Source organism: Capra hircus, chromosome 16, assembly GCF_001704415.2.
Source record: "Capra hircus breed San Clemente chromosome 16, ASM170441v1, whole genome shotgun sequence".
In the NCBI taxonomy this organism is placed as follows: domain Eukaryota; kingdom Metazoa; phylum Chordata; class Mammalia; order Artiodactyla; family Bovidae; genus Capra; species Capra hircus.
Window position 1 is genome coordinate 37,273,189 of NC_030823.1, and position 62,879 is coordinate 37,336,067.

The 62,879-nt window shown below is 38.6% G+C and overlaps 1 protein-coding gene across 1 annotated transcript; it reads left to right on the forward strand.

The window, feature by feature from the left end:
- FMO2 (flavin containing monooxygenase 2) lies at positions 13,267 to 56,928 on the forward strand. The gene is made up of 9 exons (XM_005690635.3): positions 13,267 to 13,389; positions 15,401 to 15,538; positions 37,496 to 37,684; positions 40,294 to 40,456; positions 43,620 to 43,762; positions 47,566 to 47,765; positions 49,003 to 49,355; positions 52,222 to 52,294; positions 53,384 to 56,928. The coding sequence occupies exons 2-9, from the start codon at positions 15,407 to 15,409 to the stop codon at positions 53,727 to 53,729; spliced, it is 1,599 nt and encodes a 532-aa protein (XP_005690692.1). The 5' UTR covers positions 13,267 to 13,389; positions 15,401 to 15,406; the 3' UTR covers positions 53,730 to 56,928.

Genomic DNA, 62,879 nt, shown 5'->3' on the forward strand with positions numbered 1-62,879 from the left:
AAAAAGGAATTTTAAAAAATGCAAACAGAAACATAAAAAAAAAAAAAATTCTCCATGCCAGGCTTCAACATTACATGAACTGTGAACTTCCAGATGTTCAAGCTGGATTTAGAAAAGGCAGAGGAACCAGAGATCAAATTGCCAACATCTGCTGGATCATTGAAAAAGCAAGAGAATTCCAAGAAAACATCCACTTCTGCTTTATTGACTATGCCAAAGCCTTTGACTGTGTAGATCATAAGAAACTGTGGAAAATTTTTCAAGTGATGGGAATACCAGGCCACCTGACCTGCCTCCTGAGAATCTGTATGCAGGTCAGGAAGCAACAGTTAGAACTGGGCATGGAACAACAGACTAGTTCCAGATAGGAAAAGGAGTACATCAAGGCTGTATATTGTCACCCTGCTTATTTAACTTATATGTAGAGTACATCATGAGAAACTCTGGGCTGGATGAAGCACAAGTTGGAATCAAGATTGCCAGGAGAAATATCAACAACCTCAGATATGTAGATGACACCACCCTTATAGCAGAAAGTGAAGAAGAACTGAAGAGCCTCTTGATGAAAGTGAAAGAGGAGAGTGAACAAGTTGGCTTAAAGCTCAACATTCAGAAAACTAAGATCATGGCATCTGGTCCCATCACTTCATGGCAAATAGATGGGGAAAGAATGGAAACAGTGACCGAATTTATTTTGGGGGGAAGCTCTTAAAATCACTGCACATGGTGACTGCAGCCATAAAATTAAAAGACACTTTCTCCTTGGAAGAAAAGCTATAACCAACCTAGACAGCATATTAAAAAGCAGAGACATTACTTTGCCAACAAATGTCCATCTAGTCAAAGCTATGGTTTTTCCAGTAGTCATGTATGGATGTGATAGTTCGACTATAAAGAAAGCTGATCACTGAAGAATTGATGCTTTTAAACTGTGGCATTAGAGAAGACTCTTGAGAGTCCCTTGGACTGCAGGGAGATGCAACCAGTCCATCCTAAAGGCAATCAGTCCTGAATATTCATTGGAAGGACTGATACTAAAGCTGAAACTCCCAATACTTTGGCCACCTGATGCAAGAACTGACTCTTTTGAAAAGACCCTGATGCTGGGGAGGATTGAAGGTAGGAGGAAAAGGGGACAACAGAAGGCCAGATGGTTGGATGGCATCACTGACTCAATGGACATGAGTTTGAGTAAACTCTGGGAGTTGGTGTGGACAGGGAGGCCTGGCTTGCTGCAGACTATGGGGTCACAAAGAGTAGACACGACTGAGCAACTGAACTTAACTGATAATGAGTGATGTTGAGCATCTTTTCATGTGTTTGTTAGCCATCTGTATGCTTTCTTTGGAGAAATATCTGTTTAGTTCTTTGGTCCATTTTTTGATTGGGTTGTTTATTTTTCTGGTATTGATCTGCATGAGCTGCTTGTATATTTTTGAGATTAATTCTTTGTCAGTTGCTTCATTAGCTAATATTTTCTCCCATTCTGAAGGCTGTCTTTTCACCTTGCTTATAGTTTCCTTTGTTGTGCAAACTTTTAAGTTAAATTAGGTCCCATTTGTTTATTTTCATTTTTATTTCCATTGCTCTGGTAGGTCAGTCATAGAGGATCTTGCTGTGATTTATGTCAGAGTGTTCTGCCTATGTTTTCCTCTAAGATTTTTATAGTTTCTGGTCTTACATTTAGGTCTTTAATCCATTTTGAGTTTACCTTTATGTAAGAAATATTCTAGTTTCATTCTTCTACACACGGTTAACCAGTTTCCCCAGCACCACTTGTCAAAGAGATTATATTTTCTCAGTTGTATATTTTTGCCTCCTTTGTCAAAAATGAGGTATCCATAGGTACATGGATTTATCTCTGGGCTTTCTAATTTGTTCCATTGATCTATGTTTCTGTCTTTGTGCCAGTACCATACTGTCCTGTGACTGTAGCTTTGTAGTATTGGCTGAAGTCAGGCAGGTTGATTCCTCCAGTTCCATTCTTCTTTCTCAAGATTGCTTTGGCTGTTAGAGGTTTTATTTTTTGTTTTTGCATTTCCACACAAATTGTGAAATTATTTGTCCTAGTTCTGTGGAGAATACCATTGATAGCTTGATAGGGATTCTGTTGAATCTATAGATTGCTCTGGGTAGTATACTCATTTTCACTATGTTGATTCTTCTGATCCATGAACATGGTATATTTCCCCATCTATCTGTGTCATCTTTGATTTCTTTTATCAGTGTTTTATAGTTTTCTATATATAGGTCTTTTGTTTCTTTAGGTAAATTTATTCCTAAGTATTTTATTCTTTTCGTCACAATGGTGAATGGGATTGTTTCCTTAACTTCTTTTTCTGGTGTTTTTTTCATTGTTATTATACAGCAATGAATGGGATTTCTGCATATTAATTTCATATCCTGCAATTTGACTATATTCATTGATTAGCTCTAGTAATTTTCTGGTAGTATCTTTAGAGTTTTCTATAGAGGATCATGTCATCTGCAGAAGTGAGAGTTTTACTTCTTCTTTTCCAATCTGGATTCCTTTTATTTATTTTTCTCCTCTGATTTCTATGGCTAGGACTTCCAAAACTATGTTGAACAGTACTGGTGAGAGGCATCCTTGTCTTGTTCCTGATTTTAGAGGAAATGCTTCAGTTTTTTGCCACTGAGGGTAATGTTTCCTGTGGGTTTGTCATATACAGCTTTTATTATGTTGAGTATGTTCTTTCTATGCTTTCTGGAGAGTTTTGATCATAAATAGTTGTTTAATTTTGTCAAGGATTTTCTCTGCATCCATTGAGAGAATCATGTGGTTTTTGTCTTTCAATTTAATATGGTATATCTCACTGATTGATTTGTGAATATTGAATAACTGTTGCATCCCTGGAATAAAGCTCACTTGGTCATGTTGTATGATCTTTTTAATATGTTGTCGGATTCTGTTTGCTAGAATTTTATTGAGGATTTTTGCATCTATGTTCATCAGAGATATCAACCTGTAGTTTTCCTTTCTTGTGGCATCCTTAAGGTAGGTGCAATTTGAAAGGATAAACTATATGTAAAGAAACAGTCTGAAATACACAGCTCTGGGGGAGAAAAAAGACAAAAGAAAGGACAATGTGCCCTTTTAAAATTTGGTGGTGAAGAGAGAAAGAAGAAAAAAGGGGGAAACAAATCTAGGGACTTCCAAGACAAAAAAAAAAAAAAAAAACCTCAAGATGAGAGGACTCATAACCCTGCCAGGCTTCTCCACACATGGGATTTGCCAGGCAAGAGTACTGGAGTGGGGTGCCATTGCCTTCTCCGCATGACCCTTCCACTACCCTTTAAACAAAAGAAAAATCTTTAATACCAGAATTTTTCTGTTCTTCAGAAGGAATGAATCATTAAATGGGGAATCTAATAAAACATCCCAATATCATAAAAATAAAAATAAATAAAGAAGATGAAGACTCAGTTCAGCACAGTTCAGTTGCTCAATGGTGTCCGAGTCTTCACAACCCCATGGACCACAGCACGCCAGGCCTCCCTGTCCATCACCAACTCCCAGAGTTTACTCAAACTTGTCTCTATGGAGTTGGTGATGCCACCCAACCATCTTATCCTCTGTCATCCCCTTCTCCTCCTGCCTTCAATATTTCTCAGCATCAGGGTCTTTTCAAATGATTTAGCTCTTCGCATCAGGTGGCCAAAGTATTGGAGTTTCAGCTTCAACATCAGTCCTTCCAGTGAACACTCAGGACTGATATCCTCTAGGATGGAGTGGTTGAATGTCCTTGCAGGGTCCAAAGGACCCTCAAGAGTCTTCTCCAACACCACATTTCAAAAGATGAAGACTATGCTACATCTAAATAGATAGGGGGAAGGAGAAAGAGAGAGGGAAGAATACGGGAAGAAGATAACGGAGGGGGAGAAGGAAGGAGGGAGGATAGATGAGGAAGGGGAGAAGAAGGGGGAAAGGAGAGGAAGGAAGAGAGAAAGAGGGGAAGAGGAAGAATAAAAGGAAGGAGGGAAAGAATATGGGAGGAAGAAGGGAAGAAGATCAAATACTGCCCAGAAATCCACTAGAAGAGTTCTTTGCATGTTTCATCATCAAAATTAAAATTGCATGGTGACTTCCAAGTGGAAGGGCATCTGTAATAATGAAAATCTTTTCCAGCCTATAGTGGAGAGGGAAAAAGAACTTGGAAGCTTTTGGACATGCAATAAACAGTCTCCGATATGTCTTTCCTCACAAACTTAATTAGTAAGTATTTCAGGTGGATATAAAACTATAAGCTGAAAATTTTATTACCTTAGTTTTTAAGTCATTGCCCCACCGTCTTTTAGCTTCAGTATTATTGTTAAAAGTCCATTGTTATTTCTATTCTCTTTTCTTCTCATACAACTTGTATTTCTTCTTCTGGAAGGTTATGGAAACTTTTTACCCCTGCAATTTTTGTCATAGTGAAGTGCCCTGTTTGGCGGTCTTTTTACATCTTCAGGCCTAGATCTTCACCAGTTCAATTTCTACAAAGATCAAACTTTCAGTTCCCATCCAAGATGGATGGAGGCCAGCCTCATGGTTATGCCGTATTTGAGGGAGAAATATCTGTCCCTTAAACAAATTTTCAACCAATCTTATTGTTTCCTTACCAACATCTTTGCAGTTCCTGATGCCTTCAACTCCTAAGCCATCCTGACATCATCTGGTTTAATTCACCTTTTTTGTGTTACCATTCCTCTTGCAAATATATACATTAACTTTCTCATTTCTGATTAATCAATTCCCATCTTCAAAAAAATGTGTTGACATATCTTCTTTACTGTAATCTCCTCTCTATTCTGTGTATCCTTTGAATTTATGCTTTTTGGGGGGGATTCTTATTAATATTTCAGTGGGATTTCAAGGGCAACAGAAGAGAAACGTGTTCAGTTAACCATACTTAGGCTGAAGTTCTCTTAATTACACCTGTAATCTAATGAATAAATCTGGTGGTGGGGAGGAGTGGTTAAGGTGGAGGGAGTGATGGGCTAAGACTGAGAGTCAGGAGACAATCAGACCTTCAGTAAGAAAGGACAACCACCTGAACTTTGATAGTTGCAGGCATAATGGAGATAAGAGGCCAAATTTCAGACAAACTAAGTTGATAGAAACAACTGCAGTTGGTTATTGGTTGTAAAGAAGTCTAACAGACACAGTATATGAGAGAAACTTGAGCAGGTTACAATTCAATAGTAGCAATGTAAGTTCTAATTTCTGTGTGGGTTGATCAGGAAAGACGCCAAAGATGGGTAAGAGTTTGATAGATGGAGATGGAGGCAGGGTATTATGATTAATCATTACAGTTTATTTGTAACAGGTTCTACAAAGACTAGGATTTAGATGTTTTTGAAAGTGATAAAACTGCTATTTCTTCAGATACAATCAGTTTCTACCTTCCTGAATGGGGACTGTCATTTACCTCTTTAGGTAGATCCTCCCTTTGTTCCTTAGTTCATTGCTCCATTATTTCAGTAGTGACCATGTAAGACAAGCATCAAGCACTTTCCTTAGGTGAACCCAGGATTCAGTGAAGTTATCCAAATGCAGAGGCTTTTCTGATGGCCTAAACAGTAATAACTGTGCTTGTTTTAATAGTTATATATTTTCATTGTTCAAAAAACTTTTAATTAAAAAAATGAAAAATCTTACATTCACTCCTGACCTGTATCTACCAAGGTCCCATCTCCCTTCTTTTCAGTTCCCATTCTCCGATCCCCTTGAGTATTCACTTTTATTAACTTCCTGAATAGTTTTTCAGTTTGTTTATGCAAATATGAGAAAACTAAAATGCATTTTCATTTTATTCTTTTGGTTTTACACAAAGTATACCATGGTACATATACTGCTCTGTACCTTTCTTTTTTCATTTAATAACATATCTTGGCAAGCAGTATATAGAGAAGTTTCTCACTCTTTACAAAGCTGCATATTATTTGACTGTATGGATGGACTGTAATTCATTGAACCCAGTCTCCTATTGATGAACATTTTGTTTGCTTCCAGTGTTCTGCTGTTTCCCTCCATTATAATCTTGTAGGATAAAAGATTTTGTTTAGAAATAAAAATTGGATGTTTTAGCAAAGCCATGATCATTCAGATCTACTGAAATGTTTGGCATTATTTTTGGTTTTGATTTTTCATAAATCTGGAGCTAGACCAATCTATGCTTAAAACCATTCATTGAATGATATATTTAAGCTTGTGTTTACTTCTAATTTGCCTTCCAGGATGCAAAAGTATAAATGAGAATATAGCAAACAGCAACATTCGGGCAATCTTTCCCTGAGAGATAAAGAACTGAATAGAAAGATATTGGTCTCGGCAGCACAACATGCCCCAATTAGGGAGTCACTCACATAGTGTTGAGGCCTCATAACTGCAACTTTGGGATGTCTTTACTGGAGCTTCCCAGGGGGCACTAATAATAAAGAACCAGCTTGCCAATACAGGTAGAAAAGAGACATGGGTTCTATCCCTGGGTTGGGGAGATCCCCTGGAGAAGGGCATGGCAACCCACTCCAGTATTCTTGCCTGGAGAATCCCATGGACAGAGAAGCCTGGCAGGCTATAGTCCATAGGGTCACAAAGAGTCTGATGCAACTTAGCACTCATGCACTGTAATTCTATTACACTCTTATTCTATTATGGTTGTCCAGATCATGGTAACATGTCTTTTTTTATCGGCATGTATTTTTATTGGAGAGTATGAAGTTTTTATTGTCATTTGTACTGAGTATGGGATTATTCTCAAGAAGCCAACAAGGCAGACCAGGGTGGCTACGCTTTCTGGGTTTTAGAAGCAGTCAGGCCTGGGCTTTAAGATTAACTCTACTATCAGTGAAGAGTCAACCTGGTGAAGGATTCTGAGATTTGATTCAGGTATATAGATTTTAAGAGAAGACACTTCAAGTATCAACTATAACTTACTCTTTAAATTGTACTATTATCTCCAAACCTTTGTTAATTCATAGCACTCAGTAATCCCAAAAAAGTTAAAAATATGATGAAATATCATTTCACATCTTTAATATTAGACTAAAAGAACCTCTGATTATGCCAAGTACCAGATAGAATGAAGGTCAAAGAGAATTAGTCATTGTTGGAGGGAGTATAAATTGGTACATATATTTTGGAGGACAATTTATCAATAGCTAGCAAAGCTGAAAATATGAATATGCTATAATCAAGTGATTCCACAGTGAAGCAGGTACCCTGGAGAAACTACTGAACAGGTGCTCAAGTAAACAAAAACAAGAATATATTATTTACATAGAAAAAATAGAAATAACCTTTCATTAAATGGAGAACTAAACTATAATATACTTATATCAAGGAATTCACCACATGATAAAAATAAATGAAATAAAGTTGCATAGACTTAGAAAACATGGATTTCATAAATATAACACTGAGCATAAAAGCAAGTCACACAAAAATGTATATGGTGTGATATATTTTTATGATACTATAATGTTTTATTCATTACATGTAGTAAAATTATAAAGAAATACACACAAAAAAATATAAGCAGACTGTTTACCTTTGGCAGGCATAGAAAAGAATAAAATCAGGGAGGGTACAAAGAGGGCTTCAACTGGATACTGAGTACATGACTATGAGTTATACCTTTGTAGCTTTGTAATATATTCATAAATGTTAAAAATAAAGTTACATCTTTATCTTTGTAGTACAATAGTGATTTAGGGAGAAGTGGTTTTCATAATAGCCAAAAGGTAGAAACAGCCCAAACATTCATCAACTGATGAGTGGATAAATAAATAAAACATGGTATCCATACAATAGAATATTATTCAGCAATAAAAAGGAATGAAATATTTATATTTTCTACAACATAAGTGAACCTTAAAAAATTACTGCTAAGTGAAAGAAGCCATTCACATTCAAAATAAAGCATCTTATTTGCAATAATTTCAAATCCAAAAAAAAAAGATCATATGATTCCAATTATAGGACATTTCAGAATCAGCAAATTGTATAACAATAGAAAGAAAATAAGTGGTTCCCTAGGACTCAGGGTGGGGCTATGTGCAAAGAAATTGGGATGTGATTCTGTACAGGAGTTCTCTGGAGGGTGATGAGAATATTCTAAAATTGATTGTGGTGATGGTCACACAATCTGTGAACATACTAAAAACCATTACATTACATGGTTGTATGGCTAAACTATTTAAATTAAATAAATGAATTATGTAGCATATGAATTATATCCCAATAAAACTTTTAAAAATCTGGTCCAAAGAGCATTTCCTTTGCTCAGACCTGTCATGCATCTGTTCCTTCATATTACTTTCCTACCACTTCAGAGAGATTTTGGGAATGTTTCTCTTGGTCCAAAAACTAAGGAGGATTATTTTAAAAGAGAATTGCCCCAGAAAACATAGAGCACATGGAAATGATGAGACTATATACATCACACAGGAATATAGATGAGTTCATCCAAACAATAAAACTGGATCATAGTCAAAGGATACTAAGACTAGTTTGGCTTGTCATTTACCTAGTGGTCTAAAGCAATGCAATGAGAAAGCGTGTCCTTCTGGCTCTGCACTTCCTGTTCTCAGGGAGTGATGCATGTTTTTAAGTTATCTGTTGAAATATATAATTAAAAGTAAAAATGGAAATAGGACGATATCAGGGCTGATATATACACTGTTCTCTTGAGAGTAGCTCATAATTAAGAGAGCTCAGGACCTTCCAAGAAAAGCTCAGGAGGTGACTCCAGGACCCCAGCCGTGAGGATGGGTAGTGCCAGTAACCTCTCAGTCCTTTACAGTAACCAGCATACTTTCCAGTCCAAAGTCTTCTCAGCAACTTTGTGCCTATTTTAGAACTACAACTGATAGTGACAGAATCCAGGATCTAAAATTTTGCAGTTAGGACAACTTTACTTCACTATCGCACTCCACCTCAATAACCTCTATTGTCCACTAACAAGTGGTTTTCCAACCTCTGTTTCAATAAAGTAACAGGGAATTCATTACCTCACCAAGCAGCTCATTCCCTTCTTGTACAGCATTGTTAGCCAAAAAGTTCTTCCTTATATTGAAGCAAACAGCTTTTTTGTAACATTCACAAATTTGATCCTGAATAGACTTTTGTGTCTACTCAAAATAGGCTTAAATGACCTTTTCCATATAACAGCCTTTTTGAAGGCAAGTACCATATACTTTTCAACATATATCCTCTGGGCTAAACGTTAAAAGCTTTTTCAGGGACTCCTTATGATAAGGTTTCCAGAAGCTCATTACCATCTTGGTTATTTTTAAACTTCCTTGTAGCCAAGTTAAACTCATTTCATATCCATAAAACAAGGATAGGTAATAATGCCTATGGGCTTCCCAGGTGGCACAAGTGGTAAAGAATCAGTTTACCAATGCAGGAGATGCAAGAGGCACAGGTTTGATCCCTGGTTCAGGATGATCTCTGGAGTAGGAAATGGTAAGCCACTCCAGTATTATTCGTGCCTGGGAAATCTCAAGTACAGAGGAGCCTGGTGGGCTACAGTCCATGGGTCTCAGAGTCAGACACGACCTAAGCATGCACACACACACACAAACACAGTAATGCCTATGGCCCTGAATTAACCAAATGAATTAATGTATATAAAAGTATTTTTACACCTTAAAATACTTTGTAAACATAAAATACTATTAGAAAGTATCTGCTTCCCAGAAGGCAACTTCTCAAAACATAGTAGAAACTTGTAATACACAATGTGATCTAAGGGTCAGTGGCATTGGAATCACCTGGAATCATGTTAGAAATGAAGAATCTCAGACCCATTCCATATTTATTAAATCCACATCTGCAGTCCCAGATGGCTCAATGGTAAAGAATCTGCCTGGCAATGCAAGAGATACGAGAGACGCAAGTTCAATCCCTGGGTCAGGAAGATTCCCTGGAGAAAGGATGCCAACCCATTTCAGTATTCTTGCCTGGAGAATTTCATGGACAGAGAAGCCTGGTGAGCTACAGTCCATGGGGTCACAAAGAATAAGACATGACTGAGCGACTAACAAACACACAACAAGTATTTTATACATTAAAGTTTGAGGAACACTGTAGACTTTCATGGAGAAGGCAATGGCACCCCACTCCAGTACTCTTGCCTGGAAAATCCCATGGGCGGAGGAGCCTGGTAGGCTACAGTCCATGGGGTCGCTACGAGTCGGACACGACTGAGCAACTTCACTTTCACTTTTCACTTTCATGCATTGGAGAAGGAAATGGCAACCCACTCCAGTGTTCTTACCTGGAGAATCCCAGGGACGGGGGAGCCTGGTAGGCTGCCATCTATGGGGTCGCACAGAATTGGACACGACTGAAGCGACTTAGCAGCAGCAGTAGACTTTCAAATGGGCATACACTTAGCAATTTCTCTTTTAGATTTTTATCCTGAGAATATAATGTGGTAAGTGTAGAAGACATACACATAAATAAAATTCATGACAGCTTTTTCATAATAGCAAAAACTTGGAAGGAATCCAAAGATACACTGATAGAAAATTGGGCAGGTGATTGGTGTTTCATTTGTGGATACACTCATTCTCCCCAGGAGGCTTTGTTGCCCCTTGACATACCTAATTTCCAGCTAGGGTTATCTGTTGAGCAAGCTTCTCAGCTTGTGGTAATGGCAAGAAGATGCCTGCTCCCAAGCTGATGGCTGATGCCATGAGCATAGTTGTATGCTCATTTGGACACAAAGGGTATTAATATCTCCAGACAGATTATCTACCTGGGGAGCATCAAAACATTTGCCCAAGAATTGAATCTCCCAAGGGTTCAAACAGTTTTAAAATACTGCTAGCAGCATATCCAGGTGTTTTCTCAAGTACAATTACAGGACTTTTACTGAGATCATAATTAACTAGAGAAGGGACAGTGAAGATATAACTGGAGAACTGCTCACAGGCCACTTAAAAAATTTGTGACCCAATGTCAGTAAACTGGCTTTTTCCCTCTTTAATTGAGAAACATGTTCAGCCTTTCTGTTCCTTAGTTTTGACTATTGCCTTTGAAGTTTCTTTTACTCTTGTTACAGAGTTACTTTGCTTATTAGACAGAGAAAAACATTCCGCTGTGACCAAACAGTTTGGGAAATTTTAGGAAAGTGATGTTTCCTGAATACTTATTTTAAAATATCAAACTATGCTTCTCCACTCGAAGAGCTTATTTCTCTGCTTTATTTTTCTCCATGGCACCCATCATCAACAACTCTACTTGTTTATTGTTTATTGATTGCTTGTCTGGCTCCCTCCACCAGAAGGCAAGCTCTGTAAAGGAAAGAAGTGTTGCCTCTTTTGTTCATTGCTGTATGTACAGCATTTAGGAAGTGTCTGACACCTAGGAGGTGTTCAACAAGTGTTTGTTGAATGAATCTGCATTAAAAAATTTTCAGTATCCTTAGGTCCACTGGTCTTGTTGGCTGGAGAACAAAGTCCTTCATCATTTAGACTATATCCAAGGTATACTATGGAATAGGAAATGGCAACCCACTCTAGTGTTCTTACCTGGAAAATTCCATGGACAGGGGAGTGTGGAGGGCTACAGTCCATGGGATCACAAAGAGTCAGACACAACTGAGCACAGCAAGGTACACAAAGGCTTTATAGCCTCTTGATTTAGTCTTTCTAATTAACGGTAGTGCTAGTAATTGAGATTGTAAGCAAAGGTAAGTTATCCAGTTCTATATCAAGGTAAAAAGACAGCAATAGACAGGAAGATATTAGAAGTCCTACTAGATTCATCCAAGCGAGCAGATACCCAAGCAGAGACATATGATGATATATAGCTTTGGGGAGGGTAAGCAATCTAGGAACAGGTAAGTTAAGTTAGGATCCAGAAGTCATCAAGTCTAAGAAAGCCAAGCCAAAACAAGAATGTAAGCTCCAGAATATATGTTTGTGTGTTATACACACAGTCATGTCCGACTGTGATCCCACGGACTATAACCTTCCATGCTCCTCTGTCCATAGAATTCTCCAGGCAAGAGTACTGGAGTGGGTAGCCATTCCCTTCTCCAGGGGATCTTCCCAACTGAGGGACTGAACACAGGCCTCTGCATTGTAGGCAGATTCTTTACCATATGAGCCACCAGGGAAGCCCGTGTGTGTGTGTGTGTGTTAAAAGATTTTTAAAAGAATGTAAATTCCATGAGATCATTTGTCCAGGCATGGTGATATGTCAGAAATAGAAATGGATATTTGTTAGATGGAAAATTAATCCATCAACAAAACGGAATTCATGCAGCCATTTAAAAAATGCTGCCATAACTGGGATAACCCTGAGGGATGGGATGGGGAGGGAGGTAGGAGGGGGGTTCAGGATGGGAGACACATGTACATCTGTGGTTGATTCATATCAATGTATGGTAAAAAACCACTACCGTACTGTAAAGTAATTAGCCTCCAATTAAAATAAATAAATAAATTTTAAAAAATAAATAAAAAATAAAAATACTGCTTTAAGTTTATTTGAGACTGTGTGAAATTTGTAGGTTAATTTTGACAAAAAGTTGACCTCCTTATACTGCCTTCTCATTCATAAGTGTGAATTCTCTCTGCCTTTGCTTAAATCATAAAAAAAATTAAAACTTAGTTCTTTTGCACTGTTCTCATTATGACTAATAGTATTTTGGAATGTTTTGAATAAATATTTTTTTTTGCATTATGTCTTCTAATGTATATGTATGACCTATGGAAATCTATTGAATTTTTTTTTTAGTATTGTTATATTGGGTTTTGGTATTTCCTTTTCTATTCATCAACTTTGCTAAACCTGTGCCATTTTTAAACATTTTATGTGCTTCTGTATTACATTAACCAATTAATGGTTGTTGTTAAAGTGTATTTTGGAGTTATTATTTTAAAAAAATAAATACACATGTTCAGTATTTTATAAAAACTGTTGCTATAGTTATAGAGGTATTGCTATATTGTAGAGTGAAAAATCAAGTTGGAAATTACATGTAGAGTGCGATTCCATTTTTGTTTGTGTGTGTGTATTATCTACATATATAAATATGAAAGATAAACAAAAATGTTACAGTGGGTAAAGGGATAATTTGGACTTCTTTTTTTGAGCATATTTGCTAACTTGTTAATGAGCATTGGTTATATCCATTATATCAATAAAGAGGATTTTTTACCCTGGACCTCAGGATATAAGTCTCTTGCTTCATTTCAGGACTCCTGACAAAGACCTTGGAGTTTCAGCTGGCAGAATGGGAGGAGGAGGACTGCAAGCTCCTCCCATTCCCCACAGGTTCCTCTGACTCTTAAAAAGCTTCTGATTACCTCCCAGCACACAATCTACATAGAAAACTACTGTCAGCGCACTCAAAGGCAAAAACAGAGGTAAGGATTATAGCTGGGGAAAGAGACTCAAAAACAAAAGCTCAGCACTCTGAGGAACTTTACTGAAGGGGAGCCGGGGAGCGGCCCGGAGTAGCCGCGCGGGAGTTAGGTCTCCTATTTGTGCTGGAAGTCATTTCTCGCTCACATTCTCGGTAACAGGGCGAGGAGGGGGAGCCTTTATCAGAGGGCTCCGGTTCCCGCGCTCCCGCCCGCGCCGTGTAATCTCGCCCAGCACCTTTCCTTCCCTTTCGGTTATGGCTTGACGAACCCTTCAGGACTCGTCGGCCAACGTTGTGGCACATTCTGGAGAAGAAGGAGGACCCTTTATTCTAGGGGAGTAAAGACAGTACTTGCAAGATGACGGGTCTAGTCATCCTTGCACAAGGAAAGCCTTCTGCGCGCTTTGGGGACTCGAAATGTTGGGACTCCTCAGGCACTAAGTACTGAAGTCCAGCTTAGTCTCTTGAAAACTGTTCATTGTTTGACAGTACAGGCACAGGTGAGAAAGACTGCAGGTTCATTTCCAGACCCTCCAAATAACGTATCACCCAAATTCTTTTCTTTCCCAATATTAGGTTTATATTATACTGCACTCTATTTAAAGTGTGCAATACCATTATGTCTTGGGCTCCCCTGATACCTCAGTTGGTTAAGAATCTGCCTGCAATGTGGGAGACCTGCGTTCAATCCCTTGGCTGGGAAAATCCCCTGAAGAAGGGAAAGGCCGCCCACCCCAGTTATCTGGCCTGGAGAATTCCATGGATAGTCCATGGGTTCTCAAAGAGTTGGACATGACTGAGCCACTTTTACTTTCACCATTATGTCTAAGAAAGGCAGAGTCTTTAATTAAAAAATACTTTATTGCTAAAAAGTGCTAACTATCATTTGAGGCTTCAACAAGTCCTAGTAGAAACATCAGAGATCACTGATCACCATACAAAACAGACTAATAATGATCAAGTTTGAAAATCCTAAGAATTACCAAAAGGAGCCAGAGGGACGCAAAGGAATCAAATGCCATTGGGAAAATGGTGCTGATAGACTTGCTCCATGCAGGTTTGCCACAAACTTTTGATTTGTGTTTAAAGAAAAGCTGGATCTGTAAAAGACAATAAACTGAAGTACCAAAAAAAAAAGGAGATATGGCTGTAATTCCTTCACTTTGCTCTAATTATGTTATTTTAGTCACAAATTGTTTTACTTTTTAAATTCTTTTTCTGTATCTTGCTTGTTCTTCTGGTGGCTCTTCCATCAAAGAACCACTAAGTCAGAGGAGTGTAAATTGCTGTAGGGGTGCTCCCTGGGCATGGGACAAAGGAGGACATTTCTTGAAGTCTCATTTTCTCTTTAAATATATGACTCTTAGAGAAGGAAATGGCAACCCACTCCAGAGTTCTTGCCTGGAGAATCTCAGGGACAGGGGAGCCTGGTGGGCTGCCGTCTATGGGGTCGCACAGAGTCGGACACGACTGAAGTGACGCAGCAGCAGCAGCAGCAGCAGCAGATCTTTTCAGAGAAGGAAATGGCAACCCACTCCAGTTCTTGCTGGAGAATCCAAGGACAGGGGAGCTGGTGGGCTGCCGTCTATGGGGTCGCACAGAGTCGGACACGACTGAAGCAACTTAGCAACAGCAGCAGCATATCTTTATTAAGGGGGACTTTATTAAGTCTCTCATGCAAAAAGAAACACTGAGTAAAATTGTTTCAAAATAAAATTTAAAAAAAAGGAACTTAACTGAAGACTGGCTCATATCCCTGGTACTATGTTTTTGAATCCGTTGGCTTTGTTAAATAGGTTGCTTTTAAACGTTAAACCAAGACGTGACACAACTTAGCTTCTTTCAAGGGGAAGAGGAGACTGGGATTTGACTGGTGAGGCATTTTATTCAAATAGTGCTGCTTATTAAATGACCACTGCTACAGCATTTAAAGCCAGTTACTGTCCACACCATAAGGACTGACTTACCTGTTGCCTCAGTGAAGCAGCATTAATTAATCAACTCCTTGACAGGATACCATGGCAAAGAAGGTGGCAGTGATTGGAGCTGGGGTCAGCGGCCTGATCTCTCTAAAGTGCTGTGTGGATGAGGGACTCGAACCCACTTGCTTTGAGAAGACTGAAGATATTGGAGGGCTGTGGAGGTTCAAAGTAAGTGAGATCTTCTTGTTTCTTGAACAGGTTGTTCTGCTATTGTAGGGTGATTCATACTACTGAGCCACTTTGGCTTTTCCTTAGCAGTTTTGATCAGATTTACTTCAAGCAGGAACTAAAGAAATAGGCTGGTGCCCAGATAGCCAACACAGCCTATAAAAGAATCTTCCCTCTGGATGCAACGGTTGTCTTGCAGCCTACATTTTTGTTATTCTCAAAGCAATATAATGATATTAGAGAACATATTACAAAATAGAAGTGAGAGGCATTCTGTTCAAGACATGACTTGTAGTCTAACCATTGAGCTCTTGCTTTTTCAGAGAGGGAGCTCTTATTACTGCTGACTTTTTTCTGACAATAAAATAAACAATGTTTGCTTGGCTTTCTGATAACACTGTAGTGTAACTATGGGCACTCTTTAAGTATCTATTGTTATTGTTCAGTCGCTCAGTCGTGTCCAAGTCTGCAACCCCATGGACTATAGCACAGCAGGCTTCCCTATCCTTTAAGTATACTATACTTTTTATACATATAAAAGTATATATTATAAAAGTATGCTTATAAAAGTATATAGTTTTATACTATACTATACTTTTAAACTACATTTTTACTCATTAAATTTATTCCATTAACCAAACTCAAATACTGGTAATACTAGCTGTTCCTCAGAGTTTGTATAAAAATTAAAGAAAGACACAAAGATAGATAGCTATAAAGATTTATAATGATTTCTTCTCATAATCTTTTAAGTAAATAATTAGCTGGCCATCTCCTAGGTGTGAGACCTTGGGTGAGTTATTTACATTCCTGTGTCTTCGTTTTCTCAGCTATATAATGAGCTATATAATGAGGAGCAACAGAAAAGTATGATTATCTCATAGTGCTGTTTTAAAGATAAAGGGAGATAATTTATGCAAATACCTTCAAATATGACAAACATTAGCTGCGATACCTATATTCATATTTTATAGACAAGCAAACAGAAGCTGAGGGAGGTTAAATGACTGGTCACTCAGCTATAGGAACCAACATTCAAACCTTAGTCTCTATGACACCTAAGCAGGAGCCCCTACTTATAACCATAATTTGCATTCCTGCTCAGAAAGGTTAAACAAACTTTTTTCTCAGAACTCAAGAGCAGTGACTTTCAGATTATGTATCAAGTACATTCAAATGAGATATTAAAACTGGTGAGAACACTCCAGACACAAGTGAAAGATTTTGAGTGCTTGAAAGCAGACTCTCACACCAGCAGAGACCATCCAAAGGGCTCTCACTACAAGCTGACTCATCAAGGAGATGGCAAGAACATCTAACGTGTGTGCTTTCCCAATTCAAAATGAGTCTCATGCCAAGAGGAATTTTTTAACATTGGGTTTCTCAACTGTATATAATTATAAGACATGCCTAGAAGGTTTCTTAAAGATATAGATTCTTGAACACTAGCCCAGACTTACTGAATCAAAATCTTTTGAGGCAGGGAATCTATTTTTGACATGAGTTCTAAATGAATCCTATGATGAGACAAGTTCGGCAAACATTGCTCAAATACCAAACAAAAAAAATCTGTGTTTTCAACCATTCAATCACAGTCAGAGCTAATGATGAAGATGTTGATCCTTATATAAAACAGGTAACTTTGCTGAGAAGAAACTGGAAAACAGCTTGAATCACATTCATTTCTTACTAACAACTAATCATTAGAATCATTATAGCTTTACCTGAGAGTGTGAAATGGAAATTTCTGTCTTACCCAAGGATGTGTTATTTTGCCTACTCTGGGTTCACATATAGATTCCGTTTCAGATATTTTCCCCAGGTAGATTTTTTTTTCACCTAAGAAAGAAACATGAAATTTCAACAAGTCCATGTTTAATGATAAATTTGTCATTGCTTTGTTTTATTACCCAATTTGGGATTTACTATCAAAGAGCCAAATGTCTCTTATTTAATTATCATTAACTTGGACACAGAAGAGTGAGAGTTATTTTGAGAGGTCTATCAAAAATATGACTTGATGGGTTCAAGTGGTACAAGAAGGCAGTGTAGAAAGATCCTGAACTCACTTCCTCCCATGTACACAACAAATCCACAGCTACATATGGAGCAACTCTCTCTGCGAAGGACCTGAAAATGAGCTGAAAAGCCTGCCACAACAAAGAATAAAGGGGCTGCATTGAGATAGGTAGGAGAAGCAAAGGCATCATCTTTCCCCAAACCCCACCCTTGGCAGAGCAACCCACATGTGGCAGGGATCTCATGAACAGAGCACTTCTTCCTAAAAAGTGAAGGGTTTGTGCCCCACATCAGGCTCCCCAACCCTTGGGACCTGCTCTGGAGAGACCAGCCTCCAAAATGTCTGACTTTGAAAAGCAACAGGGCTTTCATCTAAGAGAATATTAGGCTTATAGGGAATGGGGATTCTGCTCTTAAAGAGCTCATGCACAGACTCATTTGCCCTGGAATCCAGTACAAAGGCAGCAGTGTGGGAAGTGCCTAGACCACATGTGAAGGAGTTTCATTTGCTAGTCTTAGAGCATCTGCCAGAGGTGCAGGAACTTGTTGGGACTGTGGCTGGAGATGGAGGCACTAGCCAGAACCATTTTCGCATTCTCCCCTCCATTACTAGCACCGCTCACTGTTCGCTGCACCCTGCCAATGCACTGATCCTTTGGTCCTACTAAAGACTGCTAAACAATTACCCTGACCCCCAAGCCACTCCCAGGGCTCCACCGAAGCTGGTGGGCAGGTGCAGACCACACAGTGGATGCCCCTGGCATGCTTGGCTCTGAAGACCAGCACAGGGTGGATTATGTTCTGGGTTCCACAGTCTGACAAAAAAAATAAGAGAGAGAGTTCTTGGCACCTCAACAGCTGGGACCTATTAAAAACTTTGACTGCTTAGATACTCAGAAGGCTTGAGACAGCCAAGGGGTAGGGCAAAGTAAAATGATAAGTTTCTTCTCTTACACAAGGCCACTCCCTCAATACTGGGTGAGTACCAGCTGTTTTCCCTGGTACATAGAAACAAACTCAGAAACAGAGAAATGTTCCAAATGAAAGAACAATAAAACCCCAGGGAAAAAAAAAAAAACATAATGAGGCCTATATGGGAGTATACTAACGCATGTATATGGAATTTAGTAAGATGGTAACGATAACCCTGTATGCAAGACAGCAAAAGAGACACAGATGTATAGAACAGTCTTTTGGACTCTGTGGGAGAAGGAGAAGGTGAGATGATTTAGGAGAATGGCATTGAAACATGTATAATGTCATATATGAAACAAATCGCCAGTCCAGGTTCGATGCATGATACTGGATGCTTGGGGCTGGTGCACTGAGACGACCCAGAGGGATGGTACGGAGAGGAAGGAGGGAAGGGGGTTCAGGATGGGGAACATGTGTATATACCTGTGGTGGATTCATGGTGATGTATGGCAAAACCAATAAAATATTTTAAAGTAATTAACCTCCAATTAAATAAATTTATATTTAAAAAAAGAATATAAAAAAATAAAGTACATATATGTATAACTGAATCACTTTGCTGTACACTTGAAACTAACATAACATTGTAAGTCAACTATATGCCAATAAAAGTTTTTTTAATTTAATGAAATAAGATATATAATTTATCTGTAAAGCCCTAAAAGTCATGGTCATAAAAACATTGAAAAGAATGAATGAACACAGCAAGAAGTTCAGCAAAAAGATAGAAAATGTATCAAACATTTCAGTACAGCTAAAAGATAGAAAAGTACCAAACAGAAGTCTTAGAGCTGAAGAATATAATAGCTAATAAAGAACACACCGAAGAGGTTAAACAGCAGACTAGATGAAGCAAAGAAAGAATCAATGATCTGGAAGACAGGGTAGTGGAATTCACCAAAACAGAGCAGCAAAAAGAATTTAAAAGTGAAGACAGCCTAAGGGACCTAGGGGACAGCATCAAATGGATTAACATTTGGATTGTAGATGCCTCAGGAGAAGAGAGAAGGGCACAGAAAACTTATTTGAATAAGTAACGGCTGAAAATAAACCTAACCTCGGGAAGGAAACAGATGTCTGTCAGAATGGCTATCAGTTAAACACACACACACACACAACAAATGCTGGCAAAGATGTAGAGAAAAGGGAACTTCCATATACTGGTAGTGGAAATGTAAATTGGTGCATCTAGCCACAGTGGAAAACAGTACAGTTTCTCAAAAAACTAAACTAGAACTTAACCATATGACCCAGCAATACCATTTCTGATTATTTATCTGAAAAAAAACAAAAACACTAATTCAAAAAGATACATGCACACCAATGTTCATAGCAGCATTATATACAATTGGCAGGATATGGACACAACCTAAGTATGCACCAACAGATGAATGGATAAAGAAGATGTGATGTGTGTGTGTATACTATGTGTGTGTGTGTGTATATATATATATATATATATACACACACAATGAAATACTATTTAGCCATAAAAAATAATAAAATTTTGCCATTTGCAACAATATGAATGGATTTGGAGAGTACTGTGCTAAGTGAAAAGTCAGACAGAGAAAACAAATACTATATGATTTCACTTATATGTAGAATCTAACAAATAAAGCAAACTATTGAATATAACAAAACAGAAACAGACTCAGCGCTATAGAGAACCAATCAGTGGTTACCAGTAGGGAAAGGGAGGATGGGAAGGGGAAAGGGAGTGGGAGATTAGGAGGTACAAACTGTTAGGTATAAAATAAACTATTGTTATTTAGTTGCTAAGTCGTGTCCAGCTCTTCTGCAGTCCCATGGACTGTACCTGTGAGACTCCTCTATCCATGGGATTTTCCAGGAAAGAATACTGGACTGGGTTGCCATTTCCTTCTCCATAAATAAGCTGTAGTGAATATTTTGTAACTATAAATTGAGTATAATCTTTAAAAATTCTGAATTACTATGTTATATGCCTGAAACTTACATAATATTTTACATCAAATATACCTCAATTTCAAAAATATTTTAAACAAAAGTGGTTAAAAAACTATAACTACAATGATTAACTAAAGGATACACAGAAAAGATATAAAATGTGACATTAAAACATAAAATGTGGGGGGTAATATGAACATGGCTGAGTATGACTGAGTCCCTTTGCCGTCCACCTGAAACTATCACAACATTATTAACTGGCTGTACTCCAATACAAAATAAAAAGTTTCATAAAAAATAAAATAGAGACTGAAAAAGCAATTGAAAATATCAATAAGAGAGTTGATTCTGTGAAAAATAAACAAAATTGATAAAACTTTAACCAAGTAAAAAAGAGGATTTAAGTGAGTAAAATTTTAAAAAAAGAAGAGTTAAAACTAATTCCAAAGAAGTACAAATGATCATAAAGTACTACTACAAATATGTCAACAAATTGGACAACCTAGAAAATATGGACAAATTCCTAGAAACATACAATCTTCTAAGACTAAATCATGAAGAAACAAAAAATCTAAACAGGCTGTTACTAATAAGGAGATTGAATCAATGATTAAAACAAACAAACAAAAATCTTAACATAAGTCCAGGACCAGATGGTTTCACTGGTGAAATCTACCAAGCATTAAAAAAAATATTTAGTACATATCCTTCTCAATTTAATACCTAACTTCTCCAAAAATCTGAAGAGGAGGGAACACTTCCAATCTTATTTTATGAGACCAGAATTACTCTGACACCAAAACAAGACAAGAATACCACAAAAAAGAAAATTATAGACCTATATTCCTAATGAACATGGATGCCAAAATCCTCAGCAAAATATTAGCAAACTGAATTCAATAATATATTTAAAATATTATGTACCATGGTTAAGCAGGATTTATTCTAGGAATGCAAAGATGGTTCAACATACTCAAATCAATCAGTGTGAGATACCACCTTAACAAAATGAAGGACAAAAATCATATGATCATTTCAATAGATACAAAAAACTTTTGACAAAATTCAATATCCATTTACAGAAAAAAAAATCTCAGTAAAGTGAGTATAGATGGAATATACCCCAACATAATAAAGATGGCATGACTAGCCCATAGCTAACTTCATATTCAATGATGAAAAACTGAAATCTTTTAAGATCAAAATAAAGATACCCAGTCTTGCTAATTTCATTCAACATAGTATTGATTGGAAGTCCTAGCCAGAGTAGCTAGTTAGAAAAAAAGAAATAAAAGGCATCCAAACTGGAAAAGAAGACATAAATTGTAACTGTTGTAATTGACATGATTCTTATATATAGAATATAGACTATATATAGATATATGTATATATAAATAGATGTATGTGTGTATATAAATATAGATATATGTATATATACACACCCCCTAAAGATACTACCAAAAAAAAATTCGAACAAATTCAGTTGCAGGTATAAAATTAATGTACAGAAGTCTGTAGTTTTTTATACACTAAGAATGAACTATCAGAAAAAGAAATTATGAAAATAATGCTATTAGTAATTGTGTCAAAAAGAATAAAGTACACTTAACTATGAAAGTGAAATATCTGTACATTGAAAAATATAAGATATTAATGAAAGAAGTTGAAGAAGACACAGATAAATGGAAAGATATTTCATGCCGACCAATTGGAAGAATTAATATTGTGAAAATGTCCATATTACCCAAAGCAATCTAAGGATTCATTGCAATCTCTATCAAAATTCCAACGGCATTTTCACAGAAATATAACAAGCAATGCTAAAATTTTTAGAACCATAAAAGATCATTTTATATAACAAAAATCCTAAAATTTTCATAGAATCCAGGAAAGATCAGCCAAAGATGGAGAAGCTCTATACTGTCAGCAAAAACAAGACCGAGAGCTGACTGTGGCTCAGATCATGAACTCCTTATTACCAAATTCAGAGTTAAATTGAAAAAAGGAGGGAAAACCACTAGACCATTCAGGTATGACCTAAATCAAATCCCTTATGATTATACAGTGGGAGTGACCAATAGATTCAGGGGATTAGATCTGATAGACAGATTGCCTGAAGAATTATGGACGGAGGTTCATGACATTGAACAGGAGGCAGTGATCAAGACCATCCCCAAGAAAAAGAAATGCAAAATGGAAAAAATGGTTGCCTGAGGAGGCCTTACAAATAGCAGAGAAAAGAAGAGAAGCAAAAGGCAAAGGAGAAAAGCAAAGATATACCCATTTGAATGCAGAGGTCCAAAGAATGGAGAGGTAAGAAAGCCTTCCTCAGTGATCAAGGCAAAGAAATAGAGGAAAATTATAGAATGAGAAAGACTAGAGATCTCTTCAAGACAATTAGAGATACCAAGGGAACATTTCATGCAAAGATGGACAGAATAAAGGACAGATATGGTATGGATCTAACAGAAGCAGAAGATATTAAGAAGAGGTGGCAAGAATACACGGAAACATACAAAAAAGATCTTCATGACCCAGATAACCATGATGGTGTGATCACTCACCTAGAGTCAGACATCCTGGAATGCCTTAGGAAGCATCAATACAAACAAAGCTAGTGGAGGTGATGGAATTCCAGCTGAGCTATTTCAAATCCTAAAGGATGATGCTGAGAAAGTGCTACACTCTATATGCCAGAAAATTTGGAAAACTCAGCAGTGGCCACAGGACAAGAAAAGGGCAGTTTTCATTTCAATCCCAAAGAATGGCAATGCCAAAGGATGCTCGAACTACTGCACAACTGTACTCATCTCACATATAGCAAAGTAAAGCTCAAAATTCTCCAATTCAGGCTTCAACATTATGTGAACCGTGAACTTCCAGATGTTCAAGCTGTATTTAGAAAAGCCAGAGATCAAATTGCCAACAACTGTTGGATCATTGAAAAAGCAAGAGAGTTCCAGGAAAACATCTACTTCTCCTTTACTGACTATGCCAAAGCCATTGACTGTGTGGATCACAACAAACTGTGGAAAATTCTTCAAGAGACAGGAATACAGACCACCTTACCACCTCCTGAGAAATCTGTATGCATATCAGGAAACAACAGTTAGAACTGAACATGTAACAACAGACCGGTTCCAAATCAGGAAAGGAGTATGTCAAGGCTGTATATAGTCATCCTGCTTATTTAACTTATATGCAGAGAACATCATGAGAAACCCTGGGCTGGATGAAGCTCAAACTGGAATGAAGATTGCCGGGAGAAATATCAATAACCTCAGATATGCAGGTGACACCACCCTTATGGCAGAAAGCAAAGAAGAACTAAAGAGCCTCTTTTAATGAAAGTGAAAGAGGAGAGTGAAAAAGTTGGCTTAAAGCTCAACATTCAGAAAACTAATTTCATGGCATCTGGTCCCATCACTTCATGGCAAATAGAGAAACAATGGAAACAATAACAGACTTTACTTTTTTGGGGCTCCAAAATCAATGCAGATGGTGACTGCAGCCATGAAATTAAAAAACACTTTCTCCTTGGAAGAAAAGTTATGACCAACCGAGACAGCATATTAAAAAGCAGAAACATTACTTTGTCAACAAAGATCTGTCTAGTCAAAGCTTTGGTTTTTCCAGTAGTCATGTATGGATGTGAGGGCTGGACTCTAAAAAAAGCTGAGCGCTGAAGAATAGAAGCTTTTGAACTGTGGTGTTGGAGAAGACTCTTGAGAGTCCCTTGGACTGCAAGCAGATCCAACCAGTCCATCCTAAAGGAAATCAGTCCTGAATATCCATTGGAAGGATGGATGCTGAAGCTGATACTCCAATACTTTGGCCACCTGATGCAAAGAACTGACTCATTTGAAAAGACCCTGATGCTGGGAAAGATTGAAGGTGGGAGAAGGGGACAACAGAAGATCAGATGGTTGGATGGCATCACCAACTCGATGGACATTGAGTCTGTATAAGCTCCGGGAGTTGGTGATTGACAAGGAAGCCTGGTATGCTGCAATCCATGGGGTTGCATAGAGTCGGACATGACTGTGCAAACTGAACTGAACTGATAGAAAGATCCCGAATAGTGAAAGCAATCTTGAGAAAGAATAGCAAAGCTGGAGGCATCACGCTGTCTGATTTCAAACTATTACAAAGCTTTAGTAGTCAAGAAACAGTATGGTACTGTCATTAAAAAAAAAAAATAGCACATAAGTCAATGGAAATGAACAGAGAGTCCAGAAATAAAGCCACATATATAGGGTCAATTAATTTACAACAAAGGAGTCAAGAATACACAATGGGGCAAGAATAGTCTTTCCAATAATTAGTGTGGGGAAAACTGAATAGCCACTGTGAAAAACTGAAAATGGATCACTGTCTTACACAACACACAAAACTGGCTCAGTATGAATCAAAGACTTGAACACAAGATCAGAAACCATAAAACTCCTAGAAGAAAATGGAAGCAGTAAGCTCCTTGACATCAGTCTTGGTAATAATTTTTTTGTATCTGACTTGAAAACAATAGCGACAAAAGCAAAAATGAACAAATGGGACTCCATCGAACTAAAAAGCTTCTGCTTAGAAAGAAGTTTAGCTTCCTTCTGCTACAGGAAACCATTAGCAAAATAAAAGTGCAACCTAATGAATGAGATATTTCAAAATCATATATCTGATAAGGTGTTAATATTCAAAATATATAAACACTCATACAACTCAATAACAAAAACAAACAATCCAATTATAAAATGGGCAGAGAATCTGAATAGACAGTTTCCTAAAGAAAACATACAGATGGGCAACAGGTACATGAAAATATGCTCAACATCACTAATCATCAGGGAAATGCAAATTAAAAACACAACAAGATATCACCTCCCATGGTTCAGAATGGCTATTATCAAAAGGACAATAAATAACAAGTGTTGGTGAGGATGCTGAGAAAAGAAAATCCTTGTGCATTACTGGTGGAAGTGTAAAATGGTGCAGCCACTATGGAAAACAGTATGGAGGTTCCTCAAAATCTTAAAAATAGAACTACCAATAATAATTAAGGAATTCTAGTTCTGAGTATTTATCTGAAGAAAACAAAACCACTAATTGGAAAAGATATAATGCACCCCCATAGTCACTGAAGCATTATTTACAACAGCCAAGATAGGGGAATAACCTAAGTGTCCATCAAAAGATAAATGGATGTGGTATACATTGGAATACTACTCAGCCATAAAAAAGAATGAAATCTTGCCACTTGCAACATTATGAATAGACCTTGGGTATTATGCTAAGTAAAAGTAATTAAGACAGAGAAAGACAAATACCGTATCATTTCACTTATATGTGGAATCTAAAATATAAGTAAAATAAAACTCATAAATACAGAGAACAGATTGGTTGCCAGAGGATAGGGGATTGGGGAATGGGTAAACGAGATCAAGAGGTACGTAATTCCATTTATAAAATAAATGTCATGCATATATAGCATAGTTCAAAATATTGTATTACAAATATTGTATTACAAATTTTAAAGTTGCTAAGAGTACTTCCCTGGTAGTCTAGTGGCATGGGTTCAGTCCCTGGTGGGAGAACTAAGATCTCACATGCCACGAGATGTGGCCAAAAATAAATAAATAAATAAAGATTGCTAAGAAAGTATATCTTAAAAGTTCTCATCTCAAGAAAAAAAGAACTTCATAACTTTTTATCACGACAAATGAGAAATAGGACTTATTGTGGTGATCATTTCACAATCCATACAAATGTCAACCATTGTGTCCTACATCTGAAATTAATACAATTTTGTATGTCAATTATGATTCAATTTATATATATGATTTGATTAATTCCAGGAAGATGCTTTCTGCCCCAAAATATTTTTCCTGCTATCACATTCCTCATGTCTAAAATTCCAGAATTAGAGATATCATCCTGTGGGATAGAAGAGTTAGGTTAAAATTTGAATTAGTTCAGTTCAGTCACTCAGTTGTATCCAACTCTTTGCAACCCCATGGACTGCAGTATGCTGAGTTTCCCTATCCATCACCAACTCCCGGAGTTTACTCAAACTCATGTCCATCGAGACGGTGATGCCATCCAACCATCTCATTTTCTGTTGTCCCCTTCTGCTCCACCTTTGATCTTTCCCAGCATTAGGGTCTTTTCAAATGAGTCAGTTCTTCGCATCAGGTGGCCAAAGTATTGGAGTTTCAGCTTCAGCATCAGTCCTTCCAATGAATATTCAGGACCAATTTCCTTGAGGATGGACTGGCTAGATCTCCTTGCTGTCCAAGGGACTCTCAAGAGTCTTCTCCAACAGCACAGTTCAAAAGCATCAACTCTTCAGTGCTCAGCTTTATATTCCAAGCCTTATTAGATATAAAATGGTTAAGTATACAGCTCCCTGGCACTTGCAACAATATCACACTTCAAACATCCCTTAAAACTATATCCAAGCGATAAATATAAACAATTTCTCTACCCAAAGAAGACAAAATCGTCACTGAAGAGTGAAACATGCAATAAGCAAAATTTCACAAGCCTCCAATGGGGCCACGAGAGGGTCCAGATTTCCAAGAGAAAGTTGTGCCAAGAAAGGAGCGGCTGAAAATTCTGCTGGGAGCCTCCACACCCACTTCCAGCATAACTTGCCTCTCCACAACTCTACCAATCAGAATCAATGTTAAAATATATTACTGTTTAACTTCTATATTTACACACAATTCTTCTAAGATCACTTAATACATTTAGTGGTGACAAGTTAAAACAAAATTTTAAAATTCCTGCCCCATTTCCTACTCGGATGGCGCTAAATTCTTCCAAAAGGTTCTCTAGCACTTTCTAGTGGCCATTTTGGAACATGAGAAAGGTGAGTAATTAACATATATTTTAGTACTTTTTTCCAGCAACAGGAAACATTTGCCATGCACCATCTCATTTTTCTTCACAATACTCCTAGGGCATAGGTGTTATGATTATCCTCACTTAACATATGAAGAGTTTAGGATAAATAACCTGCCCAAGGGAATATAGGTAGTGGGAAAATAATAAAAATGAAAGTCTGAATGAATCAGATAAAAATCACTCCCCTCAAAAAATTTATGGTCAATTCGTTTTATGCTTTCCCACTATAGCTTGTGCTTCACTAGGTTTGAATGCTGCACCTCTACTAAAGGTTTAATGTGCACTAGCCTTTTCAGTTGGAGAAGGAAATGGCAACCCACTCCAGTGTTCTTGCCTGGAGAATCCCAGGGACGGGGGAGCCTGGTGGGCTGCCATCTATGGGATTGCACAGAGTCGGAAACAACTGAAGTGACTTAGCAGCAGCAGCAGTAGCCTTTTCAGATTTGCAAAGCTAATGCTATCATTTATATAATTATTTGCATATGAATTATCTCATTCTATACTCACAATACATTAGTTTTTATTAACTCCAACTTAAAAGTGAGAAAGCCAAAGTAAGTGATTTGCCTATAGTAACTAATAAGTGGTAGATGACAGTAAGATGACCTAATAAGATGTCTAAGATGCCACAATATTGAGGTTAAACTTCTATGTTTACCCTCATGCTTCATCTCACAGAATTCTAATGATGAATACTAACCTTGGGATCAATTAAAACCCCTGTGTGTTTTTCATCTGAACCCCTATCTTTGTAAAAACTAATTTTTTAATCTTAATTACAGGATTTCACATTTGTGCATGTTAGACATTATTTAGTTGGTTTTATTCTTAGTCAGAGTGTTTATATGAAGTTTTAATCTTCTATTAACTTTTCTGTGTTGAATAATATTAGAATATTTACTTACACCATATTAAAAATTAAATTCAAAATGGATTAAAGACCTAAATATAAGATCTAAAACCATAAAACTCCTAAAAAAGAACATAGGCAGAACACTCTTTGATATAAATTAGAGCATATTTTTTTATTTGTCTAAGGCAAAGAAAACAAAAGCAAAAATAAACAAATGAGACCTAATAAAACTTAAAAGCCTTTGCACAGCAAAGGAAATCATCGACAAAATGAAAAGATGACCTACTGAATGGGAGAAAATACTTGCAAATGATATGGTTGATAAGGGGTTAATATTCAAAATATATAAACAGCTCATACAACTCAGTATCAAAAAAGAAGCAACTCAATTTTAAAATGGGCATAAGTCTTGAATAAATATTTCTCTAAAGAAGACACACAGATGGCCTACAGGCATATGAAAAGATGTTTAACATTGCTAATCAGAGAAATGCAAATTAAAACCATAATGAGATATTACCTCACACCAGGGTGGCTATTATCAAAAAGACCACAAATAAGAAATGTTGGCAAGAATGTAGAACAAAGCTAACCCTTGTATACTGTTGGCGGGAATGTGTATTAGTACAGTCACTGTGGAAAACAGTATGGAATTTCCTCAAAAAATTAAAAATAGAATTACTATACAATGCAGCAATTTCATTGCTGGGTGTATATCTAAAAACACAAATTCAAAAAGATACAGGCACCCCAGTGTTTGTAACTGCCAAAATATGGAAGCAAACTAAATGTCCATCAACAGATGAATGGTTAAAGATGTGGCAGTATACATAATGGAATACTACTCAGCCATAGAAAATAATGAAACTCTGGCACCTGCAACAACCTGTGGATGGACCTAGATAGTATTATGCTTAGTGAAACAAGTCAGAGAAGGACAGATACTCTGTTATTGGTTATGTGTGTAGCCTGAAAAATAAGACAAACGAATGTATATAACAAAACAGAAACAGACTCACAGATATAGAGAACGAACTAATGGTTACCAGTGGAGAGGGGGAAGAGAGGAGGGGCAAGTTAGGAGTATAGGACTAACAGATACAAGCTGCTGCTGCTGTTGCTGCTGCTGCTAAGTCGCTTCAGTCATGTCCGATTCTGTGCAACCCCATAGATGGCAGCCCACCAGGCTCCACCATCCCTGGGATTCTCCAGGCAAGAACACTGGAGTGGGTTGCCATTTCCTTCTCCAATGCATGAAAGTGAAAAGTGAAAGTGAAGTCGCTCAGTCATGTCTGACTAGTAGCGACCCCATGGACTGCAGCCTACCAAGCTCCTCCGTCCATGAGATTTTCTAGGCAAGAGTACTGGTGTGGCTTGGCTACCTTGTATAAAATAAATAAGCTAAGCAACAAGGATATATTGTACAGCACAGGGAAATATAGCCATTATTTTGTAACAAGTTCTAATGGAGTACAATGTATAAAAATATTGAATCACTATCTGTACACCTGAAAGTACTATAATATTGTAAATCACCTATACCTCACTTTCTTATAAGTGTTTATTTGAAGTTTCAATCCTCTGTCAAGTTTCTATGCCTCCACACTTTGGGTATATACAAATTTGATCATCTGTATTTGTCTCCATCAAATTTGCTAATTTAAATGTTGATTGAACAGATGAGTCTGTGAAGTAGACACCTGGGAAATCACCAAAAGGAATTTCCCCATATGGTGCCATTTTCGCACTGACCAAAACACGTACTTTCTTTATTCTATGCCTCACAGCCTCTCTTCTGTTTCAACTGGCATGTTTTTTTAACAGCACATTATGTTCAGTTTAACATTAGACAGAACTAGCTTAGAACAAAGAGCCATTTCCTTCCCTGAAAAGATGACCGCCTTACCCTTGTTTTACTTTCAGAAGTTCTCTGTGATAAATGTATCACAGCATTATTCAATATATATTTTTGTACATTGTTGTCCATTTAATAGAACCAAATTCAACATGTTAGATATTAATAACTCTCCAGGAAAGCAAATATAAAATACTATGGTTCTTAAGCTTCTTTGCCAGCTGTTTAAGATATCTTTTGATTGGTGGTTTAGTCGCTAAGTCGTGTCCAACTCCTGCGATGTCATGGACTGTACCCTGCCAGGCTCCTCTGTCTGTGGGATTCTCCAAGCAAGAATATTGGAGTGGGTTGCCATTTCCTTCTCCAAGGGATCTTCCCGACCCAGGAATCGAACCCAGGTCTCCTGCACTGCAGGCAGATTTTTTACCAACTGAGCTACAGAGGAAAGCCCTAATTTTGGTTAGTTTTCCATAATTTTTTTTAAAGAAGTAATGTTTACATGTATAGAATAGAATAAAGTTTATAACATAATATTAGCAAAATCATAACATTTGGATGCATAAAACAAAACAAAGTTTATAGCATACTATCAGCAAAACCATTTATTTATTCCCATTACACTACTATTTTAATGTATCATTTAGTAGTATCTTAGTATCATTAAGCCCTATTTACAATGAGGGGGAAATGCTCTGGTTAACATGACTTCTTGCACTCATTCAACAAACATATTACCTGGTTGCATAATATGCACCAGGCATATATTAGGTACTAAAAAGACGCAATTGTACAGTCTCTGCCATCAAAGGGCTCGTTTTTCAGGAGGGGGGTGTGGCGGGAACTTAAGAAAATCCAGAGTGCAGATTTATAAAAGCTGAAACACTGAGTGTTATGGAAAGCACAGAATCTCACTCAGCAGAAGGGTATGACACTTTTATTTGTCTTGACAATAAACAGATCAGATATGTGAAAATCCATCTAGGCTGAGCAAATGGCATGTGCAAGGGTGTGGAGATTTGTGAAACTTGATACACTTAGAGAATAGAAAGTCACGTAATGTGGCTGGAAAGAAGGATGCAGGTGGCTGAGAGATAACTGATGAGGCTGGAGAGAAGAGCCAGAGTCTCACCATGAGGACCTTGTGTCCCATGCCAACGAGTGTACCATTTACCCTGAAATCAGTGAAGACAGTGGGAGGTATCTGAGTCAACGAGTTTAATTAGGGGGCTCTTTCAGTGATTAAGGGTAGAAATTAGGGAAGTACCATCCCAAAGGAGAGAGGGCAGAATGCAACGACACTCTAATAAAGGGTGTGTCTCCCAGTGTTCATTGTGCATAACAGTCAGCTGGGGAGCACTTCTAAAAGACAGATGTCTGGGCCCAAACCAGACCTACTCACCCTTTTTATACTTTTCAAAGCTCCCCTGAATTCTTCTACTGGAATTAGTCCATAGATTAGCATTTGAGAATGACAGTTTTGCCTCTAACTGTAGGACAAGGACCCACATGAGAAAAGAATCTAAAAAAGAGTGGATGTAAGTATAACTGATTCACTTCGCTGTACTGCAGAAACTAACACAACATTGTAAATCAACTATAAGCCAATTAAAAAATTAAAATTTTTAAAATAAAAATAAGATGCTAAAATAATTAAAATAAAATGCTAAAATAATTAAAATAAAAATATTCTTATTGGTAAGAATGTAAAGTTTCAATTATACTTATTACAAGTAACAGAGCACATAAAATCCACCTGAGAAAGTGAAAATATGGAATATTAGGATATTTTCAAAGAAATAAATTTTATTTCCAAACTGCTTAGAATAACTAGCCATGAGAATAAACCTTGGATTGTTAGAAGTCAATATAATTACATTTCATAACAAAAAAAATTTATAAGATTTTGTATTTACATTTGTAATAAGTGGATTTTTGCTTTGTAAGCTTGCTCATTCTAGATTAAATATTAGCTTTATAATCTTTCTTAAACTTAATTTAGTTTTTATGTCCTTTTCATCTTTAAGGAATCAAAGATAAACTTCAGTCCAGCCTATAATAAAAGATCATAAATTCTAAATCGGTGTTGTCTGAACTAACTTGGTTTTGGTACATAATCTTCTGACTTGCAAAAAAATTTATATTAAGAAAAATACTTACCATACGATCAATTATCTTAAACAAGTAAATTGTCACTAATTCTGTTTGTTAGGAAATTCAGGCTATTAATCTGTATTTGTGCTTGGCTCATTTTTAGTCTGTGCTTGTATTTTAAGTAAATACATGAGTTAAATTTATCTGTTTTGAAAGTCATGTCTCCTGTCCTTGCCTTGGTTGAGAGCAACGCCTCCCATCTTATTTCTCTACTTTCCATCCCCAAAGCCCAAACTGATTTTAATTCAATGTGACAATAAGCTCCATGAAGATAGAAAACTGTTTGTCCTGGTAATACTTTACCCCTAACTCCAAGCTCAGGGCCTAAACAAGATATATAGTTGATAGACATTTATTTATTTACTTTGGAGAAGAAAATGGCACCCCATTCCAGTATTCTTGCCTGGAAAATCCCATGGATGGAGGAGCCTGGTAGGCTGCAGTCCATGGGGTCACGAAGACATGACTGAGCGACTTCACTTTCACTTGTCACTTTCATGCATTGGAGAAGGAAATGGCAACCCACTCCAGTGTTCTTGCCTGGAGAATTAATAAGAATCATCTTCCCTTTATAACCCCAGGAAAACTCAATTATACCCAAATTTATCTAAGCCTATAGACATCTACTTCAGCCAGTATAGGAAGAAGCGCACATGGACAGAAAGCATTTTTTAATAGTTGTCTACCAATCAACCTAAGTATAAACATTACTTGATGTTCAGTAAAAGAATTTTGATGTCATCATCAGTTGTGTCAAATTACACAAGTAAAACCCCCAAAGGAGAGCCTTGCCCTGGCCCTGAAACTACTATAGGGGCTCAGACATCAAAACCAGTTGTCATCACTCAAAATTCCCTTAAAATGACCTGACAGAGGAGCTAACCACATGTTAAAGCCAATTTAAAGCACTTGTAAAAACTAACATGTTAGATCTACTGTAACAGTCCGTGTTATTCTGTCTCAAAACTATGACTGGTTCAGTAAGACTAACTCTAATGGCCAGTAGTAATGCAAGAGAGGCAAACGTGGATGGAGCACTTATTTAAAGTCAGGCATTGTGCGAAGCATTTTATCTAATCTCATCAAAGCCTCATGACAGCTGTCTAACGGAACAATTGATGAACTCCATTTTACAGGAGAAAAGGAGGAATCTGACTTACGTAACTTGTGTATGCTTTGTGCATATATTACACCATTTTATATAATGGACTTGAGTATCCTTGGTTGTGGGTATCCACAGAGGGTCCTGGAACTAATCCTCTATGAATACTAAGGGATGACTGTATTATGCAATTTGAAGCTAGGTTGGAAAACAAAAATACCATGATTTATTCATCCAAAGTTCAGATTATATCCTTGTATATGAGACAGAAAGCACTTCATATTTGAATACAAACTCCCTTTGCCTTCTGTAAATACATACAGTTAATAATAAGACCACACCAAATTAATCACCTAGAAAGCTGACATGCCCTAGCATGACTAGTTTTTACCAAGCCACTTAATACTGCAACAAAGCTATCATCTGCACCTTAATTATGGACTAGGAAAGATAAACAATCTGCTCATGGGAAAAAAGGCATCTGACTCCTGGCTTATGGTAGGCATGAGCGAATGAATGAATGAGGAAGAGAGTGCAATGTATGAGGGAGGAGGATCTTTACAAACTCGGATTTTATTGGTCTTAAATGGCATGATCTGAGAGCAAACATCGTTTTAGCCTTGGAAAATCATGTTAGTACTGATAATCTCTGGACACAGTGAAGCCCAACACATATAAAGAGCTTTGCTGATAAAAGAGGAAAGATCCCACAGTTTAATCTTTAACTCTTTGAAATTAAGTATAGCCTCTTGTAAAGAAAATTCAGATGTGATAGATGATAGTGACTGTGTTTGTATCAGTTCCTGTGGTATCAGAGCAGCTGTCTGGATACCTTTATTTTATGGTGAACAGTGAGGAGTCACTGACAACTTTGCTGAAACTTATAGCTTCCTCTGTAACAATAGACAGTAACAATACTTTTGAGCACCTAGCACATCCCGAAGCTCAGAGGCACTGACTGGTCCAGGCTCATACAGCCTGAAAGAGATTAATTCAAACCTGTGTCTAACTCAAAGCCCAGGCCCCTGCTGCTAGTCCAGGTTGCCTCTTTCCATGTCCAAAAATCTAAGGAGGCTTGACCTAAAGATCTGGCAGGAAAGTAATAATTGTCCATAAGTAATGGTAAGAAAGCAACATATACAACTGATTTATTACAATGGTAGAATTAGAGTTGGATATTTACTGTCCTTTATTTACTATTCCGTAGAGAACATTATAATGCGATTTATGTTAAGATTAGGTAATTTATTACAATTAATTCATGAGTTCCTATAATCTTTCCATTTTTTTTTACATCCTACCCTGGTGCTGAGTCATTATAGCAACTACTATATGCTGGAATATACTTAGTCTCTGTCTGTGCAGAAGCATCTGTTGAGTTTTTGGGTGGCGTTATTTACATTTTCTTATAAAGCTTGTTTGATAACATTCTGGCTTCACAAACACTGAATCACCACACTTGGCTCTTACATGATTTAACATTAAATCATTACACAGACCACTTCTTGTAGAGGAAATTATAAACTCAGACACAGCATGTGCTATCTCCTGAATTATCAAAGCATAGTCAACAACACTCAGAATCAAACTTAAGGTTTGATTGAGGAATCTAAAAAGAATGATATAAATGAACTTATTTACAAGACAGAAAGAGACTCACAAACTTAAAGAACAAACTTACAGTTGCTATGGGCAGGTGGGGAAAGGATAGCTAGGGAGTTTGGGATGTTCATGTACACACTGCAATATTTAAAATGAATAACCAACAAGGATCTATAGTGTAGCACATGGAACTCAATGGTATGTGGCAGCCTGGATGAGAGTGGGGTTTGAGGGAGAATGGATACCTCTGTATGTATGACTGACCCCTGCGCTGTTCACCTGAAACTATCACAACATGGTTAATCAGCTATAAGTTCAGTTCAGTCGCTCAGTCGTGTCTGATTCTTTGCAACCCCTTGAATCACAGCACGCTAGGCCTCCCTGTCCATCACCAACTTCCAGAGTTCACTCAAACTCATATCCATTGAGTCGGTGATGCCATCCAACCATCTCATCCTCTGTCATCCCCTTCTCCTCCTGCCCTCAATCCCTCCCAGCATCAGAGTCTTTCCAAATGAGTCAGCTCTTTCGCATCAGGTAGCCAAAGTACTGGAGTTTCAGTTTCAGCATCAGTCCTTCCAATGAACGCCAAGGACCAATCTCCTTTAGGATGGACTGGTTGGATCTCCTTGCAGTCCAAGGGACTCTCAAGAGTCTTCTCCAACACCATCAATTCATCAGCCCTCAGCTTTCTTCACAGTCCAACTCTCACATCCATACATGACTACTGGAAAAACTTTAGCTTTGACTAGACAGACCTTTGTTGGCATAGTAATATCTCTGCTTTTTAATATGCTATCTAGTTTGGTCATAACTTTCCTTCCAAGGAGTAAGCATCTTTTAATTTCATGGCTGCAATCACCATCTGCATTGATTTTGGAGCCCAAAAAAATTAAGTCTGACACCATTTCCACTGTTTCCCCATCTATTTCCCATGAAGTGACGGGACCAGATGTCATGATCTTCGTTTTCTGAATGTTGAGCTTTAAGCCAACTTTCTCAGTATCCTCTTTCACTTTCATTAAGAGGCTCTTTAGTTCCTCTTCACTTTCTGCCATAAGGGTGGTATTATCTGCATATCTGAGGTTATTGATATTTCTCCCAGCAATCTTGATTGCAGCTTGTGCTTCTTCCAGCCCAGTGTTTCTCACGATGTACTCTGCATATAAGTTAAATAAGCAAGGTGACAATATAGAGCCTTGACGTACTCCTTTTCCTATTTGGAACCAGTCTGTTGTTCCATGTCCAGTTCTAACTGTTGCTTCCTGACATGCATATAGATTTCTCAAGAGGCAGGTCAGGTGGTCTGGTATTCCCATCTCTTTCAGAATTTTCCACAGTATATTGTGATCCATGCAGTCAAAGGCTTTGGCATAGTCAATAAAGCAGAAATCGATATTTTTCTACTCTAGTACAAAATAAAAAGTTCAAAAGGAAAAAATGCACTTGATTGGCATTAATACTACTTATTTGAGACTTCCCTGGTGGTCTAGGGGTTAGGAATCCACCTTCCAGTGCAGGGGATGTAGGTTTGATCCCACTGCGGGGACTAAGATCCCACATACTACAGAGCAAATAAGCCACTGACACAACTAGAGAAAACCCACGCACTGCAACAAAAACCCAGTGCATCCAGAAACAAAAAAACTACTACTTACTATTATCACTTGAGGAAGGTTGATTCACATAAAGCATAAGATAAAGGCGGGGGATTCAAATTAAGACGTGAACACTTCCTGCTCCCCAAAGTACTCATTTTAACTGAAATTCTCCATTATAGTCTCTGACCAGTGACGCAGAGTTTATTGGTTCCTAAAGATGTGGAAGACAGGTGTAGCCTCCCCAGGGAAAATTTTGGAAGGGGACTGATTGTCACAATCAGTTCAGTTCAGTTCAGTTGCTCAGTCGTGTCTGACTCCGCAACCCCATGGGTTGCAGTACACCAGGCTTCCCTGTCAATTGCCAACACCTGGAGTTTACTCAAAGTCATGTCCATTGAGTCGGTGATGCCATCCAACCATCTCATCCATCATCCCTTTCTTCTCCTGCCTTCAATCTTGCCCAGCATCAGGGTCTTTTCCAGTGAGTTAGTTCTTCACATCAGGTGGCCAAAGTATTGGAGTGTCAGCTTCAGCATCAGTTGTCACAGTGATTGACACTAAACAGTTAGAAATCTGGGAAGCTAATTATTGATGCATTCTTAAGCAACATAAGAATGGCACACACACAGCTCCTCATCCACCAGACGCTTCAGTCATACTGCAGCAGTGAAAGGGGCTTCCCAGTTGGCTCAGTGGTAAAGAATCCCACCTGCCAAGTAGGAGAGGTAGGTTCAATCCCTGGGTTGGGAAGATCCCCTGAAGAAGAAAATGGCAACCCATTCCAGTATTCTCACCTGGGAAATCCCATAGACAGAGTAGCCTGGCCGGTTATAGTCCATGGGGTCACAAAAGAGTTGAACATGACTAAACAACGATGAGAGAGCTTCACATCACGCAGGAGTTAGATGTGGAAGGTGAATAGGAAATCAAGGGATTTCTTTAATATCTTATTACTACTCCTTTATTTCATTAGGAAAATGTTGACGATGGCCGAGCAAGTATCTATCAATCTGTCATCAGCAACACCAGCAAAGAAATGTCCTGTTTCAGTGACTTTCCAATGCCTGAAGATTTTCCAAACTTCCTGCACAATTCTAAACTCCTGGAATATTTCAGAATCTTTGCCAAGAAGTTTGATCTACTAAAGTATATTCAGTTCCAGGTATTGTATTTTGGGTAGGAGGGAGGGAAACAGCACAATACTACTGCTACTAAGTCACTTCAGTCGTGTCCGACTCTGTGCGACCCCATAGACGGCAGCCCACCAGGCTCCCCCGTCCCTGGGATTCTCCAGGCAAGAACAATGGAGTGGGTTGCCATTTCCTTCTCCAAAACAGCATGATAGAAAACTCAAAAAGTAATGTCATTACCTGTGATATTATAGGCTATATGCATAAACAGAAGAAAAACATTTGTCAAAATTAAGGCTTGAATGATATTTTGACAGTGAAACTGCATTTAAATTAGTATCTATAACCACTGAAGATGACTAGCCTCATTTCCTTTGAAAGGGTATATGAAAACAAGTTATGTTGTTTTATTTTCTTACCTTCTCCATAGAAATGGATTATCTTAGAAAATGGATTAGATAAACCCACAGCTCCCCATTCATCTCAGAACCCTATAGAAACCATTTTCATTAATTTTTGATGCATTCTTTAGCAACCTAAGAATGGCCAGATAATTCTGAAATGCAATTATAACTACCTTTCCCTTGTTTCCTCAAAAACAAATAATCAACAAGAAAAAAAACAATATCTTCATTAAACATCCTAAATTTGTATCAATAACCTATACTCTGAAAACTAGTAACTGTCTAGGAAATAAATTATAGCTTTGAATAAATATTGGTAGAACTTATTTTTTAACACATTTCATTTTCTCAGTAATTTTTGTTTTACTATAGATTTGTATTACATTATTTGTAATAATTGATTTGGTGGACATAAACATATGCAAATACCATGAAAATGTTTCCACCTATCTAATATAGAGTTCCCCTAGTTGCTTCTTCTCTTGTTTATCGTTTTACTGACATTGTTTTCTGGAGGTTGGAGAGGGGTTAAGAAAACTCACTCCCATTTATTGGTCTCTGAATCGGTACAAGCTATAAGATGCAAGAACTCAATTCAAACTATAAAAGGACATGTCCAGACTAAGTTCAGTATCAATACGGTGACCTCCCAGGAATAGGAAACCACCAGGTTGCTTGGGGAGGAGTGAACTGGCTCAGGTCAGTTACATTTCTAATTACCTCCCCAGTGACAGTGAAGATTGGTCCTCTGACCACATTTTGAATAACCAAGAATCTGGAGTACCTTAGTGAATATACTATGCTTAACTTCAAATTTGAAATCTTTCAACTGAAAATATCCAGATATTTTGTAGGCTTTTCACAACATTCCACATACATTTTTTTAAACTGTAAAAGTTTCAAAATTGCCAACACAGCATTTTGAAAAATATCTGAAATTTTGAAAAGCATGTATAAGGGGCTCAAACACTTGCCATCAAGAGGGATGCATGCTGTTCATCTGGGAGAAACTCTTCACTTCCTTTGACATTGCTTCTTAAATACAGCAAACACACCATTTATGTACACTTTTAAAAATCCATAAACCTCCACACAGCAAACAACATTTACAAAAAATCAATAAACCAGTAATTTAATCCAAATGAGAGTATGAAATGTATTGCTAGTAAGACATTTTAAAAATATGACAAGCCACAACTACTGAGCCCACGTGCTGTAACTACTGAAGCCCACACTCCTAGAGCCTGTGCTCTGCAAGAGAAGCCCACACACTACATCTTTAAAAAAAAAAAAAAAATAGTGGATATGAACAGACAATTCACAAAGCAAGAAATGTTGTACAAATGTAACAATAAATATTACCAAAAAAAAATAATCTGCACTCACTAGTAAACAACAATATCCAAAATAAAGGATATGATGCAGACTTCCTTGGTGGCACAGAGGATAAGAATCCCTCTGCCAATGCAGGGACACAGGTTTGATCCCTGGTCCAAGATGATTCCATATGCCATGGGGCAACTAAGCCCATCCACCACAATTACTGAGCCTGTGTGTTGCAAATACTGAGCCTGTGTGCCACAACTACTGAAGCTCTCATGCCCTAGAGACCATCCTCAGCAACAAGAGAAGCCACCTCAACGTGAAGCCCATGCACCTCAATGAAGAGTAACCCCCACTCTCCACAATGTGAGAAAGCCTGTGAGTAGCAATGAAGACCTAGTGCAACCAAACATAAATTAATTTTTTTTAAAAAACCACATGATGCCTTTAATAAAATAAATAGGAACAACTCACCATTCATGGCGTACTGTCATGGTACCAGGTGCTATACATGGAATATCTTCTCTAACACAGAGTCTGCACAGAGGTCAACACAAAAGTTTTGTGATAAATGCTGATTGTGCGATCACTTGAATGATGAACATGTATTTTGTATCTTGCCCAGAGTTTTGCCGTGATTTTCTAAGTCTCCCTCCTTATTCAGTCCTTAACGCTGATTCCCACTGCTGAGTCAGGCCTCTCACACAAAGCAGTACATCCTTGGTAGCATGTGCTAAGGAAGAAGCAGCAGGGTGCACTTAGCAGTCTTTGCCTTAAGTGGCTTGAAATGGCTTCAAATGGAATCTCAATGGAGCCAGACATTGCACTCTACCCTTACCCACTCCCGGCACTGGACAAGACCCCTTTTATGCCGGAGTAATTCTCAGTGATGCCTTCTCTGTGTTTGATTCCAGACAACCGTCCTCAGTGTGAAAAAACACCCAGATTTTGCATCCTCTGGCCAGTGGGTGGTTGTTACAGAGAACAATGGCAAGGAGCAAAGCGCTGTCTTTGACGGAGTCATGGTCTGCAACGGCCATCACATCCTTCCTCATCTCCCACTGGAGTCATTTCCAGGTGAGGCCTGTGTAGAGCCCTGGCTTTTGGGAGTAGGTGTCCAAGCATTTAATGTTCAGGCTGGATTGACAGCAAAACTGGCTAGCTACTGCAATTCAGCATAATATTAAAATCAGGATAGAGCCAGAAAGATGAAAGACTCCAAATACCACCTTTGTTTCTTTTGAGCCCTCCGGGTCTTCATTATCAGAGTTCAGCCAAAGTTCAGCCTCCCCCAAAGTGACTAAATGTTACTCAGAATTTCAGAGAATTTTCACCCAAGTTGGTTTTCTGTTGGAGAGATCCTTTCAGCCATATACCTTACCTTACGGCAGGGAAGCCTGGCATTCTGCAGTCCATGGGGTTGCAGAGTTGGACAGGATTGAGGGGCTGAACAATAACAAAAGCTTACCCTGACCTTTTTCTATCCTGCCAAACACCTGTGACTTTGTTTCATTCTGGGGACTTCCACAGAGCCATGCCCACAGCCAGGGTTTCTGGGGGTAGTTTCTGGACATCAGTGCTCCTATACGATAGTGATGGATGCTGGGAGTGCAGGGGAGGATGGCCCCTCCCAGTCTCCTCCTTAAGAGAGCACACTTTCTTCCCAAGGCCTTTAGGAAAACATTTAATAGGGTGGTTCAGTCCAAGCCCCACATTATTCAAACCACCTGAGGAGGTTTTAAAGTTCAAATAACCTTCAAAGATTCAATTGGTCTAGGGTAGGCCTAGGTCAATTACTTGTTCAAGTGATTTCAATATACAACCAGGACTGAGACGTCCTGATCTAAAGCAATGGAACTTTCCAACACAATCACCTGGAGGACTTTTAAAACCACAACTTTCTAGGCTCCACCCCTAGCATTTCCAGCTCTGTAGGTCTAGACTGAGAATTTGCATCTCTAACAAGTTATGCTAATACTGCTGGCCAAGGGACCAACACTTTGAGAACTCAAATCATTTAAAGGAGAAGGAAAGAGCAACCACTCCAGTATTCTTTCCTGTAAAATTCCATAGACAGAGGAGCCTGGCAGACTACAGTCCATGGAGCTGCAGAGTCCAATGCGACTGAAGCAACTGAGCACGTGATCTAAAGGTTCTGTCAAGCAACCCATCATCAAAGACTTTAATAAGGTCATGTTTTCCTGGGAAAAGACACCGATGTTTATCTTCAAAAAGGCCTGTCCATGGGAAGCAATCTAGATGTCCATCGACAGATGAATGGATAAAGAAGCTGTGGCACATTCATACAATGGAATATTACTCAGCCATAAAAGTGAACACATTTGAGTCAGTTCTAATGAGGTGGATGAACTTAGATTCTATTATACAGAGTGAAGTCAGAAAGAGAAAAACAAATATATAGTATATTAATACATATACATGGAATCTAGAAAGATGGTACTGATGAGCCTATTTTCAGGGCAGCAGTGGAGACACAGACATAGAGAACAGACTTGTTGATATGGGTTGAGGTGGGGGAAGGAGAGGGTGGAACGAATGGAGAGAGGAACATGGAAACATATACACTATCATATGCAAAATAGATAGGCAGTGGGAATTTACTGTATGACTCAGGGAGCTCAAACTGGGGCTCTGTGACAACCTAGAAGGGTGAAATGGGGTGGGAAATGGGAGGGAGGTTCAAGAGCGAGAGAACAAATGTATACCTTTGGCTGATTCACACTGATGTATGGAAGAAATCAACACAATATTGCAAAGCAATTATCCTGCTGCTGCTGCTGCTAAGCCACTTCAGTCGTGTCCAACTCTGTGCAACCCCATAGACAGCAGCCCACCAGGCTCCCGTATCCCTGGGATTCTCCAGGCAAGAGTACTGGAGTGGATTGCCATTGCCTTCTCTGAATTATCCTTCAATTAAAAACAAATTTTTTTAAAAAGGCTCTCCAAAGAAGACATACAGATGGCTAACAAACACATGAAAAGATGCTCAACATTGCTCATTATTAAAGAAATGTAAATCAAAACCACAATGAGATATCACCTCACAGTGGTCAGAATGGCCAGCATCAAAAAGCCTACAGCCATAAATGCTGGAGAGGGTGTGAAGAAAAGGAAATGGTCTTGCACTGTTGGAGGGAATGTAAATTGATACAGCCAGTATGGAAGACAGTATGGAGATTCCTTAAAAAACTAGGAATAAAATCACCATATGACCCAGCAATCCCACTCCTAGGCATATACCCTGAGGAAACCAGAGTTGAAAAAGACACATGTATCCCATTGTTCATTGCAGCATGATTTACAACAGCTAGAACATGGAAGCAACCTAGATGCCCATCAACAGATGAAGGGACCAAGAAGTTGTGGTACATATACACAGTGGAATGTTACTCAGCCATAAAAAGGAATGCATTTGAATTAGTTCTGATGAGGTGGATGAACCTAGAACCTATTATACAGAATGAAGTGAATCAGAAAAAGAAAGATATCATATTCTAATGCACTTATCCGGAAACTAGAAAAATGGTTTTGAAGAATTCATTTACAGGGCAGCAATGGAGAAACAGATATAGCGAATAGACTTATAGACATGGGGAGAGGGGAGGAGAGGGTGAGATGTAAAGAGAGAGTAACATGGAAACTTATATTACCATATGTAAAATAGGTACCCAATGGGAATTTGCTGTATGGCTCAGGAAACTCAAACAGGGACTCTGTATCAACCTAGAGGGGTGGGATGGGGAGGGAGATGGGAGGGAGGTTCAGAAGGGAGAGGATATATGTATACTTGTGGCTGATTCATGTTGAGGTTTGACAGAAAACAACAAAATTCTGTAATCCTTCAATTAAAAAATTAATTAAAGAAAAAGGCTCATCCAGTAAGTTGCTGACTTAGTGTAATGTGGAAACTATCCTTTGACTTAAATGTGCCTTGTTTTTAGTTTATTTTAGTTTTTATTTGCTTTTGCAAAATAAGAAAGATGAATGTTATTCCAATTATTACACAATTATAATAATAGCACTTAATAATATGTTTAAGAAACATTTAAAAGAATATATGCTATGTGATATTGAAGTATCATTGTATAGTCCAAAATAGGATAATGGATGGCTGGAAATCAATACCTGACTCTGCTCTATTCATCAAAACCATCTGTCCTCTAGTAAGTTGAAATTAACTTGACATATTTCATAGATTTCTCTTTTCTTCACCCCAAAGGTATCCAGAAGTTCAAAGGCCAGTATTTCCATAGCCGCCAATACAAGCACCCAGAGGGATTTGAAAAGAAACGCATTTTGGTGATTGGAATAGGAAACTCAGCCTCAGATATTGCAGTTGAGTTGTGTAAGAAAGCTGCTCAGGTAAGCTGCTCCCTGATTACCTTGTCTGCTAGATGTGGGGGGTGGGAGGAGAGGAAAAGGGAAGGGCATAGCAGAAAATCACAGCCATATAACCAAGGCTCCATTACTTAATAATTGTTGATTAGTTAGTTGGTTGCCCAGGGTGGTATCATAGGAAATCTAGAAATCAGGAAGCCAGTCAATCTCCCAGCTTTGCCATTAATCAGCTGTGTAACCTAAAGCAAGTCATTTTACTTCTCTGGACTTCTCCTCGCTTAAGTTTGGATCAGACAACATTCAGCACAGGAGGCCTTGTTTCTACCCAGGGGCTTCTATGAGTTGACCTGCTCATCTTTGGAGGAGTGCCTTTTAGAAATTTAACGCATATTTGAATTCTATTTGAAATGTAAACAATCCATAGTTCCCAAGAATCATTTTTTTAAAAAGAGAGATTAAATAGACAGTAAGACTCCCAAACAAGATCATAAATATTTAGGTGCTTCCTGAGGCCTTCCGACCACTGTTATCTTTGCACCTGTTCAGGAATGACACAGCTTAGCTGCCAGCGTCAAACATTACAAGATGCAGATGATGCTGACAGAGATGATTGGGAATGGCAGAAACTAAATCCCTTTTAGAAGAACAGGCCTAGGCAAAGATGGGAAAATAGCTTAGGTTCCTCTCCCCACAGCAAGCCCTTTCAACATGGTCTGGATTCCAGGGGCTCTATCACTCTTACACGGGCCTCCTTAGCCTGGCATCTTCTGGATTCTCAGGATTTATTGTGCCCATGTCTACCACTGCCAAAAGTGCCCTATCCTGAGACTCACACTGTCAGGACTCAGAGGTTGTTGTCGCTCTTGGGTCGCTCAGTCGTATTCGACTCTGTGACCCCATGAACTATAGTCCTCCAGGCTCCTCTGTCCATGGGATTTCCCAGGCAAGAATACTGGAGTGGGATGCCATTTCCTTATCCAGGGGATCTTACTGGACTGGGAATCTAACATGCATCTCCTGTACTGGCAGGCTCTGGTTCATACCCCTGAGCCACCAAGGAAGCCCCAGGGCTCAGATGCCCAGTAGCAAACCACGTGTGATAAACATATGTGGTGCTTACCCAGCAGGTTAATGAAGGGGTTCCACTGGGACCTGTCAGAGTTACCACCCTGAGGACAGAGCAGGTCACTAACACCAGAAAGAGTTGTACTAGACACAGGAGGTCCTCACCTTATTTATGAAAAGAAACCACTTTTCATTTTTCAAAGTTTTAAGGCCTTCATGTGAAGAACAAGTAAAGAGGCAGTAACTGTAAAGGCTCGGAGAAGAGCCAGCTCAGGTGGGGGAGGTGCCAAGTTCAGTCCCCTTGCTCTTTGGAAAACCTGACAAGCTTGAGGAAGGGAGTATGATGAAAGGAGCTGACCTAGCCGTCAACTAAGTGAAGCTCCATACTAGACCGCTACACTTTGCAGGTCAGCGATTTGGACTTAGAACAGCTGATCCAAAGATCTTAGATTGCAAGAGCCTATTTCCTCATATGGGCTTTGCCATGTAAAAGCCTGTCTATCACAGGAGATTCAGTATTAAGTAAGCACCTTAGCTATATTTGTGTGCCTTCCAGCTCATTAGTCTTTAAATAGTGTCTTTCCAACATTTATTAGATTAATAACATAATTGATCATTATGATAAAATATCTTACACAGAGTAACGCACTCTCAATCCTTCTTTGACAAGGCTTACCAGAGATTTTCTAGGAGCTGTGTAGGTAAGAGTTAGAACCAGGTGCACCTGCAAAGCTTAAAATTACCGTCTAAACTCACCTTAGTCCTAAGTGTGCCCTGCTTCTGTTAAAGGAAGTTCATGTTCATAATTATATGACTTGTTCTATCACAGTCCAACCACCCACTCAAAATGCTGTGTGATGGTGCTGAGTCATCCATACACTTTCCCACCAAAACCCAAATCTCTGGTCCTTTGCCTGAAGTATACATCTGATCCTAAATCCTCAGACATATCACACTGATACAGCTAGTGGAGCTAGCCAGATTAGACTCCCCTGCTGCAGGTATGGTGACAGAGAAAGAAAGGGAATAAAATAGGCAGAGCTTCCAGTGTGAACATGGATTGATCCTAAGTGTGTTATTCACTCAGTCGTGTCCAACTCTTTGCAAGCCCATGGACTGTAGCCTACCAGGCTCCTCCATCCATGGAATTCTCCAGGCAAGAATACTGAAGTGGATAGCCATTCTCTTCTCCAATGGATCTTCCCAATCCAGAGATCAACCCTAAGTCTCCTGCATTACAGGCAGATTCTTTACCAACTGAGCCACCACGGAAGCCCTAAAGAAGAAGGGCAGATGATAAGTAATGGAAAGAGACTTCACAGAAATATCTAAGTATATTACCTAATGCCTAGCCAAAGTATTGGCTAAGCCAACAAAAGGATAGCAGCAGAAACAGTCAGGATGTTAAGTATATTGCTACGCACAGACCAACAATTCAACACCATTTTATATAAGTGCTACTTTACAAGTTAAGGAGTTGAGACCCAGAAAAATTTGTCTCCAAATTCTGGCTCACTTCAGATATGAGGCACTACATGAAACTCCTCCAGCCTAAATTTACAAAATAATAATAGCTAGCAATACCTGTCACTGGCCAAGCAATAATTTCAGTCCTTTACATGTATCATCTCCTTTAATTGGTACAATAATTCTATGAAGCAGGTACTGCTACTACCCCTATTTTATGGAGAGAAAAACAGAGACACAGAGAGGTTGAAGTAACTCACTCAAGGCAACACAGCTTGTAAGTAGTAAGGCTGGGAGTCAAACCCAGGTAGTCTGAATCCAGAGTCCTCGATCTAGAATTCACAGTCTTCAACTCTTAAGTCAATCAGTTCGTTACAAGGGAGTATTAACGTGTTTATCAAGTCTTTGTACAATAGAACTCACAGAGTTCTAGCCTGTAAAAATACTGACATGCAAAATTTTAAGAAGCAAATGAAATATGTATTTTGTCAATGGAGAAGTAACAGTAAACAAGGTAAAATACACACTTGAAAAGAGATTTAAATGTACATCTTGAAAACTAGGGCAATATGAGTATACAAGGTAAAGAATACATCTGACATATACACAAACACATGACTAGATATAAAATAAAAGCCCATCTGTAAAATATATAATCAACAAGGAACTACTGTACAGCACAGGGAAATATACTCAGTACTCTCTAATAACCTATATGGGAAAAGAATCTGAAAAAGAATAAATATATGTACATATATATATTAATATAACTGATTACCTCCCATATTAACTTCCATATAAAGTTATATCTATGAATAGTAAAGGTTAGATTTTTAAACTCTGAGTTTTTAAAATAAATTCTGAGTTAAAAATCTGGCTTTTAGGCTGCAATCATATATATTTCCTTGGATTATAATTGTATACCTTTGCAATAAAAACAACTTGGATTGGATAGAAAAGTGAGAGGAGGGAAGACGTATCGAACCACAATGCAAACATAGATTTGTGGGTTTTATGGTTAGTTTAGCCCAGAGATTTTCTCGGGTCTCCTTGAAGTTCTCAAGACTATGGTAGTCTTCCTCTATCAGCGTAAATACCCCTGGGCACCACTTGTACGATAAAGCTGACCCAGAGCAGTGGACACTAGAAGATCCTTCACTTTGAAGTCAATCACCTTTAAGACAAAGCATTTCAGCCAGTTCTGGGGCCATACATGTGGTATATTATCTACACAGTGGGTTCCTCCCAAAAAAGATGATGCCCTAATGTGAACTGCATTCCTTTTTGCTCACCAGGTCTTTGTCAGCACCAGACATGGTTCCTGGGTCATGAGTCGTATCTCTAAAGATGGCTATGCCTGGGACTTGGTGTACCACACCCGGTTTAAAACCATGCTCCGAAATGCCGTGCCACGAAGAGTTGTAAAATGGATGATGGAAAAAGGGATGAATCAATGGTTCAACCATGAAAATTATGGCCTTGTCCCTCAAAACAAGTAGAGTTATTTTGCTTTTTTATGGTATACTCATTGATAATCAGGGTTGTCAGAAGGGTTTCTCTTTGAAAAGAGCCAGATCGCTAACATGGTAGTTCAAACCACAATCTAACAGTAAGGGTATCATATAGCTCCCAGATTTTGAATCCCAGATTCATTCTGTATGTCTTTTAAAAAGTTAATATTTGAGAAGATGAAGTATAAATATTATGAGTTGCTCCAGAGAGTAGAACTAGGATTGGGGAAGGACTTCCTAATACCCAGAGCTATCCAACATTGGAAAAGGCTGTTTTAAGAGATTGTGACCTTCCTTTCAGAAGGTGGGGTGGGAAAACTGATCCAAATTCTACAGGAGCCTGTTATCAAATAAAGAAAAATAAACATCCATATTGTTTGCTTGTGTTCATAAGATCAGTGATGTATAACTTGGAGATTAACAGGCAATAAATATGTTCTCAAAAGCTACCCATGGGAAGAACTCTTATGGTGTAGAGTCAACAAAGTATAACAGGCTCCTTCTCCCCTCCCCCGCCAAAAAAAAAGAACAGGTGAGCTTTGCAGTCTTTCAACAAATGCAGTGTGGCTGCTGTATTCTGAGATCTGATATATATGCCATGCAGCCTTTTTTTTTTTTTAAGTGGTTCTCAAATCTAAAAACAAAAAGGAAATTCTAGACATATAATCAGACTTTGCCCCACTATTCATGCTATCATGCTATCCATGGATATTTGAGATATCCCCAAACTTAATTCTATGCATTAATTTTCACACTATCCTCTTAATTAGTTTCAAAACTGATGGGAATTTAACAAATTTTTTCTTCCTTACTTATGATCAGATAGAGATTAAATGAAGCAGCAAGATAATTAAAGGTAGATAACATAAAGCAACAGTGGAAATATCAGCAGGATAATGACAACTGGAGAACTCAGGAGTTGATCACAGGCGTTGGCATTTTGTCCAAACCCTTAGGATGTCTTTTTTTGCAATGTGTTTTGCCCACATCATCTACATGCATGTTTTCCTTATTTGTTGAAGGAAGAGATATGTGACATGTGAATAAAGTCTCATGTGACATGGGAATAAAGTCTGAGAGTAAAGCTTGGGGTAGGCCAAGTTAGAAAGTCAAGTTAGAAAGTTTTACAATTTTCTCAGATCCAACCCCATAAAATATTAACAGAGTTCAAAACTCCTCACTAAATACTCCCTTCTGAGTATTTTCTTCTGCGTGTTTCAGATACCTTGTTAAAGAGCCCGTCATAAATGATGATCTTCCAAGTCGTATACTCTATGGAGCCATCAAGGTGAAATCAAGAGTGAAAGAGCTCACAGAAACATCTGCCATCTTTGAAGATGGAACAGTGGAAGAGAACATTGACATCATTGTCTTTGCAACAGGATATACTGTCTCTTTTCCCTTCCTTGAAGATCTTGTTAAAGTAGAGAATAATATGGTCTCACTGTACAAATTCATGTTCCCTCCTCAACTGGAGAAGTCAACTCTTGCATGCATTGGTCTCATCCAGCCCCTAGGTTCCATTTTCCCAACTGTTGAACTTCAAGCTCGTTGGGTAACCAGAGTTTTCAAAGGTAAGTGAGTGAGTTAGCAGGCAGGTGAGTGGCTGAAGGTTTCATACTTGGTGGACTTTGCTCAAAAACAAGTTTAGAAAAGGAGGTTGCCAAAAAGAAGCTTTCCAACCTTGGCTGCTCTCACAAAACTGGCATCCTAAAAAATTAGCAGAGAATTCAAAAAATAACCAATACTGGGATACAAGAATAAATATCCATAATCATTCCTTTAAAATATTAGAAAATTCAGAGAATTTCAGTTGGCATAGTGTTAAGTACATTATTACTTTTTGTTGGACTAATGAGAGAACAGTGAAGAAGGAAGACATCTATGACTCCAAGTTTTACCTATAAAATATTTATAAATTCCTTGGGATATGTGCAAATCAAGAGACCTAGGGCCTACTCCATACTTAACTTCAAATTAACTCTTAATATCTAAGCACCTCAACCTCACAGATCCCTACAAAGCTATAAAATTATTGAAATATTTCTCTCTGAGCGTTGTGTAGCACTTTGCACTTCTCAGAAGACTGTTACTATCTCCCTGATCCCAGGGTTCAATTCAGCTAAACAAAAATTTATTGAATATTCAGCCCTGTGCTGGAACTTGGTGGCATAGAGACAAATTTAAATGGATCATTTCAAGATAGTAAGACAAATGCTTTGTCAGAGGAATGCATGGAGTGTTTGGAAAGAAGAGAAACGGTGCTGAGCAACAGCAGAGTGGGGCTGAGGAAGGGCATGTGGTCAAGGAAGACTCCTAGATAGCTGGGTTTCCCAGGGGCAGAAAAAGGAACCCTTAAGTGAGAGCACAGAGGTATGATATAGATGGAGAGTTACATGCTATCTGATATTCCTAGAACATGGGGTATGAGGCAGAGAGGGGTGAAAGATTCTTCTTAGAGAGCAAGGGACCAAAACAGAGGAAGCTTTTAAGGCACACTAACAAGTTTCAGAGAAGGCAATGGCACCCCACTCCAGTATTCTTGCCTGGACTATCCCATGGACAGAGGAGGCTGGTAGGCTGCAGTCTATGGGGTTGCGAAGAGTCGGACACGACTGAGCAACTTCACTTTCACTTTTCACTTTCATGCATTGGAGAAGGAAATGGCAACCCACTCCAGTGTTCTTGCTTGGAGAATCCCAGGGACGAGGGAGCCTGGTGGGCTGCCGTCTATGGGGTCACACAGAGTCGGACACGACTGAAGCGACTTAGCAGCAGCAGCAGCAGCAACAAGCTTGAATACAAAATATAGATCAGCTCTTTCCTAATTTCTTGTTATTTAGTCTCTAAGTCATGTTCAACTCTTTTGCGACTCTGTAGACTGTACCCTGCCAGGCTTCTATGTCCATGGGATTTCCCAGGCAAGAATACTGGAGTGGGTTGCCATTTCCTTCTCCAAAGGATCTTCCCAATCCAGGAATCGAACCTGCATCTCCTGCATTGAGGGCAAATTCTTTGCTGCTGAGCCACCTGAACCCCCTTCCCAAATTTAGCTGGTAGACCCAAAACCATCCAGTGGACCCTTAGGAATCCTAATTAAGTTTGACTTGAAGACCTAGAGTCTCCACTTAAGAAAGCTCTTCTGCCAGAGGACCCAGTGAAAGGTTCTAAGCAAAGACCAGACATTATCAGATTTACATTTTTGGTAGATTATTTCAGCATTAGTGTGAAAGATAGATTTGAAAGTTTAAAGTGACCAGAGACCAGTGAGAAGGCTATGTAATGGTCTATACTAAAACATGATACCCCCTCAGCCAGGCAAAGAGACAAGGTGGAGGAGACAAATAGTTAAGAATAAAACCAGCAGGACATAATGACTGGCTCCAAGAAGAAAAATTAGAGGAAAAGAGCAGAATCACAGGTGACTTGCAGATCTCAGGTAGTGGAAACTGGATTGAGAGTGGGGCTGTGATGAGGGGAGGCGTGTGGAAGGGTATGCAAGCCTGAGCAGGAGGACTTCAGTGATAAGCTCAATTTTGGCCTCACTGAATCTGAGATGTCTGATGACTAGCCATATCCAGGGAGTGTTAGTTCTTCATTCATGTCCGACTCTTTGCAACCCCATGGACTGTAGCCCACCAGGTTCCTCTGTCCTTGGAATTCTCCAGGCAAGAATCTGGAGTGGGGAGCCATTCCCTTCTCCAGGGGATCTTCCTGACCCATGGATCAAACCTGGGTCTCCCGCACTGAAGGCAGATTCTTTACTGTCTGACCCCCCAGGGAGCCAAAAAAAGTGAAAGTGTTAGTTGCTCAGCCATGTCCGATTCTATGCAACCCCATGGACTGTAGCCTGCCTGAGAAACTGACCATTTTTCAGCATGTCTGAAGCTCCAGGGACACTTGTAACACAGATGGACTCCCAAGCACAGAATGATAACTCACATCAATCTTTCTCCACCCCTACTTTCCTACCCTAGCTTGTGCCACTCTCTCCCTCACCTGGTTTACTTCACAGCCTCTTAACTGGTCTTTCTGCCTTTAAACTCACCTCCCTGGACCCATTTTCCAAAATTCAATACCTAGGAGAATCTTTCCAAAAGGCAAACCTGATCAGGTCACTTCCCACAGCTTCCCACCACCTTCAGAATGGAGCTCAAGCCACCTGGCACAGCTCTTTGACTTCTTAGGCTCACTTTCCCTCTTCAGCTTCCCCTCTTAACTGCCACCACCCCACCTCAGAGTCCATGGTGTAGTCTGGTGAATCCTGGACAACATCACACAGAACTCAATGTGAGTGGCACATGCTGGAGTTCAACAGCACAGCCTCCCTGACTGGTTTAACATGGGTCAGTGGCCAAAAGTTACATGTAAGAATCAATTAGTAGAGAAAGCAATGATACTGATTCAAACCAACTGCTCAACCAACCTTTTATTTTCTAGGCTTATGTACCTTGCCCTCAGAGAGAACTATGATGGAAGACATTATCAAGAGGAATAAAAAAAGAATTGACATGTAAGGATTTTTTTTTTAATTTTTTACATAGAACAGTATTGAACTGGTCACAAGAATCACCTAGCTGCTTCTTAAAAACGCAGATTCCTGGGACATAACCCAGACCAGCTTAATCAAAATCTGGGTGAGACTGGAAATTCGTATTTTTGTGTTCTTCCAAGGTGATTCTTATATATGCTAGTTTAAGATCCAACTTCTTAAAAATAGTCATTTCACCAAACGAGAACATTTTTCCTTGACGTATTTTCATTTGCTTTGTATGATGCCTGTGCTAGATTCTATATCTTCTCACACTCTGTGGCAAAGAGGAAATGGGATGGGGCACTGGTGGTGACAGCAGCCTGAGGATCTCTGGAAAGTTAGCTGGGGGAACTCCCATCAAAGCAAATTAGAAAGGAGTTGGTATGGAATGAAAGTCAAGGATTTATACTTTGTGACACAGCAGAATCCCTAAGTGATCTTAAGGACCCATTAAGAATCCATTCCATACACAAAATGCCATAGGTGATTAAGTACATTGGAAGGTTTACTCGGGGGCCTTATATCACATGTAGGGATTATCTTACTTTCAAGTTCTAAATTGTCTATTATATGCCAACCAGAGTGCCAGATACTTTAATAATTTAACGTGAAAATATTAAGCATCTCTTCAAGTTCTCAATTATCTATTATATGCCAACCAGAGTGCCAGATACTTTAATAATTTAACAAGAAAATATTAAGCATCTCTTCTGTGCAAGACATCGAGCTACACTTTCATCTGTAATCTGGTGAATCTTTGCAACCATCCTGACTAGTTTTACTTGCCAGAAGATTTGTAGCTGCTTGCTGAATACCAAATAATAATAATGGTTATAAACCCCATCACATTCCTAGAACTTCCACAAATTCATACTTATTTATTTTATATCCTACTCTCAATCTGGAATGTGGGTCTCCTGATGAAATAAACTAACACTTGCCACCAGAGTCATTCAAAACTCATTTATTCATTCATTCCTCTCTCCATTCTTTCAGCAGCTATTGAATACCTAATGTTCTTATATAACTTAGAATATTTTGTGACTCTGTCCTTTTTTCTACATTAAGGTTTGGAGAGAGCAATAGCCAGATACTGCAGACCAATTACATCGAATACTTGGACGAGCTCGCTGTAGAGATAGGTGTGAAGCCAAACATCCTTTCTCTCTTGCTAAAAGATCCTAAATTGGCTGTGAAACTCTATTTTGGGCCATGCAACTCCTATCAGTATCGCCTGGTTGGGCCTGGGCAGTGGAATGGAGCCAGGAATGCCATCTTCACCCAGAAACGAAGGATACTGAAGCCTTTAAAGACACGGGCTATCAAAACCTCATCAACTTTCCCAGTTTCCTTCCTATTGAAAATCCTGGGGCTTCTTGCTGTGGTGGTGGCCTTTTTTTCCCAACTTCAGTGATTTTAATCTATCAGCATAATGCTTTAAGTTTTAATGGCAGTCAGTACATCTTAAAGAAAAAAAAAGAAAAAATATTAAATCTAAAGTCTAAATTTCAGAGTTGGAAAGAACACAGAGAGAGAAAGAGTTAGAAGAATTAGGTATAAAATGTATAAAACCAAAATTGTGTCATGAAATTTCTTTGCCATCCATCCTTCCCTCAAGCTCACCAGACTCTCCAAAAAAAAAAAAAAATCAGTATAGTAACACTGGCTGAATAGTGCTGCCAAGCCTGAATAAAGGAGAGCCATATGGAAAAATAGTAGAATTACACAGAATGAAAAGCACCCATGGTTTAAATTATTGGAAAATTTAAATTATGGGTAAATATTTAAATTTCTGCATGTTGTTCTTGATAGTCCTCTTAGCCAAACTTTATTTGGTCACAAAGTTCTCAAATGTTAAGTCAGGCTCCATTTGCTTCATGGAGAATCACTCAAAAATACTGGAGGAAAAAAAAGAATGAGAAGATAGACTTAGAAAACAGCAACATTCGGACAGGTTTTTAGGGCCTCACATTAAAAGCTGAGCAAATAGCCACTTTTCTTACATTTGTCTTATATTTTTGAAGGGCTTCCCTGGTGGCTCAGGCAGTAAAAAATTTGCCTGCAATGCAGGAGACCTGGGTTTGATCCCTGGGTAGGAAGATCTGAAGGGAATGGCTACCCACCCCAGTATTCTTGCCTGGAGAATTCCATGGACAGAGGAGCCTGGCAGGCTACAGTCCATGGAGTTACAAAGAACTGGACACAAGTGAGCGACTAACACTTTCACTTCACTATATTCTGATAGAGACACTGCTGTAAAATTAAAAATAAGCATACTATAATAGATGGATAGATATATTTATAATATTATATACATATAATATGTATTTACCATATATGTATTGAGAGACTACTTATCATATACCAATGTGCACAGTGTATATTATTTCATTTAATTCTCATGACAATTGTGTGAGATGGGTGCAGCTCTTGTACCCATTTTACAGGCTATGAAACTGAGACTCAAGTTAGGTAACATGCCCAGGCCCACCCATCTTGTGATGGAGCTGGAACTGGAACTCAGGTTTGCCTGACTCCAGAACTGAATATCATAACCTTGCCCCATAATACTTATTTACAAAAACCTCTACTATTAACAAAAATACTTACTAAAGTTCTATTTATAATCACATATGTATTACTTCTGTAGGTCCTTTACATAGAAAACAATACTCTTCTCACAAATAAGATCTGATTAATTTTATTTATAATATTTGGGTTATATTTTAGCTAGGTCTAACATTTGTTTGAAGGAATTTACAACAAAATAAATGCTTATATAATAACATTAAAGATAATCATTTACATTTTCAAAAAACAAGTGTTAAGGGAAAAAAAGTATATTTCCCAAGTAGATGAAAAGTATTGTAATGATTGGACCTTGTATTTAGCTCTAACCAACAAATAACCAAGGCAAAAAGCAAAACAGTATGTAATCTTTGTCATCTGATAAAAGCAAGCATACCAGCTTGTTAGGAGAGACAGACATTTGCTTAGAACTGAACTTCAAAAATGTCACAAGCAATTCAATGTCAATAGATATTGAGCAACATAATAGATAAACATCTGGTTATAAAACATTCATCACAGCCGTTATTTCTACAAATTGTACTTTGGGAGATTAAACCATGCCACAAGCCCAGGACAAGACCTTCAAAGATAGCGGAAAGGTCAGAGATTCAAGATTTAGACAAATTTCTCCTTTTATTCCTCCAAAGCCTTTGGGGTCATCACTCGTCACTTGGCCTAGATTTCTCTCTCAAGTGCCCAGAACAAGGTGATGGCAATCCTGTCAGTGGAACCTCTTTAAAGGCTATTGAAATGATACCAGCCTTTAAATACAGGTGTTTGTTTGTTTTTTTCATTGCTCCTACAAGCAGATTCCTCTGAAAAAGTGTATATGGTATATATACTTAGTTATCAATTAAAAACCAATTACCTTGCTAATTATTAAAAATCATTTACAAGTCATTATATTAGTAATAATAATAGAATGGGATTTATCAAGACTTTATAACAAGAGTAGGCAAACTACTGCCTGTAGGTCAAAACCAGCCCACTACTTGTATCTGTCAATGAAGTTTCACCGGAACACAGCCATTCCTTTTCACTGATTGTGGCTGCTTTGAAGCTGTAATGACAGCGTTGAGTAGTTGCTAACAAAAACAGTATGGCTCACAAAGCTTAAAATATTTACAGAAAGTTTGTAAAGACAGAAAGCTTGCCAGTCCCTGCTTTGTAATGTGCAAAGCTTTGCCCTAATTGTTTTTTCATAACTCACTCATCATTACCACTACCCAGTGAAATGACTATGGTTATTATTCTATTTCTATAGTGGAAGATTGAGAATCAATTGTCAGGTCGATGCTGAATCAGTGGGGTGGTGGGGGGGTGGGGTGGAATAATGCCATTAGGACAAAATTGTTATTCAATTTACATTCTTGAAAATGTTTAGAAAGAAGATGATCACTTGAAATCATTCCAAGTATTCTGATATATTTTTTAGACATAAATAGTTCACATCCAGAGCCTGAGATTGATTAAGGAAGACTCATTCAATTCTGTTCCTTTGCCTCCATACATCCTCAAACATGAAAGTATCCTAGATAAACAAACCATCTAGGATAGTTTGTTCCAAACTATGATCCACAGAGACATTTTCTGCATCAGAATATCTCAGAGAGTTTTTAGAAGTGCAGATTCCTAAATAAAATGTAACTATAATTCAGACCTGCTGGATTAGAATCTCCACTGCAATCTACAGTCTTGATAAATTCTCTGGAAGATTCTTGTCCACATTAAATCTTGGAAATATTGGTTTGAGGCTTCTCAAAAAAACACTGCTTTCAGAGATTAGTCCATGAATTTTTCCACTCCTAAGGCCCAAATTCCTCCTTAGATTCAGTCTTACAATTTCTTGCTGTACAATGTTTGTTCTCCTGAGAAGGATGTTAGCTAGCTACCATCTTCTTGCAAAATCTCTTCCTGTGATGGTTCCCTTTTACTAACTTCTGATTTTAACTATTCTTCTCCAGATGATTGGTCCTTGAATTTCCACTCTCAAAGCCAAATGTGTCATATTTGCAGAAAAATAAAGATATTTTAAAAATAAAACAATTGGACCATCATATGTAATAACATTCCAAGTAATAAAGATTTTCAAAGCTTAATTGAATTATAATCCAGCAGTCACATTATAATGAGGATGGCAAAAGAAGATTCTTCTTCATAACTGGTCTTTCCTCCTGGAAGATGTTGCTGCTGGCCTGCAACACCTTGTACAGAACTTTTGGCTATTTCCCAAGAGGGAGAATATGTTTACACACAACATACCTCACTTTCTGGTCCAGTCTGCCTTATGACCAGATCACGGATCAATGAGGTTAAAACAAAAGCTCCTGAGATTGTTGTTGTTCAGTTGCCAAGTCATGTCCAATTCTTCAAGACCTCATGGACTGCAGCATGCCAGGCTTCCCTTTCCCTCACCATCTCCCAAAGTTTGCCCAAGTTCATGTCCATTGCATCGTTGATGCCTTCCAGCCATCTCATCCTCCATTGCCCACTTCTCCTTCTGCCTTCAATCTTTCCCAGCATCAGGGTCTTTTCCAATGGGTCAGCTGTTCACATCAGGTGGCGAGAGTATTGGAGTTCAGCTTCAGCATCAGTCCTTCCAACGAATACTCAGGGTTGATTTCCTTTAAGATTGATTTTAAGATTCTAATCTCTAATCCTGAGATTAGATTCTACTTAATTCAGGTTGGGTGCTAGAATGAGATTAAATATGCAAGGGTTTTATTAAGGAAAATGACTGCATGAGAGGAAAGAGAGAGAGCTGTGCAAGAAAAGGCTGAACGAGTCACTGAACAGCAATGCAAGTCTGACCCTGAATGAAGGAGAGAGGGAAGATGGGTGGATAGAAACATCGTAGACTGTTGTGCAGTCTAAAGAAGAATTGGCGGAGCCACTGGGGACACTTTAGGCCATCAGAGAAGCCCTGACTCTCCTGTGAATGAAATGCTTCAGTCTCTGTGCTGTCATCACTGACTGAAAGCAGCTCATGGGGAAAGTGACCTGAGCATGAGTGCAGCAATGCATCTCAAGTACAGTAGCTAACGCCCTTGGTTAATCACACTCCCTATTGTGAAATATCTATAAAACGCATTCTCATGGTTACCATAGTTTCATAATATTATTTTTATATTCTTTACTTGGTGGAATCAGCGTTTTTAGATTAATTTACCTAGTTAGTCATCAGTTTCTTCCACAACCAATTCTGAGATATTAGTGTCCCTTCCCCTTGCCCCAAAACTTCCAGTCCCTAAAAGCCCAGACTCAAAGGTATTTGTGAGAGTACAACGAGGAGACGCTATGGAGTTCTCCTTTCCTGCTGACACCTTACTCCTTTCCTCAGAAACCTTCAGTGGCTCTCCATCATTTATTATTCAGAATTCTCCACACCAGCTGTCACTTCCCTTCCCAGCATTCCTCCCACTGTGATGCCTTCACACCTTTCTTCACACCTTGCTGCCCTTTCTCCACGCTATCTACTCTTGCCTCCCCAAGACTCTAATAAGATCCCATCCTTCCTACTGTGCCAGGTCAAATGCTTTCCCCAGTCACTCCAGCCAAAATATATCTCCTCCCCCTCTGTGTTCCCAAACCACTTTGTTTCAATCTTGCAATAGTGTTTACACTCCTGCCTTCTATTAGGTTACTTCTGTAGCTCCTAAAGAAGTCACCTCAGTTTTCTGAGACAGTTTTCTCAACTGAGCAGAGAAAAGGGGTCAGATGATCACTAATTCCCAGTAAGTATAATATTCCATGGTTTTATCATAATTCGTTAACTGTCAATTTTTTAATAATTGGTTAAATAGAATGCCTTTTGTAGTTCACTAGCACTAACAGCATGGCACCCCACTCCAGTACTCTTGCCTGGAGAATCCCATGGATGGAGGAGCCTGGTGGGCTGCAGTCCATGGGGTCGCTAAGAGTCGGACACGACTGAGCAACTTCACTTTCACTTTTCACTTTCATGCATTGGAAAAGGAAATGGCAACCCACTCAAGTATTCTTTCCTGGAGAATCCCAGGGACAGAGGAGCCTGTTGGGCTGCCGTCTATGGGGTCGCACAGAGTTGAACACGACTGAAGTGACTTAGCAGCAGCAGCAGCAGCACAAACAGCAAAGGTAACAATTTTGTGCCAAGAAGCTACCAAACCCAACTTCCAGAAAACACACAGAAAAGGCTGCTTTGGCACTCCTCAGGGTAAAGCAGTAATAGGAATCATATTTTGGAACCAAAGGATCACTGCAAGTCACTGGATCATTTTAAGGATGGAAGAGACTAAAGAGAATGCTCTCAGATATGAAAACAGAGATTCAAAGAACTCAGGTCACCATCCGGGGCCACATGAATAGTCATGTCTCCTGAATACCAGCTGGTATTGCTTCCTCTATCAGTTCAAATAAACTGCAATAAAGACTGGCTGCTGTATCTTGTGGGTGAGAAGTATACACCTAAAACTTGTGTTTTCACACCCAGATATCCATCTATATCTGTCACATATTCTGGGAGAGGAATTTTAATTATAACTATTAAACAGAGCTTTAATTGTTAGACATTCCTATTCTTTGGGCTACTAGCCAAGTAGAAAGTAATTGATTCTATAGGATCATTAATTTCTCTTATTGTGGAACTACTTCAAGTTTAGCAACCTAAAGAAACTGGAGAAAATAATAAAAAGTCATATACTGATCATTTATTATGTTCTAAATATTATGAAGAATTCAATTTAATTTCATCATATTTAATCCTCATAACCTATTTTATATACCTGGAAATTGAGACATAGTGGCAAAAGGGCTTTTCCAAGTTATGTGGGTTATAAGCAAGCCCATCTGGGTTTTACTGCCAGAACTGTCTGACTCTGCAGCCTGTGCTAATGATGATTTGAAGGATGATGAATCAACAAAAGAACCATTTATTATTTCTTCATTTTCCATTGTCCATCTTATATCCAAGGTAAAATGTCATGTTAATCAATTTTATCCCCTCTCTACACACCAAGAATGGGGCTGATCCACAAGAGAACTAAGAAGCTGATGTAATGCAAGTTGTCAAAGAAGGTTCAAAAATAGTTTTAATACATTTGTGTGTCTAATAAAATCACATAAAATTGTATGAATATCTACAGTCATAAGTATGTTAACTTAGGTATTAAGGTATCTAAATAAGAATGGAGACAACATTTGTTTGAAAAAAAAATTCTTACAAGTGCCTGGGGGCAAAAAAGAGAGACTTGAGTTTGGAACAAAATGAAATTCTTTGGAAGAGAGAAAGGTTCAGGCTTTTTAAAAGAGGATGGAAGGAAAGAAAATAAGAACAAAAAGAAAGAAAAGAACCAGCAGGATAGCAGAATGTTGGGTAGGAGCCCATGCAACCTCTCCTTGTGATTCTTCAGCTAGTCAGTAGAGCTATTAAATACACACACACACACACACAAATACTGAGTGGAGCTAGACATTTTGTGGAATAGAGAAGGAGCTAAGCCCTGCACTTACATTGGTTTGGAACAAAAAAGTAATAGCGCAGAGTCTACTGCAGACATAGAGAGGACCGTGCTATAGCTGGGAATACCATGATGAGCAAGAAAAGCCAGATGCACACTTTAAAGATTTAGATAATTGCGTTCTGTAGTACTTACAAAGCACTTCCACAATTATTCTCTAACCTAATCCTTACCACGGCCTCAGGTGTTAGGCAAAACAAGGATGACTGTTCTACTCTGCACAGAATACTAACGAACCCTGATTTCTCACCAGTGTTCTTTCTGCTTCACCCCTCGCTGCTATTCTAAATACAGTAAGTCCACTAGGTACAAATGAGTTCCATTACCAGAGTGCACTGGTAAGTTCAATTTGTTTGTAAGTCCAACCAAGTTAGCTTAGGAACCCACCAACACAATTGGCTGTATAGTACCATACCATAATAGGTTTATTATACTTTTCACACAAATAATACATTTAAAAAAACACAAAAAATAATAAAAAATTTAATCTTATGATACAGTACCTTGAAAAGGACAGTAGAACCACTTACATCACCACTGCTTTATGCTTGCTTCCAGATATCCTGAGCTTGAAGTAAAGATACTGTACTCTGTACTTTGCACAGTAAAGTACACAAAAGCACAACCACTTGTAGAAGATGCACACATGACAATGTACACCAGACATGTGAACTACCTTACACAATTAGACACACAAATGCACATTTGTGTCTTTGAAAGTTCACAAATTGAAGGTTCCCACATATGTCACCATGTAAACATTTCCCATTAATTACAAACTTCTTCAGTTCAGTTCAGTCGCTCAGTCGTGTCCGACTCTTTGCGACCCCATGAATCGCAGCACACCAGACCTCCCAGTCCATCACCAACTCCCGGAGTTCACTCAGACTCATGTCCATCGAGTCAGTGATGCCATCCAGCCATCTCATCCTCTGTCGTCCCCTTCTCCTCCTGCCCCCAATCCCTCCCAGCATCACAGTCTTTTCCAATGAGTCAACTCTTTGCATGAGGTGGCCAGAGTATTGGAGTTTCAGCTTTGGCATCATTCCTTCCAAAGAAATCCCAGGGCTGATCTCCTTCAGAATGGACTGGTTGGATCTCCTTGCAGTCCAAGGGACTCTCAAGAGTCTTCTCCAACACCACAGTTCAAAAGCATCAATTCTTTGGTGCTCAGCCTTCTTCACAGTCCAACTCTCACATCCATACAAACTTCTTAGGCAGTTACAAAATATAATAGCACCTCAAGTGTTATAACAGTTTCTAACTCACTGTTGCAGACTTTCCCACAAAATTTTCATCAAGCTACAAAGACGTCTAAGGGAACTTAAAGTGGCTGCTATTTGCTCTCATCCTTAGATGGCAGAGGTGTGAATCACTGATTCACCACTGTAGAAGAGAAAAGACCCATTTCAAGCAAAATAATTGGCCTTAAGTAGGCATGGTACTATTTCCACCTCCCCTTTCAATGCTACTGTTCTGTAGGTGTATTCTCACAAAAAGAAAAACAACCTCAACATGAAAGGCACTTAGGGAATTAACTCCACTTAAGAACACGTGTATTTATATATATACAGACAATGGCACAGGGTGCTTCTTGATGCTTTTGGTGTGGGGGAGTTGAAGAGTAAGGAGTTGTGACTGTTTTAACTTTTTAGAGGGAGAAAGAAAAGAATTGCAATGGGTAGGTCCAATTTACAACTGGGACTAAAACTGAGTGAATTCCATGCTCTCTTTTAACTTTGAATTTCTGTGGCTTTAAATATGAACAGAACAAGGGGAAGAAAGGAAGGGAAGTGAGACTTCAGAAGATTACTTAAAAATGCAATGAAGGAGCAAACAAACATCCTTCTAGCGCATCAGTCATTACAAGCAAGGTGTGATGCATTAACAACAAATCCTTAAATCTCAAAACTTTGAAATAAAACAAAGACTGTTTCTCTTTCATGCTATATATCCATTGGGAGTTAAGCTCTGCTCATCATAGTTACTCAAAGCATCCAGGTTAATGGAACAGCCATGTTGAAAGTTTCTCCTTACCACACTGAAGGAAATGAAAGTTCTATGGGATCTCATACCAGCAATTAAATCCTCTGAGCCCAGAAAAGACACTTGGTTCACAGTTCGCTGACCAGAACTAGTCACATGTTCCCAACCAACCCCTAAGGGACCAAGAAGTTCAATCCCACCATAACCTAAAGGGCAGAAATTCCAAGTTGCTTCCTAAAGATCATCGTCATCCACCAGTTCAGTTTCTTAGGGCCTAGGTTTGTTTCCAAAGGGGGCCCAGATAGATTTCACCATCCCAAGGGCTCAAGTACAACTAATTGACAATAAACCCTAAAATTAGAAGGAAGAAAAAACAGGAAGGTGCTGTTGAAGGCCAGTCTTTTCATTTTTAATTACTTAATTTTCTTGATAATTATGGAAAATGAGGTGCTATGATCAATGGCTAGGTTTATACACAACCAACACGATAAAATTTTTGTTTCCACTCA

Excerpts from the sequence above, each read along its gene's own strand:
- FMO2 (XM_005690635.3), top strand. The coding sequence starts at position 15,407 with ATGGCAAAGAAGGTGGCAGTGATTGGAGCTGGGGTCAGCGGCCTGATC. Across the intron at positions 37,685-40,293 it reads TAAAGTATATTCAGTTCCAG|ACAACCGTCCTCAGTGTGAA; the intron begins GTATTGTATTTT and ends GTTTGATTCCAG. Across the intron at positions 43,763-47,565 it reads TGTGTAAGAAAGCTGCTCAG|GTCTTTGTCAGCACCAGACA; the intron begins GTAAGCTGCTCC and ends TTTGCTCACCAG.